The sequence below is a fragment of the Lygodium microphyllum genome, chromosome 16, assembly GCF_053477565.2.
Source record: "Lygodium microphyllum isolate KBCC chromosome 16, Lygodium_microphyllum_v1.1.10, whole genome shotgun sequence".
In the NCBI taxonomy this organism is placed as follows: domain Eukaryota; kingdom Viridiplantae; phylum Streptophyta; class Polypodiopsida; order Schizaeales; family Lygodiaceae; genus Lygodium; species Lygodium microphyllum.
The window spans coordinates 124033710-124105798 of NC_141150.1; the positions used below are offsets into that span (position 1 = coordinate 124033710).

Sequence of the window (72089 nt, forward strand, 5' to 3'; positions counted from 1 at the left end):
ATAGATTTAGTAAATTTCTTAAGCCCGTACCATTCAGGGATGAAAAGACCTTCAACATATTGAATATACCTCCATGGAGGAAACCAAAGCTAGAGGATAAAAAATCCAATGAGGAGGAGGTCAAGTACAAAGATGAGGAAGGGGGACATAAGAGGCAAACCTAAGCAGGATGCAAGGAGGGGGATGGAAAGGCAATGGAGGAGAGTGAAGAGCAGCTAGCCTACCTGAAGCAGGAAATGAAGGTACTTTTCACCAAAGTTGATGCAGCTGGATTCCTTGTAGTTTCCTTCCCTCCAGATGATATTGTGAAGAGAGAGGACTACATTGTCTTGGACCATGAGTGCCTGACACTACTTAGGGACATCAAGAGGGAGATAAATGACACCATTGTGCTAGCATCATTGAGGTAGGAGAAGTATTATGCTAAATATTTTTTATTCTTTTATTTCACAATATCAAAATCCCATCTTATTTGAATGTCTATGTTCTTGAAGGGTAACGATGCATAGTTTCCAGCTGGGAGTGCAACAAAAGGTGGAGGTTATTGATCCCTCCATATCAGTGTATCTCAGGAGGATGGGCACTGAGGTTGCTTCATTTAAGCACTGGGTGGCCAAAATTGATATGGAGACCCTTGAAGTGGTCTTACTGCCCTATAACGAAGGGTAAGTCCTTTTAACCAGAGCTTCTGTAATTAAAGACTGATATAGATTTTCTAGAAGCCATTAGAGCCTAACATTTACAACTAATAATGATTTACGGAAGCCATTGGAGTCTTATTATCATAGACATAGTTGACAAGAAATGTTTTTATCTCATTTCTATGAGAGGATCACATGGTATAGCAAAATTGTAAGCAATTTCATAAAATCTTCACTATGGTTACCTCAAATACTATATTAGGTCAACCACTAATTTCTAATACATTGATTGTTTTGTTTTGTATAGATGTGCAATGAGATTCATGTAGCTTCTGAAGAGTTGTCCACCAATGCCTCCAATCTTATCTACAGTTGAGTATCACCAAATCAAGGTCCCTTGAACTCTTAGTTATGTTATACAATCATGGTTTTCTGCCTTTCTTAAGAGTAGTCTAATTTCTCCTTATTCATGTAGTGTCCAATCCAATCTGACTCCCACTCATGTGGATGGAGGGTTGTTATAAATGCTGAGAGGATGATTAAGTTCATTTATGACAATGAACAAAAGAATATAAAAGTGTTTTGTATAGATGTGCAATGAGATTCATGCAGCTTCTGGAGAGTTGTCCACAAATGCCTCCAATCTTATCTACAGTTGAGCATCACCAAATCAAGGTACCTTGATCTCTTAGTTATGTTATACAATCATGGTTTTCTGCCTTTCTTAAGAGTAGTATAATTTCTCCTTATTCATGCATTGTCCAATCCAATCTGACTCCCACTCATCTGGATGGAGGGAGGGTTGTTATAAATGCTGAGAGGATGATTAAGTTCATTTATGACAATGAACAGAAGAATATAAAAGTGAGTATTTCAATCCACCTCTTTTGTAATGCAAAAAAATTCTACACTTATTTTTACAACCCTCTTACTTTCTAACCCCCTTTTCTTGTTTTGGCCAGTTTTCCTTGGATTGTTACAATGCTACACAAGTCTGGCTTGTAAGAGCCAGAATCATTGTAACAATGGTTGTGAATAATTTTCCTCTACAGGAGCTAGAAGAAGAGAAAAAACCATCTAAGAAGAGAAAGAGCAAAAGAGAACGGACGGCAGGGACCTCCAAGGAGCAGGATGAGAAGGAGAAGGTCCCTACTCCTAGGAAGCCAAGGACTCCAAGGAAATCCAGAAAGGCTAGAGAGGAGAAAGTGGAGGAGCAGAAGGAGGAGAAGGAGGAGGAGCAGAAGGAGAAAGAAGAAGCAGAAAGAGAAAGAAGAGGAGAAGGAGAAGGAGAAAGAAGAGGAGGAGGAGAAAGAAGAGGTGAAAGAGAAAGAAGAGAAGAAGAAGGAGAAAGAAGAGAAGGAGGAGGACAAAGAAGAGAAGGAGGAGAAAGAAGAGAAGAAGGAAGAGAAAGAAGTGGAGAAGAAAGAAGAGAAGGAGGAGGACAAAGAAGAGGAGAGGGAAGAGAAGGAGGAGGACAAAGAAGAGGAGGAGAAGAAGAAACAACAACAGGAGGAGAAGAAAGAGGAGGATAAGAAGGTGAAGCAAAAGAAGAAAGCAAGAAAGGCAGAAGAGAGAACACCACCAAGCACCCCTTCAAAGCCAATACTTGCCTCTACTAGGATGAGTCCAAGACACAAGAAATAGATTGACTCTTCTCATTAAAAAAATACTTTGTACATCTTTCCCTTTTGGGTTACATTCAGGTGGAAGTTTTTTGTATTTCTCCAGCATTTTGTAAATCCTTGATAGTAATCTCCAGCAACCTTCTTAATCCGAGATATGTAATCTCCTACAGAAAAGGAAAACAAAAGTTTGCACTTGTAAATATAATTCAAAGTAATTTGATATGTAAGTCTTTGAAGAAATCAATCTGATTATGTTTTCATGTTTCTTTTACCTAATTACTTAAACAGCAGTATTTTGGATGTCTTTGCATCTTATATTCCTTTCACTCCTTTTAGAGACCTGCAAAGAGTGTAAAGTAAGAAGATATGCATGCTAGTATGAAATGTTAAGAACATTAATGTTAGTGTCAAAAAAATTGCCTTTTTGTCATCCACTTTGAAAGAAAATGACTTTGGCGATTCAATTTTTTCATTTAGAAGATTCTGTCTCACTTGTTGCAATGTACACATGGCCCTTATCTTTAAAATAGTGATAACTTCATTGTTGAGCCACAAATCAAGATCAATGACTGGAATCACGCCAAAATCTTCCATGTCTTGGTCTAGAGGGATTATGACACCACCCACATGGTGCCATCTACTATAATAAAACGTCAAAATGAAGTTTTGTGTAGCAACCATATACTTGCAAGAAATTGACTCTTGATGCACCTTACATGTGATTCCACTAACTACTTTTGTGTCCCAGCCTTCATCAAGAAACTGAAGAACATTTTTTGCTTGTAAGCTTCTCACTGAGAATAAAGTTTTACACCTTCTAGCTTGCATATTAGAGAAGAAGTCTACAAACACAAGGATAGGCATGAAGAGGACAATTTTTCTCTGTTTACTGGCAATATTAGGTTTCATACATATCTGAAGTTCATTGAATAGCTTACATCTATAGCACTCACTTGTGCTAGAATTTGGTAAAGGCCACTCCTCACACCCAAAATCAGGAAGTGGAAGCTTGGTCAGAGAACCCCATGATCCTTGTGAGTTAGGAGAGACATAGAAATGGTCATAAAAGAACACACCATTCTCTGCAAGCAACCCTCTTGTTCTTCCTTTATAGAGTTCCTCTCCAACAGAGGCATGAAAAACATCAATAATATCAACAATACACTCCACTGGCTGCCATTCCTCTAAGTTGGAGGGATATAAATCTACAAAATAAAAAGCTAAATGCTATAAATCTAACTTCAGTTTTAACATGCAAAGAGAACTTATAGTTAGGCCTGTGTAAAGGAAGATCCCAAGTATTTGGTTGAAGATGGTATGCATAAAAACATGTTGTACCAGCACCTCTTTTATTGTCTTCATGTTTGAGCCATGTCTAAAATCCTTCACTCTTCCTTTCCAACACGAAATGAATGGATTGGTGGTTACCTGTTTCTTTTTCCTGTTTTGTTGCATAGTTATCCAACTACCCTTAGCTATGGTAATAGGAATCCATCTACCCTCCTGCAAATCAAATGTATTATATGTGGATATATATTCAATGGAGGTACTAGGACGTTTAGATCTGGCATAGTTTTCTATAGCCAAAAAATGAAGAAGAAGAATGAGCAAGAGAAGGAGAAGGGGGAACAACAAAATTCAAAATGGCGAGAAAGGGGGGGGTGCTTTTGTCAAGATTGTGGGAGAGAAGGAAGGAGTCTCGCTTGAAGCTTTCTTGCTTGCACAATGGGGGAAGACACACAAGGGTGGAGGCTGAAAACAGTTTTCCTCTTCTTAGTTGTGTAAGCCAAAAGAACTCAAGTACAAAGAAATAGAAGAACCCTCTATATGGGTCTCAAACCAAACTCAACTAACTAAGGTGGCATACTAACTGAGCCACGAACTAGAGTAGATAAGGATAGCTATCATGTAGCTATTATTCATGGGCGGTGTACCAACCGCGTCTGCAACTGACAAGTCGGTGACATAAATATACAACGGTCACCCTGGCGTATCACGAGTGGAGCTCGATATCTCAACACTCCCCCTCGAGCTCAATCCCAATTCCTGCACACCAAGCAGGTCTCTGAACTTGCGCAGCTTCTCTGCGCCCAATGCCTTCGTGAATATGTCAGCTACCTGATCCTCTGTGCTGACATAAACTAGATCAATAAGACCTAGTAAAACCCTCTCTCGCACATAGTGATAATGCACCTCAATGTGCTTTGTTCTAGCATGATAGACTGGGTTATTTGCCAAGTGTATACTACTCATGTTGTCACAATAAATGACAACTGGCCCATCTGTAGACTGATGCATATCATAAAGTAGCTTATGCAACCAAGCTACCTCACATGCAGCCATTGCTGCACCCCTGTACTCAGCCTCTGTGCTCGACAAGGCAACTGTAGGCTGTTTCTTGCTGCTCCAAGTGACTGCAGCACTCCCAAAAGAGAATACATATCCACTGGTAGATCGTCTATCAGAAATACTACCAGCCCAATCAGCATCAGTGTATCCATGCAACTGTATCTGAACCCCAGTCTCATAAAATAGTCCATACTGCAATGTGGACTTCACATACCTGAGTATGCGTCTAGCCGCATCCAAATGTGGTTTCCTTGGAGCCTGCATAAACTGACTTACCAATCCAACAGCATAGCTCAAATCTGGCCTGGTAATAGTCATATAAATCAAGCTTCCTACTATGCGTCTGTACATAGTAGGGTCTTCTAGAAGCTCACCTGCATCTGTGCTCAGCTTCACATTTTGCTCCAAAGGAACTGAAATAGGCTTACAGCCTGTCATCCCATATTTGGACAGCATGTCCAATCCATACTGCCTCTGCAAGAGCTGTATCCCACTTGGTGATCTAATCACCTCAATGCCCAAGAAATAACGCAGCTCTCCCAAATCCTTCATCTCAAACTTCTGCTTCAATAGCATTTTCACATGAAGGATATCTTCATCACTGTCACCTGTCATAATCAAATCATCAACATAAATGACAAGTAGCATAATACCTTTCTCTGTTTTTCTCACATAAAGTGAGAAATCTGCCTTGGAAATCTGAAAGCCAATAGTGACAAGATACTGTCCTATCTTGTCAGACCATGCTCTAGGTGCTTGCTTCAAGCCATACAAGGCTTTCTTCAACCTGCAAACAAACTCAGGATGAACAGCATGCACATAACCTGGTGGCTGCTCCATATAGACCTCTTCTTGCAAATCACCATGCAAGAAGGCATTCTTTACATCCATCTGATGTAAAGACCATCCCTTTGATGCAGCCATAGCAATGACTGCTCTTACGGTTGCCATCCTTGCAACCGGACTAAATGTTTCTTCATAGTCAATGCCATATGTTTGTGCATACCCCTTGACTACTAATCTTGCCTTGTATCTGTTCACAGAACCATCTGCATTGTGCTTCACCTTATAAACCCACTTACAGCCAATTGCATTTTTACCTTTAGGCAAAGGTACCAATTCCCATGTAGCATTTGCTTCCAAGGCATCCATTTCTTCATCCATGGCTTTCTCCCATTTTTCTTTTCCCATGGCTTGCTCAAAAGAAGTGGGTTCTGGTTCCTGTATCACTTTGACCATATATGCATAGTGAATGGCTGTAAATCCATCATATTTCAGCCTATCCACAAGATACCTAGCTCTCGTAGACCTGCGCAAAGTAGGTTCACTCCCAGGTGCTCTCAAAACATCCCTGGTCTTCCTTACTCCAGGTGTAACAATAGAAGGAATACCCAACTCATCATCAATGCTCTGTTCTGAGCCACTGGATTCACCATCCACATAAGAGTGACCTGCATTCACATCAAACATGGGCTGATCAACCTTCTCTTTTCCTTTTCGTGATACCTGCATACCACTATCTGCATTGCTTTGAGAAGATTCTCCTGATCTCAATCTGCCTGTCCATGGCGAAGAATGTGAACCACTGCTAGAGGACGCTCCAGGTCCACTAATATTTTGTGACTGCTGCTGTGAATTCTGTGTAGCATTACCATTTTGTGCATCTTCATCATCAATCACATTTACTGGTTTATACCAGCTACTCATCTCATCAAAAACAACATCTCTGCTCACTGTAAACTTACGAGTAGAAGGGTTATAGCATCTATACCCTTTTTGCTGCAGAGAGTAACCAATAAAGATGCACTTCTCAGCTTTTGGATCCAACTTGGATCTCAGCTCATCTGGCACATGTACATAGGCAATGCAACCAAAAATTTTCAAATGAGAAATATCTGGTTTCCTACCAGTATACCTCTCCTCTGGAGTCATTCCATGTATTGCTGCAGTGGGAGTCCTGTTCATTATGTAGACTGCTGTAGCAACTGCTTCAGCCCAATAAAAATCTGGCAAGTCTTTTTCATTGAGCATGGCACGAGATACCTCTCCAATATGCCTGTTTTTCCTTTCTGCAATTCCATTTTGTTGTGGGGTATAACTGCATGAATATTGCTGCTTTATGCCATGCTCCTGCAAGAACTTTGCAAACTCATTTGAGAGGTACTCTCCCCCTCCATCTGACCTTAGGCATTTTATCTGCAAGCCTGTTTCTTTTTCAACCATAGCTTTAAGAGTTTTGAAATGCCCAAAAACTTCACTTTTCTTTTTCATAAAATACACCCAAACTTTTCTGCTATAGTCATCAATAAAACTGACAAAATAATGACAGCCTCCAAGAGATGCAGCTTTAGTTGTCCACACATCAGAGTGAATTAATTCCAATGGCTTCTCACTCTCTTGAACATGTCTAGGAAATGGTTTCCTTGCCTGTTTTCCAAACTGACAGGCTTCACATACCTTATGCATTTCTGCAACCTTGAATTTCGGCAAACCTGCAACAATATTTTGGGCCTGCATTGATTTAAGTCGCTGTACATTAACATGGCCAATGCGTTTATGCCAGATATCAATATCTGCAACTACACCGGTCCCATGTGCAAACATTGCTGCACTCAATTCAGACATGTCTGCATCCAACGTAAACATTCTGCCCTTCTTCTTTCCTTTTGCTATCAAGCGACCTTTATTTTTCATATCCTCAACAAAGCATCCATGAGGATTAAATCTGACCTGCAAGCCCTGTTCAACCATTTGACCAACTGAAACCAGATTCTTGGTGATATTCGGGACATGAAATACATCGGACAGGTATTTCTTTTTCCCACCCTGCATAGACAAGGGAATTTTTCCAATCTGCACAATAGGATGTGCAGTATCATCACCAGTCTCCACAAATCCTGGTTTTTCCATTTTCTTTGCATCCTCCATCCATTCTGCATGACCTGTCATGTGGTTTGATGCACCTGAGTCAACATACCATACATCATTGCTTTCTTCTGCACTTGTCATAGAATTGTTCATGTGCTGCACCATGAACAAATGCTCATTTCTGTCATCACCCTGTCTACTAGAAGATGCATAATTCCCTTGTTGCAGTTTTCCATTCATGATGTCATTCTGCTTTTTATAGCAGTCTTTAGCCATATGACCCATTTTACCACAGTAGTAGCATTCAACATTACTGTTTGCATTTTGACCTCTTTGCCATCCACCACGACCTCTTTGGCTCCCCCTGCCTCTAGAGTTACCACGTCCTCCTCCATAGGACTGGTTTTCTTGAGTTTGCTGCATATTCTGATTTCTACCACGACCTCCAAATCGGCCTCCTCTACCTCTGCCTCTACCTCTTCCAGCATTTGAGTAGAAGACAGCTTCTTTTGAAGTTCCTCCTGAAGAAGATGCACCACCATTTCTCTGCTCCTCAGAAATTAGAAGAGCAATCAACTCCTCAAAATCAGGAAATCTTTCACGAACTGAAATGGATGTCCGAAACTGTGCATAATCCTTTCCCAGACCATTCAAGGTCACGGAAACTAAATCATCATCTTCCACTGGCGACCCAATGGAAGCAAGTGCATCTGCAATCTTCTTCACCTTCATGTGGTAGTCGTTGATGCTCATATTTTCTCTTTGCACATTGTGCAACTCTTGCTTGAGCTGCATTTTCCTGGCTTGCGTATTTGTGCTATACATTTTTGACAAAGTATCCCATGCCTCCTTTGGCGTACTTGCATCCTGAATATGCACAATCATAGAGTCTGAAATGCTGATAGACAGCCAGTACATAACTTTCCTGGCTCTCTCATGCCATGTTTTAAATGCCTGCATTTGCTGTTGATTGGGAACATCAGGAAGAACTGGTTCTTCTTCATTTCCTGCAACAAATTCCCAATATCCTTTTCCCATAAGGAAATTCGTCATTCTAAACTTCCATGCCTGGAAGTTGTTCTTATCAAGCTTTTCAGTGACAATCTGTGAAAGAGAATCAGACGCCATTACAGAATACTGCAAGAAATTCTGTCACTGCAAAAAACACAGCTTCACCCTCACAAGGGCAAATCTGCAAAACTGGCGAAAGTGGTATTTGACCACACAGTCACTTCCTAGTGACGATTTTGCATAAATAGGAACCAAGGATGATTCTGAAACTCCCAATGTCTCTGCGCACAAGCATACGATGCAATTTCTACAGTAACTTCTCACCGACCTGTAGAACAGTGGTCGCACAGCATAAAACTGAGCCTTTTCTTGAGTGCGTGCAGAAAACTTCCGTCTGCAAAACAGGCCCCGAAATGGCCTCAAATCAAAAAAACAAGGTCGCCGAGGAGCATATACTGCCCTCTTGCTTCACCGCGAAGGGCGTCTCAACCTGAGACAATGCACTCCTGCAATTTCCGGCTGTGCTACCTGCAGAGATCTGCTCCCAAAACAGGAAATGAAAGCAACACTGCTCCTCTTACCAGACCACCGCGAGCTTGGCTTGCTTTCTTGAGCTCCTTACCACGAACAAGGCTCTGATACCATGTCAAGATTGTGGGAGAGAAGGAAGGAGTCTCGCTTGAAGCTTTCTTGCTTGCACAATGGGGGAAGACACACAAGGGTGGAGGCTGAAAACAGTTTTCCTCTTCTTAGTTGTGTAAGCCAAAAGAACTCAAGTACAAAGAAATAGAAGAACCCTCTATATGGGTCTCAAACCAAACTCAACTAACTAAGGTGGCATACTAACTGAGCCACGAACTAGAGTAGATAAGGATAGCTATCATGTAGCTATTATTCATGGGCGGTGTACCAACCGCGTCTGCAACTGACAAGTCGGTGACATAAATATACAACGGTCACCCTGGCGTATCACGAGTGGAGCTCGATATCTCAACAGCTTTGGCTCTAAAGAAAGTAGGTGGCCTCGTGAAGAGAGAAGGCTGAGCTCGACATTTGTCATGATGGTTTGGGGGTGAAAAAGGAAGAGCTAGAGGAGAAAAAAGGTGACTTCTGACATGAAAAAGACCCTTTCACGAATTTTCCCCTAAATAAAATTAGCAAAAGAAATGCACTTCTTATTTTTAAAAAGAAAGATTCCATAGCGTAAGCTCTCCTCTCATTGGCTAAGAGCACTCTCTCTCTACATGCTAAAAGGCAAAAAAATGACCTCAAAGTTCCCCTAATGATTTGGAGGGATATTATCATCACTTCCTCATCTTGTTGCAATATGCATCTCCAAGAATGACTTAAGAAGTCAAGGTGGCTAGATTCATTATAGCTTTGAACCCTCCATTGAATTCTCATTTGCAATCTCTTTGATTGGCTACTTTCATAGACGTATTGGATGGTGGGAAGCCAATGGAGTAAGAAGTGAATTTAACCAAGAAGTGCAAGGAGGAACCTCTACCAAATTGGGATGTTAAGTGGAATCATTCCAGCTTCAAACCTAATCCTCAATGGGAGATAAGTTAGCTACCTATTTTCCTTAAAGAGAAGGCCTTCAAAGAGAATTTGTGCCTTAATTGTCTTGATCCAAGACATTGTGCTAGAGATTGTCCTCCAAACCCTAATCTACATCAACCCTCAAACCTAAATCCTTCAAATGTTCACAACTCTTGGGACCCTAACAAGAACTTTAACCAAGAACCTAACCCCAATAAAGGCTTCTCAGATCAAACTAATCCTCTAGCTTCTAGAATTTTATGAATCTTTCCCAAAGGAACTTCTAGCAATAGCACATTAAAAAATAGGTGGATTTAGAGGACCGCAAGGAGCATTCAAGGGTAATGAAAGTTAGTCTAATGTTGGATCTCAAATAGTGAGATATAATCCTAAAGCAAATCAAGGTGACAAATCTAAGGCTCAAGTGAATCAATTCATTACAAGAGAAGAAGGACATAGAGATCAAGCTAGCTTATGTCTATTTCAATATTGAGCACCAAGGAGCAAATCAATATTATAGGTGCTAAGAGGCCTCAATTCCAAATTTCATAATTTTCCAACTCTTCTAAATAATTTCCCTAATAAATTTATTCCTAAAAACTCATTAAATTAGAAAATTCTCTATACTCTTAATTCACAAATTAAGGGGAAAATTATCCTAGGTTATACTAAGTGAGAGGAAGTGATTAACAAATCCTCTTAGCTTAATTAAGTGTTTAGTTAATTTCCCCATAAATTCTATGTTATTTTTTCACTAATTTTAGAGTTTTAAACTCCATAATTACACATCTATTTATCTTCTCCTAGTCCCCTACTCAATTTTCTAAAGTAACTCTTTAATTAGATTTCCCAAAATTTCATCATTATAATGACACTACCTTCTCAATTAAAAATAAAATTGAGCCTTTTTTCAAAAAATAAATAAATAAATATATAATCCATGTAAAGAGGAGTGAGTATTTATGTTTCTAGAGTAAAGAATCTCTAGTTTGAATAAATAAAAGAGAAAAATTACATATTCTACTAGCGAAAAATGATAAATTACGTTTTCCTACTAGCAAAAATGATTAAATAGAGGTTGTCAAACAAGATTTCTCTTCCGTATGGGTTAGGCAATGATGTAGGTAGGGGGCCTTTATATAGCCTCTAGGGGGCCAGGTGACTGTGTAGGGCTTAGTTTAGCCTTTAGAGGGCCAGGTGACTATGTAGGGCTCATTTTAGCAACAAGAGGTGCCTCTCTTCTTGTAGTTCTTTGTTTGATTGGCTGAGAATGTGCTAAAAATGTGTTTTACCCCTCTTTTGAGGACTTGCTAAAGTTCTTACATTCTCTCTTCTCCATTGGGTGCTCCTGGAGTGGAAAGTTTTCACATTTTTTCCTTTCGTGCTAATTCCACTTACATTCTTTCTCCTTATCCACAATAGTTTGGAAGAGAAACTTTCATTTCTTACTCAAATTCGGGTATGTCAACCTTCCGAGAGCGAAAAACTCCAAGGAGGTAATTTTTGAGTAAGAAAATTCATACTATTAAATTTACATAGTTCTCTAGGAAACTCTAAGTTCACTAACTTTGAAAGGGACAAGATCCCTCAAGTACGCACAAACTTACACAAGATTGCATAAAGATCAAGCATAACAATTGAAATCTCCATGCATAGAGTGTAACATAGGGTAAAGATCAAATAAAAGCATCAACACAAGAATGGGTTCAATCTCCCCCTCCAAATGGCGGCACCCTTTCCATCTTGAGTATTTATATATTAAAGGGTGCCCTTTGTGCCAAAACTAGGGTGCACGACAAATGACTTCTTTATTTACAAGAAGGAGCTTTTATCCCAAAAGCAAGCTCCTATTTTTATTGTATGTCTTATCTGTTTATCTCAAGGCTATTTACAAGTGCACCCTCTTAGGGTATTTATTTACAAGTGACTATTAACCATAGTCATAATAAAAATCTGGGTAATCTCGGCTACTAGTAAGCCGTCCAAAATGTGTTCCCGCCATCCGTTGATCCTGCCCTTTACTTCATTATCACTCTCTCCAACCTACAGTTGTCCATCACACACAATTAGTATTTAATACACCAACAACAGACAATAAATCGATCAATTCAATCCAGCTATCCATAAGAGTATAGTGCCCATTAACCATGGATGTTACACACTAGGAGGGTACGGACACCTCGTAACATCCCTCCTACCTAGGATAGCAACTGTCCTCAGTTGCTTCACTCATAACTATCTAGTGTGTGATTATAAGAGTCCAGAAGTTCGGGATAAGTACGGAAAAACGTTTAGGGAAACCATTTAGCATCTTCTCTAGGATGGTTCTTAAAAGTCACAAGATAATGGTTTTACACAGAACCAACACGTGTGGTGGTAGTCTCATGGTCCACTATAGCATCAGGGAGTAGTTGTTCCTCTTGATCCACCAATTGAGGAGCTTCATCATATATAGGATGAGATGGAATAGTACCCTTGAAAGGTTTCAAGAGACTAATATGAAAAAAATTATGTATCTTCCAATGATTAGGCAATTCAAGACGATATGCAACATCATTAATTTTGTGAATGACTTTGAAAGGTCCATAAAATCGTGGTGCTAGCTTCACAAAGGGGTTAGTGTAAACACTTTTGATATGACGCTTTTGAATGTGAAGAATCACATAATCTCCTGTCTTAAAAAGATAAGGCTTCCTGTGCTTATTAGCTTGACGAGTAAACAATTCTTGCGAGTGGGAAATGGCAGCACAAACATCAGCATAAATTTTATCAAAATCAACAATTAAATTGTCAGCAGCAGCAGGAATAGTATTTGATAATCGTGTAATAGGTGTAGGGAGTGTGTGACCATATACTATTTCAAAAGGTGCTTTTCTAGTAGCAGAATGAGTGGTGTTATTGTATGCAAATTGCAAAATGTGTATGTAGTCATCCCACTGTTTTGGTTGTGTATGAACATAAGCTTTGAGCAAATCAATGATTGTGCGATTAGTGATATCACTCTGACCATTGGATTGTGGATGGAATGTAGTAGAATAGTCTAAGGTAGTACCTAGATTAGAGAATAAAGCTTGCCAAAATGCACTACAAAACGTGGAATCTCTATCAGATACTATTACCTTAGGTAACCCATGGTGAGTGAACACATGCTTCAAAAATAAGTTAGCGGCTTGAGGTGCAGACAATTTCTTATTACAAGGAATGAAATAAGCATGTTTGCTAAAATGATCTATGATGGTCCAAATCATGTCATGCTTATGCATCGTTAGAGGAAACAACGTAACAAAAATATGTTCCCAAGGTCTCTCGAGAATAGAGAGTGGATGGAGTAACCCCAACTTCTTGCTTATGGTAGACTGAACCTTTTGACAAATCAAACATTCAGCAACAAAGGATTTGACATCTTGTTTCATAAGAGGCCAAAAGAAGTCACGAGATAGATTTTGAAATGTGGCTGCTACACCTCTATGTCCCGCATAAGGTGGATTATGCAATTTCTCTATGAGAGGGTTTCGAAATGGTTTAGAGATGCACAATTTCTTTTGAAAATAGAGAAATTTGTCTTGAATAGAGTAATCAACAATTGATTGTGCATTGGGTTGATTCATTTGAGTCCAAATATGCTTAAAATCATCATAAAGTGCATAAGTGTCACGCATAGATTCAAATGAAATACTATGAATGACCGATAGTAGGTGATTAAGAGTTGTCTTTCTACTCAAAGCATCTGACCAAGATGGTATTGAAGAATTGGTTGAAAAATTTGAATAAATACAGCCCACTTAATATGCCTATCTGAAATCAATGGCTGTGAGAATAAATGTTTTAAACTTTGATGAACAGTTTTTATAACAAAGTCAATACCCATCAAATAATGCTTCCAAATTTTAAGTGCATGCACTACATCAGACAATTCCTTATCATATGTGCTATACTTAACCTGTGCTGGTCTAAATTTCGTGCTTTCATAAGCAAGTGGATGGTTATCCTGCATTAAAACAACACCCAAACCTTTTCCACTAGCATCAGTAACAACCACAAAGGAGGGACGATTAAAATCAGGTAATTGGAGTACTGGTGCATGTGTTAAAGCGTATTTAAGTGCTTGAAAAGACTGATCCTGCACTTTACTCTATGTGTAAGGTGTATTCTTCTTTAGCAACAATGTGAGATAGTGAGCTTTATATGAAAAATTGCGCACAAATTTCGTGTAAAAACTACATAAACCAAGAAAAGAACTAAGTTCATGCAAGTTTTTGGGTCTTGGCCATGAATTGATAGCTTGTATCTTCTTTGGGTCAACCTTTATCCCTTCCTTAGATACTATGTGGCCTAGGTATTCAATTTCTTGTTGGAAAAACATACTTTTCTCTGGGTTTAGATAAAGTTGATTTTCCTTGAGTAATTGGAAAACTTTGGCAAGATGTTTCTTGTGTTCCTCTTCAGATTTACTAAAGACTAGTATATCATCAAAGAACACTATAACAAAGTATTGGTGATCTATGAAGATCCTATTCATCATCCTTGTGAAGGTGGCCGGTGCATTTGTCAAGCCAAATGGCATGACAAGGAATTCATAATGACCGGTTTGTGTATGAAACGCAGTCTTATAAATATCCTCACTAGTCATCCTCACTTGGTGATATCCTGATTTTAGATCCATCTTGCTAAAAGTGGTGGCCCCCTTAAGCTTGTCCAATAGATCATCTATACGTGGAATAGGAAACCTATTCTTGATAGTGATCTTATTCAATGCGCGGTAGTCTATACACATGCAGTATGTACGATTCTTCTTTTTGACAAGGAGAACAGGTGCCCCGTATGGTGAACTACTTGGTCTTATGAGCCCTCAGTTGAGTAGCTCTTGAACTTGAGACTTAATCTCTTGTTGTTCAAGAGGGTTTACGCGATAGGGAGCTCGACAAAGGGGTGCGCTACCATGAATGGTCTCTATGCTATGGTCCTCAGGTCGAGACATAAAAAAGTGTTAAATCATGCATAAAACACTCTTGAAATTGAGCAAGAAACTCTTTTTGTGCATCATTACAATGTGATTCTTGTGCAGCAGATATTTCATTAATGTACACAAGAAATGCTTTATCTCGTTTGCGAATGGCCCTTTTAGCTTGAGTGTGAGATAGTAATGGTTGATCTTCACTTTCATATGCAGTATGTAAACAAATTTGATGACCTTCATACATGAAAGTAAGAGAACGATTGCTATAATCAATCTTAGGATTTAATTCATGACGAAATGGCATTCCTAAGATGATATCTATCCCATGCAATGGAGCAACAAGAGAAGTACGCTCTTGAGAGTTCTCAATTGAAATCTTTAAGTTTTCCACTTGTTGAGTGCAATTGTACCTTTGGTTATTGAAAGCAATCTTAACTTTGTATCCATATGATGTAAGAGGTAGATTAAGAGATTTAGCAATGTGATTCGAAGTAAAATCATGGCTACTTCCATCATCAAACAAAATACTCACTTCTTTTCCTTGCACAATACCTTTGATTTTTAAAAGAGTGTAAGGTGAAATGGATGAGGGTTTAGGGTTACCTTCATTCGGTTGATCATCATTACCCTCATAGTTTGGATCGTAATCATCATCGTAGTCGTCGTTGTCTTCCAAATCCGCTTCTTCTTCTACGATAGGCTCATCTTCGACCATGTTGACTTAAGCAAGAGGGTGAGCTTTTTCTTCTTTCTTCATTGGGCATTTGTCTGCATAATGTCCTAGGCGATGATAATTGAAGCACTTTACCCTCTTCAAGCAGTCCTCGGCCCTTTGGTTGGAAGTGCCGTTGGTCTTCTTGAAGTTAGGATGAGCGCCTTGACCGTTAAAACCGTTGTGGTTGCCTTGACTGTTGTTGAGGACCTTTGCTTTCTTGTCCTCCCAAGAGTGTGGTTGTGCTTCCTCTCTTTTAAAGAAGGGATGCTTGAATTTATTATACCTGTCACTTATAAAAGACAAAGCAGGCCTCTTGCCTTGATTAAAATTTTGATGCTCTTGCTTCATGCGATTACCCCTAAGTTTCTTTTCACTATTTAGTGCTAAAGAGATTGCTTTAGCCAAGGAGTGTGGGTGAAACATCTCAATATCCCCTGAGACCTGCTGGCTAAGAGGTAGCTTTAGGCATCACTATGCCGAATTGACCAACGGGGCCCTCTTAGACCCGGCTGTCTTAATCCACGATAAAGGGATTGTTGCCATATTGGCTCACCCTGGGGTTGTTGCCGCTCTTGGGCTCACCCGTCACCTGAGGGACCGTTGCTCCTTCTTGAGCTCACCCAAACCTGTGGGGATTGTTGGCTCTCTTGGCCTCACCCAGAACCTTGAGGGAATGTTGCTCATCTTGAGTTCACCCTGAAACCTGAAGGGACTGTTGCCACTTTTTGGCTCACCCAGACGTCAAGGGACTATTGGCTCTCTTGGCCTCACCCGTTCCTTCCTTCGGTGTTGCATGATGCCCACTCATCTTCATCTTTGATGGTGGGTAGAGGAGTTTTATGTGTTTCCAATCACACGTTATTGTCCCACTCACTTTTGGCATAGTAGTGGGTAGAGGAGTTTAACATACATCCAATCCCACGACCTTGCCCTGTTTAAGGCAGATCCCACTGCTTGGGTTCAGGTCCATGGTTCTTTCTTCTTGAGGTCCTCCTTTCTGAGGAATGAAGGGGGTAGTCTCCGGCTCTCATCCTTTGTTTGAAGCATGTTGGTCCATCCCTTCTCTAGCTGTTGGCGGCTGGCTTCCTGTCTCTTTCATGACTCCACCCCCACAACAAGTCCCATTCCAAGTTGCGAGCTTTCTTATGATAAGCCACCCGTCCCATAACAGGCGCTTCCTCCACAGGTGGCTCCGTTTTGCTTTGTCATAGATACATGCATTCTTGTACACTTTTCTGATCTTTGCCTTTGATAAGAGCGTTCCTCACACCTGACTTCCCGCGAGGCACCGAGGGGAGTATTGACCACACGCCCTCCCTCGAAGGCGCTATAGTTCCGCTTTCGGCTCTTGCATGTTGGTCACCAGTCATCTCCTAGCCTTGCTCGGGGAGTGCTTTTCCTAAGCCTCATGCCGGCAATTTGACCACCACCGCTGGCTGGTTGATTCCAAGCTCCTTGATCGTTCCACCTTTGCTTCGCCTCTGTAGAGTCTCAGCAAACTCCCTTGTACCTTCATTGGATTCCACGAATCCTTGAGCTCATAATGCTTGCAAGAATAGAAGAGGTGAGCTGCCCCTCATCCCCTTAGCTTGTGCCACACAAGCTTGAAGCACTTTGCGTTCCCTTGGAAAATTTTTCCTCGGGATGTATCTGCCATGCCTTTCAAACCAAGCCAGTTTTTTCTCATGAGGCGAGGTCTCCCTCATTGATCATTGAGACGAGCCCCGCAAAATCCTTGCAACCCAGCTCCTCCTTAGGTGGCGCGGGTGCATCTCATCGCTAAGTGGCTCCTCCTTAGGTGGCTCACTTGCTTGAGTTTCCTTCGGCAAGTCGGCTCCTTCTTAGGTGGCTCGATGACCTACAATGCATCATTCTGCACGTCGCATGTGCAAGGGCCTGGTTCATCCGGGAGACTAGCCACTTGTTCGGTGCTATCTCATGTAGAAGATGAGGTCCCTCGTTTTCACTTGAGAGCCTTGGTTGATGGCTTTCCTTCATGCCGCCCCTCGCTTGCACTTGAGAGGTCGACGGGTCTTCATACCCTCCGGGATGCCCATTTTCCATGTTGGGTCGCCCTCTTCGCTTCACATTGCCGATGTCGCTCGACTCCCAAAACAGTCCCCCGAAGAGCCACACTTTTCATGTGAGAGCCCCCGGCTCGGTTAGGATCACATTCGGGCCAGGACCGGCTCGCCTCAAGCCATCGTTGGGCTCACTGGCGGCTACTTTACCAAAATCTGCCCCACCGGCTCATCGGCAAGGTTTTGCGCTCAAAACTGTCCCGTTTTTAGCCCATAAGATGTTAAGTTGCCCCCTAGCTTGGCGGGTCAACTTTATAGAAATTCCACTTGTTGCATGTCCGCAGCCATGGTGGGCACACCCCCGCCATGCTCTTCACCGCGTTTCGAGCCCCGGCGCATCACGCTTGAGGGCTGAAAATTTCCAGCCATGTAAAATTTCAGCCCACCCCCCGTCTTAGTGAGGCAGACCGGCTCGGACCACGGCCCCGTTTCTGGCCACATATCGCTTTTCTTCATTTTTCCCCCCTTCGGGAGGGACTTTTCACCATGAGGGACACTACCTTTTTCACCTCAAACGCATCACATGCCGGCTGGACTCGGCTCCCCAGCCTCGGCTAGGCTCACCGGCCTGCTTGACTCACACCGTCTTGTGCGGCTTGAGGGAGCACCTACTCCCTTATAGTTGCGAAAATTTGGTGCGGGCTGGAAAACTACCCAAGCACCACCGGTCACCGGATAGAAATTCCACCGGCTGGAACGCGGCTCAAACTCCACTGACTGGACCGCCGGGGCTGGACCGCGGTTCTCGACTCCACCGGCTGGACCCCAGGGAACCGCACTGCTATCCCGGCTGAAAACTGTTTTACACATCGGCACCACTCCGTCTTCGCGGTTCCACCATGGCTCCCCATCTCGGCTGCCGTTTCCTTTCCAAGAGCTCAACACAGCTCTGATACCAAGTGTCACGGGCGTAGATTTGAGGTTTCTGCCCACATGTACTCGGGACCCTCTAACACCATGTGGTGAGGCCGAGTTGGGATCAAACTCGCCTCGCCTCTTTGCGTTCCATCCAAGTAGAGTGGCCTCCTTTGGGACGGCTCACTCGGGTTGGCCCGACTCGCGGCCCGCGGCTCGACTTGCAGCGGAAGATCTTGAATCACATAGCTCTTTACACATCCAAGGGACTCCCCATGTCCCTTTGAGCGGCCTCACTTGGGACGGCCCGCTCTACCCTCACCACATGGAGGGGAGGCACTCCCATTTCCGGGCGACTCAACCACTAGTCATACCACAGGGCATAGCGTCTGCACCACACAACCCCGCACCGGGAGGTAGCAGTGCTCGAGTGCGTGCTATGCTCGCTAGTGTGCCTAGGGTGAGTTTCTTGTGGGTCGAGATTATGCCTCATCGTCCGTCATCCCCGGGGTCCCTGTCTTGAGTGAGGCCTTACAGGCAGAGCGTGCTTGGTTTCTACTGCACTACTCTCGTGAGCTTCACAAAAGTGTAGTGTTGGCATTGGCAGAGGATCTTAGAGGTCGCTCGGAGATAAATCTACCTTGGCCAGAGACTACATATGATTTGTTTCCCAATTCAAATATCATATGGAATGTCCAAAAGATATTCTTGGATGATAATAACCATTGAAATGGTAATTTGAAATTGGTTTTAGCTAAGGAAAATTTAGGTCTTGTGCGTTTTTTTCATGTGACACACCAAAGAAATGCGAGAGTTCCTCTTGATGTAATGCATTGTAGAATGAGTGTCTTGTTTGCGATCATACCAAGTAAAAGACTATGGTATTGTCATTCTTGCAAGTGATATGTGCGAGATTTGTAATTGAATGACATTATGTTTTATTCTTTAAAGTAGTGTGAGAATCTTTTTGAAGTTATACATGAGTATCTATAAAGTTTGAAAGATAATTATAGATCAGAATTTTGTTGGATATGTGTTACATTTATGATTATGGCCACCTAAAGGAAACAACATTCTAAAGAACTCTCTTCTATAGCCATGTGGTCTTTAGGCCATAAGGATGTGATTGTATATCCCTTTGGCCATATAGCTAGAAAAGAGATATCTATAGCTATAATAAGTATTTTTTGTTGAGTCCTATGGCTCTTTGGCCATAGGGCCATGAATGAATATACACTTAAATAGATCTAATGCCCTTTGGTCACCATAAGACTAAAGGACTATGAATGATATCATATGGGACTCTTTTTAACTCAAACAAGTTGTGGATACTCTTGATTGTTTGGATAACATTCCTATACCTATAATTGTGTATTATGGGCCTAGAAAATAGACTTTTATTACAATAAGAAATCTTTCGGGGTGAGCCCTATGACCCTTTGGCTATAGGATTATGATTGAGTGTAATGGCCCTTTGGAGACCCCATCAAAAGGGATAATAGGATATGCTTGAGTTTGATGGCCCTTTGGAGACCCCATCAATGAGAAAATCCAATGTTTGAGTGACCACTAGTAACCCCTGTGGCCCTTAGGCCATAGGTTTAAGATGTAGATATTCTTCACCAACAAGTTGTATATATCTTGAATCATTTGGGGGGGCTATATTTGAGTGTCCTTTTAATGGGGCCCCATCAAGAGGTTACCCCTATGGCCACTCAGTCATAGGCCTTTGTAGGAGAAGAGGAAATTCATATGACCACCTAGACACATGAATGTATAGGAGACCCCATCAATGAGAAAACCCAATGTTTGAGTGACCAGACCTCTAGCAACCCCTGCGGCTCTTAGGCGATAGGGTTAAGATATAGGGATTCTTCACTAACAAGTTGTGTATATCTTAAATCATTTGGGGCTATATTTGAGTGGCCTTTAGATGGAACCCCATCAAGAGGATACCCCTATGCCCACCTTTTCATAGGCCCTTGTAGGAGAAGATGGAATCCATATGACCACACAAACATAGGAATGTATAAGAGATCTCATCAATGAGAAAACCCAATGTTTGAGTGACCACCACTAGCAACCCCTGTGGCCCTTAGGCCATAGGGTTAAGATATAGGGATTCTTCACTAACAAGTTGTATATATCTTGGATCATTTGGGGCTATATTTGGGTGGCCTTTAATCCATACATAGGAATGTATAGGAGACCCCATAGGGATTCTTCACTAACAAGTGGTATATATCTTGAAGTATTTAGGGCTATATTTGAGTGACATTCAAATGCAACCCCATCAAGAGGATACCCCTATGGCCACCCATTAGAAGAAGAGAAAACCCAATGTTTGAGTGACCACTAGCAACCCCTCTTGGGCCATAGGGTCAAGATATAGGGAGTCTTCACTAACAAGTTGCATATATCTTAAATCATTTATAGGAGAAGAGAAATCCATATGACCACAAAGACATAGGAATGTATAGGAGACCCACTAGAAACCCCTAAGGGCCATAGGGTCAAGATATAGGAATTCTTGAATCATTTGTAGGAGGAGGAAACCCATATGATGTTGAGATATCGAGCTCCACTCGTGATATGCCAGGGTGACCGTTGTGCATTTATGTCACCGACGTGTCAGTTTTGCAGATGCGGTTGGTACACCGCTCATGAATAATAACTAGATGACAGCTATCCTTATCTACTCTAGTTCATGGCTCAGTTAGTATGCCACCTTAGTTAGTTGAGTTTGGTTTGAGACCCATATATAGGGTTCTTCTATGTCTTTGTATTAGAGTTTTTTTGGCTTACACAACTAAGAAGAGGAAAACTGTTTTCAGCCTCCACCCTTGTGTGTATTCCCCCATTGTGCAAGCAAGAAAGCTACAAGTGAGACTCCTTCCTTCTCTCCCACAATCTTGACATGGTATCAGAGCCTTGTTCATGGTAAGGAGCTCAAGAAAGCAAGCCAAGCTCGCGGTGTTCTGGTTGAGACACCCTTCACGGTGAAGCAAGAGGGTGACCCTATTTTTTTTATTTGAGGCCATTTCGGGGCCTGTTTTGGAGTCGGAAGTTTTCTGCAAGCACTCAGGAAAAGGCCATGTTTTATGCTGTGCGACCACTGTTCTACAGGTCAATGAAAAGTTACCATAGAAATTGCATCGTATGCTTGTGTGCAGAGACATTGGGAGTTACAGAATCATCCTTGGTTCTTGTTTATGCAAATTCGTCACTAGGAAGTGACTGTGTGGTCAAATACCACTTTCGCCAGTTTTGCAGATTTGCCCTTGTGAGGGTGAAGCTGTGTTTTTTGAAGTGACAGAATTTTTTGCAGTGTTCTGTAATGGCGTCTGATTCTCTTTCACAGATTGTAACTGAAAAGCTTGACAAAAACAACTTCCAAGCGTGGAAGTTTAGAATGAAGAATTTCCTTATGGGAAAAGGATATTGGAAATTTGTTGCATGAAATGAAGAAGAACCAGTTCTTCCTGATGTTCCCAATCAACAGCAAATGCAGGCATTTAAAGCATGGCATGAGAGAGCCAGGAAAGTTATGTATTGGCTGTCTATTAGCATTTCAGACTCTATGATTGTGCATATTCAGGATGCAAGTACGCCAAAGGAGGCATGGGATACTCTGTCAAAAATGTATAGCACAAATACGCAAGCTAAGAAAATGTAGCTCAAGCAAGAGTTGCACAATGTGCAAAGAGAAAGTATGAGTATCAATGACTACCACATGAAGGTGAAGAAGATCGCAGATGCACTTGCTTCCATTGGGTCACCAGTGGAAGATGATGATTTAGTTTCCGTGACCTTGAATGGTCTAGGAAAGGATTATGCATAGTTCCGAACATCCATTTCCGTCCGTGAAAGATTTCTTGATTTTGAGGAGTTGATTGCTCTTCTAATTTCTGAGGAGCATAGAAATGGTGGTGCATCTTCTTCAGGAGGAACTTCAAAAGAAGCTGTCTTCTACTCAAATGCTGGAAGAGGTAGAGGCAGAGGTAGAGGAGGCCGATTTGGAGGCCGTGGTAGAAATCAGAATATGGAGCAAACTCAAGAAAACCAGTCCTATGGAGGAGGACGTGGTAACTGTAGACGTAGGGGGAGCCAAAGAGGTCGTGGTGGATGGCAAAGAGGCCAAAATGCAAACAGTAATGTTGAATGCTACTACTGTGGTAAAATGGGTCATATGGCTAAAGACTGCTATAAAAAGTAGAATGACATCATGAATGGAAAACTGCAACAAGGGAATTATGCATCTTCTAGTAGACAGGGTGATGACAGAAATGAGCATTTGTTTATGGTGCAGCACATGAACAATTCTGTGACAAGTGCAGAAGAAAGCAATGATGTATTGTATGTTGACTCAGGTGCATCAAACCACATGACAGGTCATGCAGAATGGATGGAGGATGCAAGGAAAATGGAAAGACCAGGATTTGTGGAGACTGGTGATGATACTGCACATCATATTGTGCAGATTGGAAAAAATCATTTGTCTATGCAGGATAGGAAAAAGAAATACCTGTCCGATGTATTTCATGTCCCAAATATCACTAAGAATCTGGTTTCTATTGGTCAAATGGTTGAGCAGGGCTTGCAGGTCAGATTTAATCCTCATGGATGCTTTGTTGAGGATATAAAAAATAAAGGTTGCTTAATAGCAAAAGGAAAGAAGAAGGGTAGAATGTTTACGTTGGATGCAGACATGCCTGAATTGAGTCCAGCAATGTTTGCACATGGGACCGGTGTAGTTGCAGATATTGATATCTGGCATAAACACATTGGTCATGTTAATGTACAGCGACTTAAATTAATGCAGGCCCAAACTATTGTTGCAGGATTGCCCAAATTCAAGGTTGCAGAAATGCATAAGGTATGTGAAGCCTGTCAGTTTGGAAAACAGGCAAGGAAACCATTTCCTAGACATGTTCAAGAGAGTAAGAAGCCATTGGAATTAATCCACTCTGATGTGTGGACTACTAAAGCTGCATCTCTTGGAGGCTGTCATTATTTTGTCACTTTTATTGATGACTATAGCAAAAAATTTGGGTGTATTTTATGAAAAAGAAAAGTGAAGTTTTTGGGCACTTCAAATCTCTTAAAGCTATGGTTGAAAAAGAAACAGGCCTGCAGATAAAATGCCTAAGGTCAGATGGAGGGGGAGAGTACCTCTCAAATGAGTTTGCAAGGTTCCTATAGGAGCATGGCATAAAGCAGTAATATTCATGCAATCATACCCCACAACAAAATGGAATTGCAGAAAGAAAAAACAGGAATATTGGAGAGGTATCTCATGCCATGCTCAATGAAAAAGACTTGCCAGATTTTTATTGGGCTGAAGCAGTTGCTACAGCAGTCTATATAATGAATAGGACTCCCACTGCAGCAATACATGGGATGACTCCAGAGGAGAGGTATACTGGTAGGAAACCAGATATTTCTCATTTGACAATTTTTGGTTGCATTGCCTATGTACATGTGCCAGATGAGTTGAGATCCAAGTTGGATCCAAAAGCTGAGAAGTGCATCTTTATTGGTTACTCTCTGCAGCAAAAAGGGTATAGATGCTATAACCCTTCTACTCGTAAGTTTACAGTGAGCAGAGATGTTGTTTTTGATGAGATGAGTAGCTGGTATAAACCAGTAAATGTGATTGATAATGTAGATGCACAAAATGGTAATGCTGCACAGAATTCACAGCAGCAGTCACAAGATATTAGTGGACCTGGAGCGTCCTCTAGCAGTGGTTCACATTCTTCGCCATGGACAGGAAGATTGAGATCAGGAGAATCTTCTCAAAGAAATGCAGATAGTGGTATTCAGGTATCACGAAAAGGAAAAGAGAAGGTAGATCAGTCCATGTTGGATGTGAATGTAGGTCACTCTTATGTGGATGGTGAATCTAGTGGCTCAGAACAGAGCATTGATGATGAGTTGGGTATTCCTTCTATTGTTATACCTAGAGTAAGGAAGACCAGGGATGTTTTGAGAGTACCTGGGAGTGAACATACTTTGCGTAGGTCTGCCAGAGCTAGGTATCTTGTGGATACGCTGAAATATGATGGATTTACAGCCATTCACTATGCATATATGGTCAAAGTGATATAGGAACCAGAACCCACTTCTTTTGAGCAAGCCATGGGAAAAGAAAAATGGGAGAAAGCCATGGATGAAGAAATGGATGCCTTGGAAGTAAATGATACATGGGAATTGGTACCTTTGCCTAAAGGTAAGAATGCAATTGGTTGTAAGTGGGTTTATAAGGTGAAGCACAATGCAGATGGTTCTGTGAACAGATACAAGGCAAGATTAGTAGTCAAGGGGTATGCACAAACATATGGCATTGACTATGAAGAAACATTCAGTCCGGTTGCAAGGATGGCAACCGTAAGAGCAGTCATTGCTATGGCTGCATCAAAGGGATGGTCTTTACATCGGATGGATGTAAAGAATGCCTTCTTGCATGGTGATTTGCAAGAAGAGGTCTATATGGAGCAGCCACCAGGTTATGTGCATGCTATTCATCCTGAGTTTGTTTGTAGGTTGAAGAAAGCATTGTATGGCTTCAAGCAAGCACCAAGAGCATGGTCTAACAAGATAGGACAGTATCTTGTCACTATTGGCTTTCAGATTTCCAAGGCAGATTTCTCACTTTATGTGAGAAAAACAGAGAAAGGTATTATGTTGCTTGTCATTTATGTTGATGATTTGATTATCACAGGTGACAGTGATGAAGATATCCTTCATGTGAAAATGCTATTGAAGCAAAAGTTTGAGATGAAGGATTTGGGAGAGCTGCGTTATTTCTTGGGCATTGAGGTGATTAGATTACCAAGTGGGATACAGCTCTTGCAGAGGCAGTATGGATTGGACATGCTGTCTAAATATGGGATGACAGGCTATAAGCCTATTTCAATTCCTTTGGAGTAGAATGTGAAGCTAAGCGCAGATGCAGGTGAGCTTCTGGAAGACCCTACTATGTACAGACACATAGTAGGAAGCTTGATTTATATGACTATTACCAGGCCAGATTTGAGCTATGCTGTTGGACTGGTAAGTCAGTTTATGCAGGCTCCAAGGAAACCGCATTTGGATGCGGCTATTAGGTATGTGAAGTCCACATTGCAGTATGGACTACTTTATGTAACTGGGGTTCAGATACAGTTGCATGGATACACTGATGCTGATTGGGCTGGTAGTATTTCTGATAGACGATCTACCAGTGGATATGTGTTCTCTTTTGGGAGTGCTGTAGTCACTTGGAGCAGCAAGAAACAGTCTACAGTTGCCTTGTCGAGCACAGAGGCTGAGTACAGGGGTGTAGCAATGGCTGCATGTGAGGTAGCTTGGTTGCATAAGCTACTTTATGATATGCATCAGTCTACAGATGGGGCAGTTGTCATTTATTGTGACAACATGAGTAGTATACACTTGGCAAATAACCCAGTCTATCATGCTAGAACAAAGCACATTGAGGTGTATTATCAGTATGTGCGAGAGAGGGTTTTACTAGGTCTTATTGATCTAGTTTATGTCAGCACAGAGGATCAGGTAGCTGACATATTCACGAAGGCATTGGGCACAGAGAAGCTGCGCAAGTTCAGAGACCTACTTGGTGTGCACGAATTGGGATTGAGCTCGAGGGGGAGTGTTGAGATATCGAGCTCCACTCGTGATATGCCAGGGTGACCGTTGTGCATTTATGTCACTGACGTGTCAGTTGCAGATGCGGTTGGTACACCGCTCATGAATAATAGCTAGATGATAGCTATCCTTATCTACTCTAGTTCGTGGCTTAGTTAGTATGCCACCTTAATTAGTTGAGTTTGGTTTGAGACCCATATATAGGGTTCTTCTATGTCTTTGTATTAGAGTTTTTTTTGCTTACACAACTAAGAAGAGGAAAACTATTTTCAGCCTCCATCCTTGTGTGTATTCCCCCATTGTGCAAGCAAGAAAGCTACAAGTGAGACTCCTTCCTTCTCTCCCACAATCTTGACATATGACCACAGAGACATAGGAATGTATAGGAGACCCACTAGCAACCCCTATGGCCCTTAGGCTATAGGGTCAAGATAAAGGTATTCTTCATGTTAAAACGTGAAGGGAAAACCCAATGTTTGAGTGACCACTAGCAACCCCTATGGCCCTTAGGCTATAGGGTCAAGATATTCATCACTAACAAGTTGCATATATCTTGAATCATTTATAGGAGAAGAGAAAACCCTTAGGCTATAGGGTTAAGCTATAGGGATTTTTCATTAACAAGTTGTATATATCTTGGATTATTTGGGGCTATATTTGAGTGGCCTTTAACCCAGACATAGGAATGTATAGGAGTCCCCATCAATGAGAAAACCCATTGATTGTGTGACTAGGTTAAGATATAGGGATTATTCATTAAGAAGTTGTATATATCTTGGATTATTTGGGGCTATATTTGAGTGGCCTTTAACCTAAACATAGGAATGTATAGGAGTCCCCATCAATGAGAAAACCCAATGATTGTGTGACCACTAGCAACCCCTATGGCCCTTAGGCCATCGGGTTAAGATATAGGGATTCTTCATTAGCAAGTTATATATATCTTGAATCATTTGGGATTATATTTGAGTGGCATTCAAATGGAACCCCATCAAGAGGATACCCATATGGCCACCCAATAATAGCCCTTTGTAGGAGAAGAGGAAACCCATATGACCACCTAGACATAGGAATGTATAGTAGACCCCATCAATGAGAAAACCCAATGTTTGAGTGACCACTAGCAACCCCTGTGGCCCTTAGGCCATAGGGTTTAGATATAGGGATTCTTCACTAACAAGTTGTATATATCTTCGATCATTTGGGTCTATATTTGAGTGATCTCTAATCCAGACATAGGAATGTTTAATAAACCCCATCAATGAGAAAACCCAATGTTTGAGTGACCATGCCACTAGCAACCCCTATGGCCTAAGGGCCATAGGGTTATGATATAGGGATTCTTCACTAACAAGTTGTATATATCTTGAATCATTTGGGTCTATATTTGAGTGGCCTTTAGATGAGACCCCATCAAGATGATATCCCTACGGACACCTTTTCATAGGCCCTTGTAGGAGAAGATGGAATCCATATGACCACCCAGGTATAGAAATGTATAGGCGACCCCATCAATGAGAAAACCCAATGTTTGAGTGACTATTAGCAACCCCTATGGCCCTTAGGGTCAAGATATAGGATTCTTCACTAACAAGTTGTATATATCTTGAATCATTTGGGTCTGTATTTGAGTGTCCTTCAAATGAAACCCGTATGACCACCCAAACATAGGAATGTAGAGGAGACCACATCAATGAGAAAACCCAATGTTTGCCACTGGCAACCCATATGGCCCTTGGGCCATAGGGTTAAGATATACGGATTCTTTGCTAGCAAGCTGTATATATCTTATACATATGGCCAAGTGGTCCCCTTTTAGGACCTATCATGGACCTAGAAAGCCCTATGGCCTAAGGGTCATAGGTCTCATGAAGAAACAATACCTTGGTAGAGATCTCCTTCAACCTCTCTTATTAATTTTGTCTATTTAATTCAAAATATTAGGTGACTACTATTGAGTTTGATTAGTCTTACCTCCTTACTCTACAGTTGTTCAGCAAAGCAATGAGGTGAAGCAAATCGATGATAGTAGTGATATCAACCAGCAAATCAAAGATAGAAGTGATGTCAACCAACAAATTGAAGATAATAATGATATCAACCAACAAAAGGATCTTTACAATCCTTTAGATAGTGTGTGTAATGATCAAGAGAGAGTTACATTTCCACCTAAGTTGCATTATACATTATACGACTATACGTGAATAATTGTATAATCACGTATTTGGTGAACCCTTAGAAATAAATGGTTGCATTATACGATGACACATCACCTTTAGACATTGACTCGTTTTTTTACAGGTTGTATTCGGTCGAATAAATATATTATTCGATCGAAATATATTCTCTATATATACAGGAAACTTTCGGGTTAATTTTTCTCGATTCTATTTGTACTCTTCTAGGTTACACACAGGATGTGGTACACACACTAGAACTAAATTGGGTGCTAGTTGTGGATACCTATCCTTTACATCGAGACATTAAATAGCATGCACACGCCAGTGCTAGTTTGGGTGTTGGAGGTGGACACGCTAATTTGGGTGTTGAATGTGGACACGCTATTTTGGGTATTGGTGGATTGTGGTGCTAAAATAGGGTGGACACGCCAATACTACTTTGGGTGTTGGAGGTGGATACACTAATTTAGATATTAATTGTCCATGGTGATATTTGATTGTAGTGCATACACAGATATATATTGTTAATTAATTTGCATATATCTTTGCATCTCCCCTATTATTATTTTGGTTAATTCTACAAATTCTTGTAATTTGAAATGACTTGTGGTAATGAGTGGGAATATGTTGAAGAATTAAAAGCTGGAAAGAACACTTCTCATGTATGATGCAAGTCATGTCAGCATGAGTTCCATGCTAGCGCAACTAGAACTAAAGAGCATCTACTAGGGATGGGTGTTAACGTGAATCATTGTCGTAATCCACCTTCTAATGTACATGTAAAGCTTTCCAAATATATTCAGAAATTAAAGGCCTCTGGAAAGTGGGGGGGGAGGTTACACTATTGAAATTACGTCTACTACAAGAAATAATGATGCACCAAGCAATTTCGTGAATGTACTACAACATGTGGGTGGCTCCTCATCACAACACTCACAGTTGATGGACGAAGAACATAGATACAATGTGAGTGCAGGCTCTCAGGAACACGGATGCTCTAACAACATGGACAAATCAAAGAAAGGAACTCTGTATAGTGCATTTGATAAGTCATCAATGCTAGAGTTGCACTTGAAATGTACACAAGCTTTCATTGCTTGTAGGATATCTTTGAATGTAATGAGAAATCCCTTATTTCAAGATGTTTTGATGTCTCTTACAAAGCCTGGGTTTGTTTTTCCGGACTACAATAGGATGTGCACAGAGTACTTAGACAAAGTCAAAGGTGGACTTGAGCAAAGCTTGAAGTGTTCTGTCCTTGATTATGTACCTACCTACGGATGCACCATAGCTATTGATGGATGGATAGATTGCAAGAAGAGGCCTCTAATAAATATCATGTGTATATGTCCAAGGGGGTCAGTGTTTTTGGATGCAATAGATACATCTCTTAAAGAGAAAACCTCCATGTATATTTCAAAGATATATGAGAGGGCTATTGCACATGTTGGAGGACCTATTAATGTCACATCTATAAAGACTGATAATGCCTCTAACTATAAAGGAGCAGGGATGATTATACAAGAGAACTACAAAGAGATTACATGGGTTCCTTGCGCTACACACTCAGTCAGTTTACTCCTCAAGGATATACGGAAAATGAGTTTTTCAAAACTTACTTTAGTAGAGGCACATCATGTGGTTAAGTGCATCAGGGAGCATCAATTTACGTATGTACTCTTTCGCACAAGGTCGGAAAAAGTATTATGCATATTTTGTGCTACATGCTTTGCTACTGCTTATTATGTCCTTGAACGTTTATTGGAAGTGGGAGATGCATTGAGGGAAACAATTGCAGATGGACGATAGGTTGGATGGGTCACTAAGCATTAGATGCATGCACTTACAGCAACGAAATGCGCAGCAACAATCAGCTCAGATGCATTTTGGGTCAAGGTGGACAAAATTGTGAGTGTCACTAAGCCATTTGTAGAATTGCTAAGAGTTGTGGACAGTGACAAATTTGTACTTGGTAAAGTATACTGGCTCATGTCTGAAGCAATATGCAAGGTAAAATCATTTGAAAAATTGAAGCTTGTAGAGCGTAAAGAGATAGCCAATTGTGCAGAAAGACGATGGGCAAGGATGCACACTCTCCTACATGGTGCTGCATTCATGCTAGATCCTTCGTTTCAATTGCATGATCAAACAAAGAATGATGAGGTGACTCGAAATTTCCACTTTGTGTGTGCCCAGCTGTTGCCTGGGGAAGATGGAAAACGTGCATTTTATGGTCGCATACGGTTTTTTGGTAGAGAGGGAAAGTTTAGTGACAAGTGGTGTTTAGATGCCATTACATGCTTAAGTTCACTTGTTCAGTGGAATGAGTATGGTTCTAATGAAGTAGAGCTTCAACATGTGGCAAGAAGGGTATTATCAGTGGCAACATCTTCAGGCAGTTGTGAGCGAAATTGGTCTGCATATGATTTCATTCATACTAAGAGGCGTAATCGTTTAAAAGCTTCAAGGGCAAGAGACCTAGTGTACTGCTTTTGTAATATGCGACTGCTTCATAGGTCGTCATCAATTGCAACTCGTATTACACATGCAGAAGGGAAGCCACATCGAAGACGAACGCACAAGGTTGTTTCTAAAGACCAAGGTTCAGAGTCTGAGAACGAATGGGAGGTTGATTCAACTAATTCCAATGTGGATGATATAGTCCCTACTATTGACAGAGTGAAGACAACATAACATGCATTAAAGACTAAAAAAACATAGCAGGGGAAAAGAATAGCATAAACGATACATTAGACAGAATCTCAAAATTATATTCCATGTATCAGGTCTTGAAATTGAATACCAAGATATATACAAAAGTTGTCTATATATCAACAAGTCTTAATCCAAATTTACAAAATCACGAGTTTGTGTGAGCTTATCAATTGCAAAAGTATCGCCAATTATAGGAGGTGGAGGAGCATGTGCATCCTCATATCTCTTGCATACTCCTTTTAGTCATTGATTCTCTAACTCCATTTCAACTATTCTCAACTCTAGCTCATGGACGCGAGTTACCATAGTGTCTACGGTGAGTCCTTGTGTCACTAAAGTCATGCCTTCGGCTGCAAAATTCGTTAAGATGTCATGGTCGTTGGTGGTGAGTACCACAGGCTTTGTCTGCTTCAATTCTATGCCCATCTCTCTTGCCCGCTTTCGATCGACGGGATGACCCATGCCAATGCCAGCGTTCTTGGCTCTTTGCAGCCACATAACTTGCCTTCCTAATATGTCCTGGAAATATACTTGTTGAACAAGGTATATTGCCACTTGTCCATTATTAGGTTCAGCCTGGTGGTTCTCCGCAAATCTTTGATATAGTGTGCATGATAATCCTATGTGTTGAAGCTCTGATAACTTCATTGGATATTTGCGCTTTGGGTCTCTTTGTCTGCTGTGATTTGTCGATCTAAATAAAACATTTCTGAAAAATTCTATTGGGCAAAGAAACTTCAATCCATCGAGGTCAAGAGGAGGGCCAACCAAGTCGTTTCTTGGTTTGGCCCAAGTGACATGAAACAAAAAGTGTGTATATGGTTTCACTATGAAGGGGATTGGAATTGATTGGAGTTTGAATTCTCTTGTATATGCGTGTTCAGTCTCAGTGTCACTCTTATGAGGGAGATGTGTTCTCCATGCATCCTAACTTAGCACTTAGCTTTCTTTTTTCTATGATGATTATATCAAGGATTGTATCAAGCAAGGAAAGCTTCTCTTTGGCCCACACAAAGAACATGAACAAGATACCAAGGATTGAGCCGAAGAAGAAGCGAGTACAAAACACACGCGCAAGCAAAGAAAGATCCTCTATGGCCTTTCTCGGAGAGAATCTCAATCCTTTTCGGTGATGAGGAGACTAAGAGGTGAGATTCCATATTGTTGCTAGGTGCTCAGGTAGTGTTTAAGAGTGGCATGAGAGTGTGAGTTTTTCCTCTCATCCTACTAAGCCCCTGTGATTGAATCTTGGTGCCTAGAGCAATTCTCAAGTTGTGTATTTTTCGCGTCTCTTTATTGTTTTGGGTGTTGGTGGCATGGTGAATGTTCAAGGGCAATCTAGCTCTGGTCCTTGTTTTGTTTTTTCTTTGTTCGAGCTATAGTTGGCGATGACCATGTTTGGTTGTTGTTCATTCCAAGGCTCTCAAAAGGACTATTTATAGAGGTGGTTCTCTTTCCCTCAGGCCTTCTCGCAATATCTCAAGGGCCGGTTCACTATCCATAAACCCTCTATATCACATGTGTTAAAGGTGTATTTTTAAAACCCCTTATCTATGAGTTTTTAATTATTAAAACACACTCTATTTCTATTCAATATGTAAATGCCCCCTTTAAAATGGAAGCCTTTTGTAAGTAAATAATATGCAAAAAAGGATTTTAAAAAGCAGCGACCCCCCCATAGTGCTAGAGAAACTATATCATGAGAACAAACCCGATTTGGTACACCGATGATTGGTGTACTGTGTGTGTGTGTTCACGCATGTGGATGTGTGTGCTTGCAAGTGTTCTAGCTCTCTCTCTCCTCCAATGTTTTCAATTAAGTAGCAACATGGTGAGATTTTTAAGAACATAACCATAAATAGCACATAGATAATGCTTTTGTAAGGATGGTGTGTTGTACTATGTGTGTATGCACACATGTGGGTGTGTGTGCTTGCAAGTGTTCTAGCTCTCTCTCTCCTCCAATGTTTTCAATTAAGTAGCAACATGGTGAGATTTTTAAGAACATACGAACATAATCATAAATAGCACATAGATAATGCTTTGGTAGAGATCGTGTGGCACATGTCTCTGCCAATACTATAAGGTCGTTGTGTGTGTGTGGGAGTCTCGCTCTCTCTCTCTTTCACACACACACCCCCTCTCTCTATAATGGATGCTTTCTTTTACACTACCTTTGGGTTTCCTTGGTGGGCATATTTTGAATAGTGTTCGAGTGATGAGTGCTTGTGTTGTAGCTTGTATTATTGCTATTGGTGGGGACATGGGAGAAGGGTGGTATGGTGTTCCATGCCAAGCTTTGTTCGATACGGCGCATACACCGCATCTTATGTCCACTCTCTCCATGGACCACGAATGCTATAATTATGAGCATAAAGGAAAAAGGGAATAATAAAGATAATGCCGCGAATATAGATAATGCGGACATAATAGGCAATTATCACCTGCACGTTAGCGCCTATAAAGAGGCAAGACGGCGGTGAGATGATCAAGTGCAGAAGAAGAACTAATAGCACCTTCTGAAGATCAGGATCAGAAAAATGGCAGCAGAGCAGGCGAAGAAACATGGCTCCATTTTGTACGCCGACCAAGAGCTGGCGACGGATGAGAGCTTGACCTCGGAAAATGGGCAGTATTCTCTGATCATGCAGGGTGATGGGAATTTTGTGGAGTACAAGTCGCCAGCTGGAACTGCCGTCTGGCACAGCAACACAGCTAAGCGTGGCAAGCGGGCCTGCCTGCAAAGGGACGGCCGCTTACTGGTGCTCGGTGATTGCGGCACGGTGGAGTGGGCTAGCTCCGACAAGCCTCTCAAGGACGACAGCTACAAGCTAGTGCTGCAGAACGACGGCAACGCCGTCATCTATGACGGCGCTGACGTGTCCGTCTGGTCTAACTGCGTCGACAAGAAGTAGCTTACATACAAGTTACACTACTTATAGAAGAGGGGTGGTGTTTCTGCCTGTGTTGTAACTGGATTGGGCCCAGGTGTTATATAGCTAAATAAAACAATGGCCACCTCTCATCGTCTGCAATCTCTCTCTCTCTCTCTCTCTCTCTCTCTCTCTCTCTCATCCCACGTTTGTTTCTCTCTCTCTTTCTCTCATCCCACGTTTGTTTCTAAGAATCTAAACTCACCAGATTTACGTGTCTAGACTTATGTAGTTACGGTATTTCTAGTGTTCGCACGTCTAGGCTTATATAGTTATGGCATTTCTAGTATTCACACATGTGTGCTTGAATATATCCACCATTTCTAGTAGACTCATGCACTTACCATGCATCATTTCTAGTTGAATTTATATGCTTAAGTTCTTCATGGTGGGCTTCTCCCATTCTTCTCGCAAATAAAAATATGGTTGCATGTGCTCTCTCTCTCTCTCTCTCTCTCTCTCTCTCTCTCTCTCTCTCTCTCTCTCTCTCTCTCTCTCTCATCCCACATTTGTTTCTAGGAATCTAAACTCACCAGATTTACGTGTCTACACTTATGTAGTTACGGTATTTCTAGTATTCGCACGTCTAGACTTATGTAGTTATGGCATTTCTAGTATTTGCACGTCTGTGCTTGAATATATCCACCATTTCTACTAGACTCATGCACTTACTATGCATGATTTCTAGTTGAATTTATATGCTTAAATTCTTCATCGTGGGCTTCTCCCATTCTTCTCGCAAATAAAAATATGGTTGCATGTGCTTCTTAATAGATTACTATACACTTAACTAGATAATGGCGAGAAATAAGTACCAAATGCCAAGCATGGATGGGCTTTTTTTTAAAAAAATATTCTAGCAACACTTATGATGTTGATGGATAAAGTTTTAGGTTCATATTTGGGAAAAAATATAGTAGTTCTCCTTAATGATATAATGATTTATAATAAACAAAAAATAGAACACGTAGAGTACTTAATATGTGCTATATTCAATTTCATCAAGAAGATCAAAGTATTTGGGAAGGAATCTAAATTTTGATTTTTCACTCAAAAGATCCATTACTTGAACCATATCATAACCACAAATGCTACGAAGATGAGTCTTCATAAGAGCGATGCCATTATGAGGTGGTGGTGAGAGTCTAAAATCTCAAGGGCCTCTATTGCCATGTAGTCTATTGTGTAGACACTATCCTAATCGTATTTGTTCCTAAGGAAATGACCTTTGCCAACCTAGTTGGTGCATGGAGGCTTCACTCACAATGGAGTATTGGTCTTGTGATTCAAGCTCTTGGAGTGGCCCCCCTTGATGCTTGGTTTGGAGAAGAAGAGCTTGAAGGAAGCTCCTTCTAATCCTATCACTTCCTTCTCACTGCACAGGTATGGTTCAAGCACATGGGCAAGAACACTTGCGGGCTCTCAATGCAATGCATAGCTAGCCCTAATGTAAACCCTACACTAGGCTCAAGCACACACACGTGCATTCAAGCTCAAGCAAACACTCATGCATTCACACAAGCAAGAAGATAGAGAGAGAGAGAGAGAGAGAGAGAGAGAGAGAGAGAGAGAGAGAGAGAGAGAGAGAGAGAGAGAGAGCAATAGACATGCCTTAGCATAAACGTAAGCAATAGAGAGAGAGAGAGAGAGAGCAATAGACATGCTTTAGCATAAACATAAGCAATAGATTAGTCCTCCTTAACCAAGACAAGCTCATGAGAGTAGAGAGCTCTCACAAGTATGCTTCTTCACTCTCCACAAGAGGGAGTTGAGAAAGGAGCAAAAAAGGATGGGTTTTACACGAGCACTCACTTATATAGGAGTTTTGGCCAAAAATTAGGTATTGTCCAAAACTAGCCAAAACTCAAGTTTCTTCTAATTTGAGTGCTATCAAGGCTAGTTCTAGCTAAATTCATGGGCGGGAGTTCAGATGATTGGGAAGTTACAAAGTGAAACTCATACGAGCCCGAACATATTACCATGTGGATATATTCGCAAGGTTTGGCAGGATTTTAGATTAGTCACCCAAAATGTCAAAAAACTGTAAAACATGCCTTGAGCGATCATTTTTTGATGAAGATCCTTGTAAACTTAGGGTGCAGGTTTACATTCCCCCCTACCACACTATATTCCATCCTCGAAATGGTAGTTAGAAGAAGTGGTAGTGCTGGTGGTGATTGTGGCCAGCTCTGGGGAACCTCTTCTAATCTTTGTTATTAGTCACGGTAAATGTCGTAATAATTATCGTATTTGATAGGAGAATAGGTAAAAAAGATGACAAAATTGTGAAAAAGAAGTCCCTTATGTGTCCCATTCAAGTTCTCCCAAACAGATGAGGCGTGGCAAGTTAGTGGCGATTTCACATTTGATGTGAATGGGAACACAAGTAGTGGTGAGGATGTCAGAAAGTAGGGGGATCGTTTTTTGCAAAGTGCACATATTTCTTGATGGATCTTGATAGCTATGGCCCTGTATTGGCCATCTCGAGCTCTAGTCACTCTAGCATCTATTGTGCTGGTGATGTGATTGAACTCATCTTATAAGTTTTCAATGAGAAATTGATCAGCTTGCAACCTATGCGTAAGTTTTCTCTAGCCTTAGAAATTTGTGTGAGAATGTAGTGTTCACTTCATAGCAACTGTACTTTTCATTACTGACATGTTGTTGTAGGAGCACTCCAAGCACACTAATGTGGAACTTGTTGAACCATGCATCCAGCCGAGGGTTTGCCATAATGGTTATAAGGCTGTTTGGAGAAAATTTGACAAGATTTTGGAAGCACCAACTGTTTACACTTTTTGGACCTATTTTGGGTTAGTATTGAGTGTCTAGGTCTCTTCTGGGAGTGTGGTGCATGTACACACATAATATAAAAGAATTGGTTTCATACCTAAGGTGTGTATACTCTTTGAAACACCATATGAGTGTGTGGTCTGTTGCATGCACAGCCAAAACCAAATCTCACACAATCCTGTATATGATGTTTTTATCTCAAACTAGTGATGACTTGATATACCCCCCTAATCTATATGCTGAGAGGAACCTATGGCTGAAGTATGAAGGGAAATGGAGTTTTTTATGAGTGGCTATGACCTCTCATAGTTCTTGCACACACACAAAACACATATGATGCACATGGTCACTCAAAACATGCATAGAGCACATCAACGCATAGTTAACACATAGGAGTACACACATGTAAAAGCAATAAACCTAATTCTTACTCATTTGCAATCAAAAATTGATGGAAAATGACACGACTCTCTTTGATGAGAGCTCCTTTAGTTGTTGCATTTAAAAAATTCTCCTCAACAAAGCGAACTAGGCGGCCTCTATGCCCAGCCCATGACCAAAAATTTACAAGTATAAAAACCCACTTCCTAGGCTTACTAGGTTCAATAATCTACAAATTGGAAACAAAATCAGTTGTCCCAGTATAGTTACAAAGATGGTTTTATACAAAAGATGGTTGGCCCTGCTGATCCCCAAAAATAATTTGGTCGCCCCAAAACTTGGCGGAACACAAGTATATTGTTCCACGACCAGGATGCATTCAATTGTAGGAGTCTGACACAAGGTTGTAGTAATCAACATACATCAACGCAATCAATTGCACACCAAACTTGAAGTACGGCTAAATTCCTTAGGTATCCATCAAGATGGCTATTTGATGTCTTGGCAACTTATCTATCAAGCTCCTTCTCTGGTGGTTGATCAATGGAATAAAAAAAAGCACTAGAATTAGGGTTAACCATGATGGCTACACTAGTACTAGAAGGCATATCTAGGTCCATGATCTCTATAAACTCATGCATAATAATATCTTTGACCTCTGATGTTGTTGTCCCCACCTCCTTCATAGTTTTGATTGGCTCTGCATGCAGAATAATATCTTTGACCTCTGATGTTGTTGTCCCCACCTCCTTCAGAGTTTTGATTGGCTCTGCATCTTTCTCTTCATGTTGACGCTTCCTCTTATCATTTTTCCTTTTTCAAGAGATATTGATTTACTGTCATTAATGCAGTGATGAAAGTGGTGGCACTCACTAGCTCCTCACAGAGGTGTTTTCTAACCATTCCACCTTCATCATCATCATCTCACCCTCGGCCATGTGTGATACAACACTCAAGGCCAAAGGATTCACTAGATAAGATATACCCTCTGTTGTCTTCACACAAAGGCATGAAGACCTATCAATGCCGCATGTGTCTGCTTTCGTATATTGAACAGCTCCACAATTCTTGAAGGGAGAGTCATGGCAATCCTTAAAGATCAAATGAACCTACTCTAGAATGCCTCTAGATGGTGAGCAAAAATCCAAATCCCATTGTTTTTTAGGCTCTATAGTGCCATCCACCAAAGGTGGTTTGGTTCTTTTGTTGTTGTGACATCTCACCTACAAAGGTGTCCACAAAGTAATTTTTTTTACAAAGTGTTTCCAACGATCTTAAGGACCATATATAATAGCCCCACACCCCTATGGCCAAATCCATAAGAGTTATTAGTGGTCACTCAAACAAGTAAGAGGCATCTTCTCTCCTTTGATGAATAGCCCTATAGGGATTTTATTCTCAAGAATATCAACTTGTTTTATTGAAAGAAACCCCATATCCCTATGGTCAAAGAGCCGTGGGACTTAATCATAACCTAATAGCCATACAACCCTTTGGCCATATGGGTTTTTAGCTGCCTTGAAAATACATCTCTATTTTAGTCCTATGGTCAACGGTCCATAAAACTCAACAAGCAAGGTTTCTTAATGTTTAAGGGCCCTTACAAACATAGCCATATGGCTCATTAAGAAATATTTCTTAAATATGGAGAGGTTTCTTTTCTATTCCTGCTTTATGGTATCCACTCAGTCATAGTCCTATGGCCAAAAAGCCATAGGACTCAAAGAGAGAGATTTCTATGAGGTCTCCTTTCTAGGCAATAACCACCCAATCTCATTATTAGGTCTCGAATGGTAATCCACTCGGCATTACGGCTCAAGAATGAAGAGTTATTACTGATGTAGAGGTATCCTTGGAGGCATAAGACCACTCAGTTAGAGATATTTTTATATTCACTCATCCATATCCCTATGGCCAAAGGGCCACAAGACTCAATAATGAAGACCTCTTATTACTATAAGGGTATCCATTATAGGGCTAAGAAAAATCAGTCATAGGTCTTGGTATAGAGCTTGAGTGGTCATAGTAGTTTTTTGGTGGCCACTCAATCATGGCCCTCATTTCTAGCTCCTATTGCAAAAGAGTACTAGAATTTTCTAGCCCTATGACTAGAGGCCTATAGGACTCAATCTTAGTCATTCGATGAGATAGACTTCTCTAGCCTCGTGTCTTAAAGGGTCATAAGACTCAATTTTAGTCATTTAGCAATATAGTCTCTATTCCTATGGTCATAGGGACATAGGACTCAATCATAGCCATTTAGCCAAGAGTGACAACTCCCTTTGTCTAGAGGACTCAATCTCAACCATTTAGCCATCACACTCATTCAAAGCCCTATGTGACTCATACGCACCTGTTTCTCTACATCACTCATTCATAATCCTATGGCGGGTCTCTTTTCTAGGCCTATGTGTGGCTACATAGGTCTCTTTCTATTTGCCAGAGGCCTCTTTACTAGGCCTGTGTGACCGGCTTGCCATAAGAGTAATAGGGTGCTCCCTCTCTTTTGAATCTCTATCTCTTTCTCCTTTTTGTTTCATTTTGCCCCCCTTCTTTCTCTTCTTGAGTCCTTAAATTTTCTAGCCCTATGCCAAAGGGCCATAGAGGTCTCTTTTCTAGCCCTATGCCAAAGGGCCATAGGGGTCTCTTTTCTAGGTCTATGTGACTGGGTTTTACTGCCAAAGAGTCTTTGAGTTTTCACGCCCTATGGCCAAAGGGCCATTGGACTCAATCATAGCCCTTTAGCCACTAGGACTCAGTCATACCAATTTATTAACATCATTCACTCAGAGCCCTATGGCCCATAGCCCTTTAGCCACTAGGACTCAGTCATACCAATTTATTAACATCATTCACTCAGAGCCCTATGGCCCTTTGGCCCCACAGGGGTCTCCTTTCTAGGCCTATGTCGGGCTACATAGGTCTCTTTTCTAGGTCGCAAGGCCTCTTTACTAGGCCTGTGACATTAGGGGAAGGTTGAGGTCCATAGGGGCCCTTTTAGCTGCCATATTAAAATTTTAAGCACTTTGGCTTAACTTGTTAATGTTCTTTAACTTTGGATGCTCTTCTTTTCTTCAAACGGCTAGAATTTCAAATTTTAAAATTTCCCACCAAAACCAATTTAAAATTGGAGGACGAGAAAAACTATATCATGTAACATATCTATGGAAAGATTTCAATGCGTAGATTCCAGATCTGTAATCTTTGCATATGTTGATCCGAAAATCAAAAAATTTCCCTCCCACTTTTCTAGAGAGAAAAAGTACACAAGTAATCTTTGAAAGAATCTTTTAGACTTTCTTAAAAACCCAACATTCTTCTCCACATGGCAAACACCCATTTGCCTTTCTCTTAATCATGTTGATTAGCCCATGGCATCTTAAAGGGCCCCTATGGACCTCATCCTTCCCCTAATGCCAAGAAGCCACAAAAGTCATAGGGTATTCTCTCCCTCTCTCTCTCTGTGTCTATCTTTTTTGAATCTCTCTCTCTTTTCTCTCTCTCTCTCTCTCTCTCTCTCTCTCTCTCTCTCTCTCTCCCTCTCTCTCCCTCTCCCTCTCCCTCTCCCTCTCCCTCTCCCTCTCCCTCTCCCTCTCCCTCTCTCTCCCCCTCTCCCTCTCCCCCTCTATCTTTTTATGTTTCTCTCTCTCTCTTTCTGTCACTCTTTTTGTTTCATTATCGTCCTCTACTCTTCTTGTGTCTTATAATTTTCTAGCCCTATGGCCAAAGAGTCATAGGGTATCCTCTCTCTCTCTCTATATATATATATATCCTTCTATCTAGCTTTTTTGTATCTCTTTCTCTATCTCTCTCTTGTGTTTCATTCTCTCCCCTCTCTCTCGCTCTCTTCTCTCTTTATCTTCTCGAGTCTCTCTCTCTCTCTCTCTCTCTCTCTCTCTCTCTCTCTCTCTCTCTCTCTCTCTCTCTCTCTCTCTCTCTCTCTCTCTCTCTCTCTCTTATTGAGTCTTACAATTTTCTAGCCCTATGGCCAAGGGGTCATATGGTATTCTCTTTCTATCTGTCTCTATGTCTCTCTCTCTCTCTCCCCTTGTCTCTCTTTCTCTAAACCTAGGGTGCGGGTCTACATTCCCCCTACCACACTACATTCCGTCCTCAGAATGGTGGTTGAAAGAAGAGGTAGTGCCGGTGGTGATTGTGGCCAGCTTTGGGGAACCTCTTCTTATCTTTCTTATTAGTCACGATAAATGTCATAATAATTTTCGTAGTTGATAGGTCAAAAAAGATGACAAATTTGTGAAAAAGAAAGCCCTTATGTGTCCCATTCAAGTTCTCCCAAACAGATGAGGCGTGGCAAGTTGGTGGTGATTTCACGTTTTATGTGAATGGGAACACAGGCGATGGTGAGGATCTTAGAAAGTAGGGAGATCCTTTTTCACAAAGTGCGCATATTTACTGATGGATCTTGATAGCTATGGCCCTGTATTGGCCATCTTGAGCTCTAGTCATTCTAGCATTTGCTCTGTTGGTGATGGAGTTGAACTCATCTTGTAAGTTTTCAATGCAAAAATGATTAGCCCGCAACCTATGTGTAATTTTCTCTAGCCTTAGAAATTCGTGTGATAATGTAGTGTTGGCTTCATAGCAGTTGTACTTTTCATTACTGGCATGTTGCTATAGGAGCAGTGCAAGGACACTAATGTGGAACTTGTTGAACCATGCATCCATAGCCAAGGGTTTGCCATAATGGTTGTAAGGGTTTGCACCAACTGTTTACACTTTTTGGACCTATTTTGGGTTAGTATTGAGTGTCTAGGTCTCTTGTGGGAGTGTGATGCATGCACACACATAATAAAACATAGTGGAAAGATTTGGTTTCATACCTAAGGTGTGTATACGCTTTGAAACACAATATGAGTGTGTGGTGTGCTTCGTGCACATCCAAAACCAAATCTAACACAATCGTGTATATGATGCTTTTGTCTCAAAATGGTGATGACTTGATATACCCCCCTAATCTATATGCTAAGAGGATCGTATGGTTGAAGTATGAAGGGAAATGGAGTTTTCTATGAGTGGCTATGACCTCTCATAGTTCTTGCACACACACGACACATATGATGCACATGGTCACTCAAAACATGCATAGAGCACATCAACGCATAGGAGTACACACATGTAAAAGAAATAAACCTAATTCTTACTCATTTGCATGCAGGAATTGATGAAAATCACATGACTCTCTTTGATGAGAGCTCCTTTAGTTCTTGCATTCAAAAAAGCCTCCTCCACAAAGCAAACTAGGCAGCCTATATGCCCACATCCCATGATCAAAAATCTACATATATAAAAACCAACTTCCTAGGCTCACCAGGCTCAATAATCTACAAATTGGAAACCAAATTGGTCCTAATATAGTTACAAAGATGGTTGGCCCTGCTGATCCCCAAAAATAATTTGGTCACCCCAAAACTTATCGAAACACAAGTATATTGTTCCACGACCATGATGCATTCAATTGTAGGAGTCTTGTCGTAATGAACACAATGAATTGCACACCAAACTTGAAGTACTTCTCAATGCCTAGGTATCCATCAAGATGGCTCTTTGATGGCCTAGTAACCTATCTATCAAGCTCCTTCTTTGGTGGTTGATCAATGGAAGCAAGTATTAGAAGCAGGGTCAACGATGATGGCTACAGTAGTGCTAGATGGTATATCTAGGTCCATGATCTCTATAATCCCTCTCTGTCTCTCTCTCTATCTTTTTATGTTTCTCTCTCTCTCTTTCTCTCACTCTTTTTGTTTCATTATCTTCCTCTATCTCTCACTCTTCTTTTGTCTTATAATTTTCTAGCCCTGTGACCAATGGGTCATAGGGTATTCTCTCTCTCTCTCTCTCTATCTATCTATCTAGCTTTTTTTGTATCTCTTTCTCTATCTCTCTCTTCTTTTTTTTCATTCTCTCCCCTCTCTCTCTCTTCTCTCTTTATCTTCTTGAGTCTTACAATTTTCTAGTCCTATTGCCAAAGGGTCATAGGGTTCTCTCTCTCTCTCTCTCTCTCTCTCTCTCTCTCTCTCTCTCTCTCTCTCTCTCTCTCTCTCTCTCTCTCTCTCTCTCTCTCTCTCTCTCGTTTCATTCTCTCTTTGTCTCTCTTCTTGAGTCTTACAATTTTCTAGCCCTATGGCTAAGGGGTCATATGGTATTCTCTTTCTATCTATATCTATGTCTCTGCCTCTCTCTCCCCTTGTCTCTCTTTCTCTAAACCTAGGGTGCGGGTTCACACTACATTTTGTCCTCAAAATGGCGATTGAAAGAAGAGGTAGTGCTCATGGTGATTGTGGCCAACTCTAGGGAACCTCTTCTTATCTTTCTTATTCGTCACGGTAAATTTCCTAATAATTATCGTAGTTGATAGGAGAATAGGTAAAAAAGGATGACAAATTTGTGGAAAAGAAGGCCCCATTAGGAAAATTTTGGACCTCAAAAGGGCCCTTTAGATTAAGGGGTGATTATGAATGGGCCAATAGGAAGAGGATGGTGGTAACAATTGGGGCCCTCCATAGAGTAGGGGGAAGTCAACTTTTCCAGCCTCATTATGTCTTCGTCCCTAGAGAGAAGGAAGGGGGGTAGGGGGTGGGGTTAGGTAGGGGGAGTGGGGGGTTATTAAATGCATGCATTTTTAGCCCCACCAAAAAATCTTGTGCATAAAAAAACCTTAGTTTTTTTTTTTAATGAAACTTTTTCAAAACTTCACTTTTTCCCTCTAAAACTCCCTCCCAACCTATACTACGGTCAAAAAAGCATTTCCTATCTCTAGTATCCCTCTCCCAAGCTCCCTTTGATTGCAAGTAAACTTTTTGTTAGTCCACATCCTCTCCTTCCCATTTTCTCTCTCGAAACCTCTCAAGCTCTCCATTGCTAAGAATCATCATCTCCTTTGCACCCTAAGCCCTCCATTGCTTCTCCACACTCAAGCTCTCCAAGTTTCCAAGTGCACCATCCCTCCCAAGCTCTCTGTTGCTTCTCCACTCTTAAGCTCTCTCAAGCTCTCCTAGCTTACAAGTGCACCATCCCTCCCAAGCTCTCTCCGTTGCTTCTCCACTCTCAAGTTCTCCATTAGTGCACCTAATCTGAGACTCCCATGGTCTCCATTGATGCATACATCTCAACCCCTCCTTTGGTGCACCTCACCAAAGCTCTCCATCAAAACTCTCTCCATCAGCTCTCTCTCAAGCTATCCATTGCTGCCACAACCTACACTTCACCAAACCTCTTAGAAGCTCGCATTAGCTTTCTCAAGCCATACTAGCTCCCCCCTTCCTCCATTCAAATGACCACCCTGTGCACACACCATCAACGACCAAAAGACGAAATTGAAGAACTTGTGTTGCATAACACACGGAACAATGGTGGAGAATGGGTAGCAACAAGGTTCGAGAGAGGCTCTTGGGTTTACATGCAACCCACAGCGATTGGCCCTTATCGTGTGCGGCAACGCGATGTATTAGACCGACATTGGAAAGGGAGGCTTCTTGGTTTCAAGGAGAAGAAATGTGCAGAGTGGTGGCGATTGTCCATTGGATTATCGGACATACATGAACGTAATAACATTTGATAGAGGGCATTCTCTACGAATTGTAGGTTTCTTGTTTCATGTATCACATTGTTGCTCTTCAACTTCAATATAAATCATTGCATGCTTACTTACTTTGGTGCTTTTGTAGTCATCTTCCCCTCAAGTCTCGTTGAAGAGCAAACTCTCCAAAGTCTATCGAGTACATTCACATCGATTCATACGAGCATTGGGGAGGTGATGTTCGTTGGAATGCCTCCATCACAACTCAATCAGATGAGGGTATTCTTTTATTCGCATACGTATATTATTCCTAATAAAGTGGGAGAGTATGGTAAACTCGAACCTCTCTCACCACCTGATCTTCATAGCTTAGAATGGCCCCAACTAGATGCTTGGTCAGCGTTTGCCCTCAAGCATAAGACCAGTATGGATATTTGTTCATCAATGAAGTTTGGAACAACGTCTAGATCTCTATGTTTGAGTTGGTGTAGTGCAATCCATGTCTTTGTGCACATTTTTCATGACCTTCCATTCAGCCAAACTACTACTATGTTTGTATACAAGGAGGTTGAATTTGAGCTTTTTGAGGAATTACTTGGTGAGAAATGTGCAATTGTGGAGGAAGGACTGCACAATGGGTACACTTATAGATGCAACATGGGGCAAAATATTAGCATAAGATACCTAAGATCTCGCACAACATTGTATATTCGCTTTCATTATGAGCATTGGATGCTTAAAAAGGGTAAATGGATTCCTCTACAGCTTAACCAGGGCGAGATATTACCTATTTTTCTCCATGATTTGGATAAAGCATGCAACCTTCGAATGGATGAATGCTTGGGGGATGCTTGCCATCAAGATTGAATTCCCCTTAGACAACACTGCTAACCCCCCGAGTGACATGCTCCTCCCCCTTGGTGATTCTGTACTAGAAACTGTCACCCTCATGAACGAGGAGATCGAGAATGTAGAGCAAGACCTAGTGTCAGAAGAGGAATTCATGGCCATCCAAGCATTGCTCGTTGCAGAGGACGATGCACCCCCCTGCCCGACTCCAAGTAGAAAAAGACACCACACAAAAAAGGTCTTCCATTAACCTTAACACGAACAAAGAGGAAGACGATTTGGATGAGGTAAACAAACGCCTTATGTCGCTCAGTACAGTTTGGTTTTTACTGCTAGTACTAATATGTCTTGTACTTGGAGAACGTAATTGACATGGACGCATGGGTGAGCCACGCGCAAGGCATTCGGCCCACAAGCGGCAATCGTACACTATATCGAGAGGATGCCAAAGGAAGATATTGCCATCCTGCACATAGACTTCACACCCGTCGACCGATTCTATGTATGGGCAGTGAAAGCCCTCTCAAAATTTTTGTGCCTCTCCCCTATAAACCAAGGGGCTAACTATGTAATCCTAGTGAGGAAGGGTCTAGCTATAGGTACCTTTAGCACAGGATTCCGGGGTAAAGTGCTTGCCCACATAGGGATACACCAAAGCTTAGGCAGTGATGATCTTGATGCCATGACCAAAACCCTTTTGCTTGCTAAGGTCCCTAAAGCCAAGCGGCATTGCACAAACTTTGTAAATAAACTTCTTGGAAATGACGGTCGAATGTAAACATGATTTTTAATGAAAACACATGTTTTGTTGCACAACTTCTGTTCATTCCTTTTTGTTCAGTTGAAATTAAAGTTATTGCTTTGATATGGACGATACGAGACTTGTGGACTGACAAACAGGTATGTGCTGGTGATGAATTCTTTTTTTGTCAGCTGCTAGGGGCTCCTGTGTGGCTGTAGGGGCCTTGGCCAGAGAGGCGCGTAGATCAACCATCCAAAATCCTTGGAAGGCTGATTATTGGCCACACAGGGGCGCCTAGCAGACAGCTGACAAAAAAATAAATTCATCACCAGCACGCCGGTCGGTGTGCAAGTCTCGTGTCATCCGCAAGAACTTTTGTAGATGAGAAAAAATATCAAAATAAGAATTTTAAGCTAGAGCGCTCGTGTACAATTAGTTAATTACACAATCGAAAAGGAGCTAGAGCGCTCTGACATAGTCATAGACAAAAGTATTTTTCATTACAGAAGGAAGATTACATTTGAGGTTTCTAATTATGCTTGCCTCTAATGCGCCGTGCAAGGGCGTGTTGCTACTATTGAAGTATGTCTTGTAGCTCCTGCCCTTCATTGCTAGGCTGTTGCTCATCATCTTCATTGTTTTGTTCATCTTCAGGCTCTACGGGCATTTCTGTGGTTCGTAGAGCTCGAGGAGGTAGTACCTTGCCTCGAGGGCCTGATGCGTGGATGGGAGGGATCTCCGTGTCCTCCCATGGTGCCTTGCCGCCTACACTAGGCTCCCCGTCTGAATGGGTTTACGGCTCCTCTGGGTCCGTGTCTGGCTCATCGTCGATGTACCCTCCTATTAAGCACCGCCGGCCTCCCATCATCTTAATCCGGCCCATTGTTGCTGTAGATGTTGAGGCCGTGTTACCTACGGACTATGAGGCCGCACATCGTCCTGGAGTTCGTAGTGTATGGATGCCCCACATTACACTCTGTTCTTTGTGTGGTACTGATGTGGAGGCCCAATCGGTCTCATCAGGTTTCCATGGGCATTGAGTACCTTGGAGCGTGTTACGGTTTTGCACATTGAGTTGGGAAACGTCCCAATGGGGTGGAGGTTACGCCCATAGAACTTATTCACACGGCTGAAGCCATCAATTCCGCCCAGCTGGTGAGAATTCAATTTTACCCATTAGAAATTTCCTTATTTAAAAATTTCTTTTTTCCAAAACAAATTTGGGAAATTCAAACACTTCCATTTGGAAAGATCAAACATTCTTTTGAATTTAAAATACTTTAAAACACGTGCGTGAGTTTCCTAGAACGATTGTCCGCATTTACGGTCAAGGTTTCTCTCAATTAGTCCCTAGGCTAAGAATAAGATCGCGTATGCAATGCCTTTAAATTATGACATTAATTTAATTCAAGAACTTCGTAATTGAAAGCTTTTCCACTCGCCTCGTATACATTCGTAGCAGCGACCACATTGTGTGTAGTGGCTGCTCCCAACGCTTCATGTTCGCGGCTAGTCCCGGCTTCGTTGTGTACGGACTCGCGAGCACGTTTTGGGGCCATTTTTCACTCACACACAATAATAAGCTCACGAGGAAAATAAAAAAAAACTGACACAATTTTCACATATAGATTGAGATTAGCGTAGAGTGCGAATATGAGTTTCCGTTACAATTACCCTATTATTTTTTAAATTAATTCTAATTTACAATTTTTGAAACAAAACTAGAATTTCCTAATTTTCTAGGCATTTTAATGCAGATTTTATTAATTTCTGCATCTTCTTTAATTAAAAAGTCATTTTAACTCAAAAAATTGATTAAATTTTCCTAAAATTAGCAAAAATTATAAGAAAAATATCTAAATTTTAAAAATTCAGAATTCTGTAAAAAAATTTAGAATTTATTTTTTCTATAATTTTCTTAGTTTTATTTAATTAAATTAGCTCGATTTTTAACTCTAATTAAGTGATTTTCTACCCTTAATTAATTCAAAAATAGATTTTCATAATTTTCTCTCGATCCTTACACTAATCTTCACACATGGTACTCACATCACTTTTTAATTTTAAGATTCTCTAATTTCCCCTAATTTCTTTCCATAATTAGGAAATGTAATTACTTTTTAATAATTAGATATTAATAGATTTTTGAGTGTTTTTTTATTGCATCATACTTATATACTATCTAATTTTGCAAGAAAAATATCAATTCTTGCTAATCATGATTAGAGCTTGCTAATTACAATTTGGTAAATTAAGCGTAATTAGACACACACACACGCATAGAATGCTTTTATATATCACATTGAGTGTATAAATGCTCATGCATGCTTTAATTAAAGAAATTGACTAGATACATAAAAGGATTTTGATTAATGTAGATAGAAGGAGAGTAATTGAGGTCTAATTGAGCTTAATTAAGAGAGTAAGAATTTAATCTAGTGCTCAAATTCATTAATTTGCAGCAATTAAGAGGATATGCAACTTGAAAATTACAAGATTACCCTAGCGCTTATGGTCCTTGCTCCTTCGCTGTCAACTTCTCTCTAAATCTAATGAGTGATTAGGAAATTTGGGTTTTCCCTAATGTGAAACCCTAATCTCACAAACCCTAACCCTAATTTCTCTAAAGCTTAACCCTAAATTTGCTCTCAGATTTTTCTCTAAAATTTTCTCTAAAAATGGCTAAGGATGGGGTCTTTATATAGGGGTGTGCAGGGCCTTAGTGAGAGGGTGTTAGGAGCAGTAAATTAAGCCCATTCTCTCTCTAGAAGAGGCGCCTTCTCACATGCTCCTGACACTACGCAGTGGTTGCCTCATGCACCACACATGCCCAAACCATGTGCCTAAAACCATGGGTTTTGCCCTAAGCCTTTTCACCATTCAATTTTGCATTTTTCCCAGCAATTCCTCATTAATTGAATTGAGTCTAATGTGCACATACTTTGTCCGTTTTCCGATCCCTTTCGACCAATGAGTACGCACGCACATATAGCACAAGAATCCTTTGCGAATACGGTAATTACTCCTTCAAAAAATGTACAAAAAGAAAGCCAAATTTGTACACTTTTAAAAACTCAATTCTCTTTAAAGTTCTCGTAAGAAAAAGATTCGGAATAGCACAACCTCAGGTTGGGATATCACATTCTCCCCAACATAAGGACTTGAGATGTCCTCATCTCGCAAAGAACTGAGGGTAATCCTTGAGAAGTGAAACTTCGTCTTCCCATGTCTCATCCTCGGTTGGGTAGTCCTTCCATTGTACCAAATGCTCTCTTAGGACTCGGTTCCTAAGAATCCTTTCCTGAGTCTCCACTATTCTTTCAGGTTGTTACTCAAGAATACTCTGACTTGGCATGACAATCTGCTCATCGTCAAGTACATGATCTGGGTTCGGTATGTAAGGTTTTAACAGACTTACATGAAAAACATTATTTACCTTGAGATATGCCGATAGGTCTAGTTTGTAGGCTTGGGATCCTATCCTTTTGGTAATAGTGTAGGGTCTACAATACCTTGCACTGAGCTTCTTATACTTCCCTAGGGATAGTGAACTTCTTTTGGGTCGTACTCGAAGGAAAACTTTATCGCCCTCTGCAAATTGTCTATCCGATCTCTTCGCATCAGCGTACTGCTTCATCGTAGTCTATTATCTACCTTGAAGGGGAAACACGGTCTCTTAAAGCCTCTAACTGTTAATCGAGATCTGCGACCTCAAGATTACAGTAAATAAACCTTGCACTTGGTTCATAGAGTTAATGCCTTTTTCCCCATCAAGTGTGAGGCACGGCTATTAACCTTTCCCCTAAAACAAGTTTCATTTGGGTTCTCATCCTTACCGTCTTCTACAGACCTAGAATTGTTGGAAAGCTATCCAACTTATCTGATCCATCCGGCCATGAATCGGAGTCGTCGGGACTACCAATTCCCCACTTTCCTTGAAGGGTCCAGTGTTTCCTAATTACTACCACACTGTTTTACATATACAAACAGGTTCCTTTACTTTATTTATGATACTTTGTTCGTTAAAATAGCCTTTCAAACATTTCAAACAAGATAAGAAATTGTTTACCGAAAACAGTCCCTACTTTGATTTAAATTCATTATTCAATTACAATCATTCACTTTTATTTAATGATGCTACCTCCATCGGCGTTTCTGTGTCCCAGCATGGCCTGTCGAGGTGTATGAGTTCATCCACAGCACAACCCTTTCCCGGGCTTCCAGTGCCTTTCCATTGCACAACCCATACGAGCTTCTAGTGCCTTTCCATTGCGCCGCTTTCCGAGCTCCTGCGCTTCCAATCGACTCGGCCTCAAGCACTATGCTAATACATCAGAAGATCTAAAATCCGGCGATACCAATGAGGGTAGCTAACATCTCGTCCTAAGTGACTAAGGGATTTTTAATTGACTCATAGCCCCCGCTAAGTTCCCTTGCCCCTTGGAGATGCTCCTCGCTTGGCGGGCTTATTGGCACCACTCGTCTCTTGCCCAAGAAAAACGAGTAGCTCATCCCATCTCAAGCTACGATGCGCTAGCCTTCTAGAGTGGGGAAATGTCCCAATGGGGTGGAGGATACGCCCATAGGACTTATTCACACAACCAAAGCCGTCCATTCTACCCAGCTGGCGAGAATTCAATTTTACCCATTAGAACTTTCCTTATTTTAAAAAATTGCTTTTTTTGCCAAAAAAATTTGGGAAATTCAAACACTTCCATTTGGGAAGATCAAACATTCTTTTGAATTTAAATTACTTTAAAACACATGCACGAGTTTCGTGGGACGATTGTCCGCATTTACGGTCAAGGTTTCTCTTAATTAGTCCCTATGCTAAGACTAAGGTCGCGTATGCAATGCCTTTAAATTATGACATTAATTTAATTCAAGAACTTCGTAATTGAAAGCTTTTCCGCTCACCTGGTGTACATTTGTAGTAGCGACAACCTTGTGTGTAGTGGCTGCTCCCAACGCTTCGTGTTCGCGGCTAGTCCCGGCTTCGTTGTGTACGGACTCGCGAGCGCATTTTGGGGCCATTTTTCACTCACACACAATAATAAGCTCACGAGGAAAATTGAAAAAAAACTGACAATTTTCGCATATAGATTGAGGTTAGCGTAGAGTGTGAATATGAATTTCCGTTACAATTTCTTTATTATTTTTAAAATTTCATTTAATTTCCAATTTTTGAAATGAAACTAAAATTTCCTAATTTTCTAGGTATTTTAATGCAGATTCTATTAATTTCTCCATCTTCTTTAATTAAAAAGTCATTTTTAACTCAAAAATTTGATTAAAATTTCTTAAAATTAGCAAAAATTATAGGAAAAACTCTCTAAATTTTGAAAATTCAGATTTCTACAAAAAACTCTAGAATTCTACTTTTTTATAAATTTCATACTTTTATTTAATTAAATTAGCTCCATTTTTAACTCTAATTAAGTGATTTTCTACCCTTATTTAATTCAAAAATAGATTTTCATAATTTTTCCTCGATCCTTACACTAATCTTCACACATGATACTCACATCACTTTTTAATTTTAAGATTCTCTAATTTTCCCTAATTTCTTTCCATAATTAGGAAAAGTAATTACTTTTTAATAATTAGATATTAATAGATTTTTGAGGGTTTCTTTATTGCATCATACTTATATGCTATCTAATTTCGCAAGAAAAATATCAATTCTTGCTAATTGTGCATAATTTTGCTAATTGTGATTAGCGCTCGCTAATTACAATTTGGTAAATTAAGCATAATTATACACACCCACACGCATAGAATCCTTTTATATATTACATTGAGTATATAAATGCTCATGCATGCTTTAATTAAAGAAATTGACTAGATACGTAAGAGGATTTTGATTAATGTAGAGAGAAGGAGAGTAATTGAGGTCTAATTGAGCTTAATTAAGAGAGTAAGAATTTAATCTAGTGCTCAAATTCATTAATTTGCAGCAATTAAGAGGATATGCAACTTGAAAATTACAAGATTACCTTAGCGCTTATGGTCCTTGCTCGTTCGCTGTCAACTTCTCTCTAAATCTAATGAGTGATTAGGAAATTTGGGTTTTCCCTAATGTGAAACCCTAATCTCACAAACCCTAACCCTAATTTCTCTAAAGCTTAACCCTAAATTTTCTCTCAAATTTTGCTCTAAAATTTTCTCTAAAAATGGCTAAGGATGGGGTCTTTATATAGGGGAGTGCAAGGCCTTAGTGAGAGGGTGTTAGGAGCAGTTAACTGAGCCCATTCTCTCTCTAGAAGAGGCGCCTTCTCACATGCTCCTGACACTTGGCAGTGGTTGCCTCATGCACCACACATGCCCAAACCATGTGCCCAAAACCATGGTTTTTGCCCTAAGCCTTTTCACCATTCAATTTTGCATTTTTCCCAGCAATTCCTCATTAATTGAATTGAGTCTAATGTGCACATACTTTGTCCATTTTCCGATCCCTTTCGACCAATGAGTACGCACACACATATAGCACAAGACTCCTTTGTGAATACGGTAATTACTCCTTCAAAAAATGTACAAAAAGAAGCTGAATTTGTACACTTTTAAAAACTCAATTATCTTTAAAGTTCTTGTAAGAAAAAGATTCGGAATAGCACAACCTCGGGTTGGGATATTACATTCTCCCAACATAAGGATTTGAGATGTCCTCATCTCGCAAAGAACTGAGGGTAATCCTTGAGAAGTGAAACTTTGTCTTCCCATGTCGCATCCTCGGTTGGGTAGTCCTTCCATTGTACCAAATGCTCTCTTAGGATTCGGTTCCTAAGAATCCTTTCTCGAGTCTCCACTATTCTTTTAGGTTGTAACTCAAGAATACTCTCACTTGGCATGAGAATCCACTCATCGTCAAGTACATGATGTGGGTTCGGTATGTAAGGTTTTAACAGACTTACATGAAAAACATTATGTACCTTGAGATGTGCCAGTAGGTCCAGTTTGTAGGCTTGGGATCCTATCCTTTTGGTAATAGTGTAGGATCCACAATACCTTGCACTAAGCTTCTTGTACTTCCCTAGGGATAGTGAACTTATTTTCGGTCATACTCGAAGGAAAACTTTATTCGCCCTCTGCAAATTTTCTATCCAATCTCTTTGCATCAGCGTAGTGCTTCAACGTAGTCTATTATCTACCTCGCAGGGGAAACACGGTCTCTTAAAGCCTCTAATTGTTAATCAAGATCTGCGACCTCAAGATTACAGTAAATAAACCTTGCACTTGGTTCATAGAGTTAACGCCTTTTTCCCCATCAAGTGTGAGGCGCGGTCGTTAACCTTTTCCCTAAAACAAGTTTTATTTGGGTTCTCATCCTTACCATCTCCTACGGACCTAGAATTGTTGGAAAGCTATCTGACTTATCGGATCCACCCGGCCATGAATCGGAGTCGTCGGGACTTCCAATGCCTTTCCATTGCATGGCTTTCCGAGCTCTTGCGCTTCCAATCGACTCGGCCTCAGGCACTATGCTAATACACCGTAAGATCTAGAATCCGGCGGTACCAACGAGGGTAGCTAGCTTCTCGTCCCAAGCGACTAAGGGATTTTTGATTGACTCATAGCCCCCGCTAAGTCCCCTTGCCCCTCGGAGATGCACCTCGCTTGGCGGGCTTATTGGCACCACTTGTCTCTTGCCCAAGAAAAACGAGCCGCTCATCCCATCTCAAGCTACGATGCGCTAGCCTTCCAGAGTGGGGAAATGTCCTAATGGGGTGGAGGATACGTCCATAGGACTTATTCACATGATCGAAGCCGTCGATTCCACCCAGTTGACGAGAATTCAATTTTACCCATTAGAACTTTCCTTATTTAAAAAAATTGCTTTTTTTGCCAAACAAATTTGGGAAATTCAAACACTTCCATTTGGGAAGATCAAACATTCTTTTGAATTTAAAATACTTTAAAACAGATGCGCGAGTTTCGTTGGACGATTGTCCGCATTTATGGTCAAGGTTTCTCTCAATTAGTCCCTAGGCTAAGACTAAGGTCACGTATACAATGCCTTTACATTATGACATTAATTTAATTCAAGAACTTCGTAATTGAAAGCTTTTCCACTCACCTCGTGTACATTCGTAGTAGCGACGACATTGTGTGTAGTTGTGTTGCTCCCAACGCTTCGTGTTCGCGGCTAGTCCTGACTTCATTGTATAAGGACTCGTGAGCGCGTTTTGGGTCCATTTTTCACTCACACACAATAATAAGCTCACGAGGAAAATAAAAAAAAACTGACACAATTTTCGCATATAGATTGAGGTTAGCATAGAGTACGAATATGAATTTCCATTACAATTACCTTATTATTTTTTAAATTTAATCTAAATTTCAATTTTTGAAATAAAACTAGAATTTTCTAATGTTCTAGGTATTTTAATGAAAATTTTATTAATTTTCTGCATCTTCTTTAATTAAAAAGTCATTTTTAACTTAAAAATTTGATTTAAAATTCCTAAAATTAGTAAAAATTATAGAAAAATATCTCTAAATTTTAAAAATTCAAAATTTTGCAAAAATTTCTAGAATCTTAATTTTTTATAATTTTCTTAATTTTATTTAATTAAATTCATTCAATTTTTAACTCTAATTAAGTGATTTTCTACCCTTAATTAATTCAAAATTAGATTTTCATCATTTTTTCTCAATCCTTATATTAATCTTCACACATAGTACTCATATCACTTTTTAATTTTAAGATTCTCTAATCTCCCCTAATTTCTTTTCATAATTAGGAAAAGTGATTAATTTTTAATAATTAGATATTAATAGATTTTTTAGGGTTTCTTTATTGCATCATACTTATATGCTATCTAATTTCGCAAGAAAAATATCAATTCTTGCTAATTTTGCATAATTTTGCTAATCATGATTATCGCGCGCTAATTATAATTTGGCAGTGAAGAATAGGTATCCTATACCCAGGATTAATGATTTTCTTGATGAGCTTAAGGGGGCTCGATTATATACGAAGATTGATTTGAGATCAGGGTATCATCAGATTCGCATGCGAGAGGGTGATGAAGTCAAGACTACTTTTAGGACTGATTGTGGGCTCTATCATTTCTTGGTGATGCCATTTGGGCTTACAAACGCTCCAGCTACCTTTCAAAGCCTGATGTCAAGCCAAAACTTGATCATGCTTCAAAGTGTGTATACAAAAATGTCAAGCCAAAACTTCAGAGTATACTAGTTTTTGAGGACTTTGAAGATGACATAGATGAAGCTAATGCAATGGCAATTAATGTTGAAAATGAAGATCTTGAGGAGGAAGTTGGACAGGAGTACTTTTATGATCCAGCCGACTCTTTTCCTTTTGATCTAGATGGAGATGTTCCGTTTGACCCTGGTGGATCTTATGATGAGTTGCTTGCTGCCACTAATTGTTCTATCTCTATGGATGCTTGGACGGGATTTGAGAGCCCTAATACACTTCGTATGAAGGGAAGCATATGTGGAAAGTCAGTGTTCATCCTGATAGATAGTGGCAGTACTTATAGTTCTGTCAATAAGTCCATCATGGACAAGTTAAATTGTGTTCCCATAGACTTACAGCAACCCATTAGAGTACAAGTGGCTAATGGTAAAGAAGAAATCAGCACACAGATTTGCCCACAGGTTTCTTTGCAGTTGGCTGAAAATTTTGAAGCCAAAGTAAACTTGATCACTTTGGAAATGGGGCCCATAGATATTGTACTTGGTTGTGATTGGTTGATGACATTAGGCAGGATCACTATGGATTTCTCATAGTTATATATGGAGTTTATCTCCAATGGACAGCTTATCCATTTACAGGGAATTCCTAGTAAATCTGATTTTCAGCTTATCACCATTCAACAACTCAAAAGAGAGTCCAAGAAGCGCTCACAAATATTTGTTTTACATTTGAATAGAGAAACACAGGATCAACCCAATAATTCAGCAAACCATCCAGCCTTGACAGCTCTTCTTGAGAAGTATAGAGATTTGTTTGAAGTACCTACTTCATTGCCTTCTAAGAGAGCGGTGGATCACCCCATTGATTTGGAGCCCAATTCAAAGACAATCAATAAGCCACCTTACAGATTATCAAAGTGTGAACGAGAGGAAGTAGCCAAGCAAATCAAAGAACTTCTTGAAATGGGATTCATTGAACCAAGTTCTTCACCTTATGCATCTCCAGTCCTGTTAGTCAAAAAGAAAGATGGATCTTTCAGAATGTGCATTGACTACAGGGATCTCAATAAGATAACAGTGAAGAATAGGTATCCTATACCCAGGATTAATTATTTGCTTGATGAGCTTAAGGGGGCTCGATTATTCACGAAGATTGATTTGAGATCAGGGTATCATCAGATTCGCATGCGAGAGGGTGATGAAGTCAAGACTGCTTTTAGGACTGATTGTGGGCTCTATCATTTCTTAGTGATGCCATTTGGGCTTACAAACGCTCCAACTACCTTTCAAAGCCTGATGAATAAGATCTTGCAACCTTTCCTCTTTCAGTTTGTCTTGGTGTTCTTTGATGACATTTTGATCTATAGCAAGACTTTACAGGATCACTTGGCACATATGAGGAGGGTTTTTGATGTGTTGAGACATCATAGGCTTTTTGCTAAGGAGAAGAAGTGCTCTTTCATGCAGACTGAAGTGGAATACTTAGGACATATAGTCAGTGAAAAAGGAATACAGACTGATCCAAAGAAGGTGCAATGCATAAGAGATTGGCCAACACCTACTACTACTACCTCTCTTAGAGGATTCCTTGGTCTATCTTCATTCTATCGTCGATTTATAAAGCATTATGCGGCAATTGCAGCTCCTTTGATTGACAGGTTGAAGAAGGAGGCTTTCTTTTGGGACGCTTGCAGATAGCAGCTTTAACCAGTTTAAGGAACTCCTTACTTCTTCTCCTATCTTAGTATGCCCGGATTTCTCCAAAGAGTTTACTATACAGTGTGATGCTAGTGGCCGTGGCATTGGGGCTGTTTTGCTTCAGGAGCATGGAGTAATTGCATTTGAGAGCCGTAAGCTTACAGATAAGGAGATGGCCATGAATGTTTATGACCAGGAGATGTTGGCTATCCTGCATGCAATTAAGAAGTGGCACCATTACTTATATGACAGCCGATTTAGAGTACATAATGATCACCGGGTCCTCAAGTATTTCCTTACTTAGTCAAATCTCACACCAAAGCAACGTCGCTGGGTAGCTACATTACAAAATTATGATTTTGACATCACTCATACAAGGGGTAAAGATAACATAGTGGTTGATTCTCTTTCTCGTATGTGGGCCTGCAAAGTGTCAGCTATGACAGAATTACATAATGATTGGATTGAAGAACTACAGGAGGCCTATCTTTTAGATGAGGAATTCAGCCAAATCTTTCAGAAATTATAGCAAGGTCTTATGGAAGAAAACTTGCATTATCAGCTTAAAAATGGTCTTATTTGGTGGAAAGGCAAGATTGTTATTCCCTCTACTTCTTCTTTTAAGCGGAAAATTATGGAGGAGTTACATTATTCACCTTTAGTTGGACACTTGGGAGTTTTCAAGACTTATGATAGGATCAGCAAAAGCTTTTATTGGAAAGGACTGTGGAAAGATGTCAAGGACTTTATTATGAAGTGTATGCCTTGTCAGCAAAATAAGGATAGCACCCATAAGCCAGGAGGTTTGTTACAACCATTGCCTATTCCTACGGGTAAATGGACTCATATTACTATGGATTTCATTACTGGCTTACCTACTACTAAGAAGGGGTGGAATAGTATTTATGTGGTGGTTGACAGACTCACCAAAGCAGCTCATTTTATCCCAACAAAGATTCACTTTACTGCTTCTCAAGTGGCCAACTAGTTTATGGAGCATATTTTTAGACTACATGGATTACCGCAGGTGATTGTCCATGATAGGGACTCAAAGTTTATGAGTAACTTTTGGCAGGCGGTATTTACATCTATGGGCACTAAATTGGCTCCATCTACGGCTTATCATCCCCAAATTGATGGACAGACAAAGAGAGTTAATAAATGGTTGGAGACTTATCTTCGCCATTTTTGCTACGATGTCCAAACTTCATGGGATTCTTGGTTACACCTGGCTGAGTTTGCTTACAAAAATTCCACTCATGCGAGCATAGGAGTTTCACCCTTTGAGGCTTTATATGGTTTCAAGGTGCCCTTACCCACAGTCATCTTTAATGAAAAGATCAATCCTCATGGGAAGGAGGAGTTGGAAAGAATGCAGACCCTTCTTCAGCAATGCAAGGTAAATCTAAGGAAAGCTCAAGATCAAATGAAGATGTATGCTAATGAGAAGAGGAGGCCTTTAGAGTTTCAAGAAGGAGAGCTGGTTTTGTTGAAGGTGCCCAAATCCAAGTACTCTACGTTAAAAGATGGATCCAGTAATAAGCTTGCCCACAGGTTTTATGGCCCTTACAAGATCCTTAAGCGAATTGGAAATTTGGCATACAAACTAGAGCTTTCCTCTTCCACAAAGATTCATAACATCTTCCATGTTAGTCAACTCAAGCCCTATTATGGTGATCCAGTGGATATAGTTGATGAGCTACCACCCATTGATGAAGATGGTCTTGTTCAGTACATCCCAGAGGCTATTATAGGTCAGCGTAAAAAGAAGCTTCGATCATGTTCTATTGTGGAATATATTGATCAAATGGAGAGGTTTACCATCTGAAGAGGCTTCTTGGAGACCTGATTCTATATTGGATGAGTATCCATACTTGAGGGAGACATTGGTGGCTGAAGCCTATTGCTTATGGAGCTAGTAGTGATGCAGACTAGTTCAGGACAATTAAGCTATCTATATGGGCTTAAAGTACTCTTCAAGAGCTTCATTTTGATATATGGTACATCTCATTTGGACACTTCTATCAAAAGTTATGGCAGATTTGGTCCAGCAGGGACTATTTACTCAGCAAGCTGTCTACTTTGCTCTGGGATTATTTGTTGAAGACTTTATGGCTCCATTTGCTTTGAAGTATTTTAAATCATGTATATAGCTAGGGCTTACTTCCGTTCTTCAAATTCAACTCATGTAGTGGTCATTTTTCATTCATTTCCCATTTTTAAAGCTGTAAAACCAAGTAGTACTCTATTCTATCCATCTTCTTTCTAGTTGTTTCTAGGTTTGTTTTTTAGGACCAAAACTTTTGGGAAGGGATGGATTGTAAGAAGCTGGGAATAAAAAATTAGTGTTAATAATATTGATATTATGCCATGTCACATTGACATTGGTATAAAAGGAGAGAAGATGTAATTTTTCACATCTTTTTGACACATTAATACAATTACAATCTTTCTCTCCCTTCTTGCTCACAGCTTCTATGGCTTCCCCTTCTTTCCTGACTTTCTCTCTCTAAATCTAGTATTTCTCTCTCCTCGTCACTCTTCTTCTCTCTCTTCCTACAGTCTTCTCTCTCCTCTTTCTCTCTTCCTAGTTCTCTCTCTGACAGATACGTAAGAGGATTTTGATTAATGTAGAGAGAATGAGAGTAATTGAGCTCTAATTGAGCTTAATTAAGAGAGTAAGAAATTAATCTAATGCTGAAATTCATTAATTTGTAGCAATTAAGAGGATATGCAACTTGGAAATTACAAGATTACCTTAGCGCTTATGGTCCTTGCTCCTTCGCTGTCAACTTCTCTCTAAATCTAATGAGTGATTAGGAAATTAGGGTTTTTCCTAATGTGAAACCCTAATCTCACAAACCCTAACCCTAATTTCTCTAAAGCTTAACCCTAAATTTACTCTCAATTTTTTCTCTAAAATTCTCTCTAAAAATGGCTAAGGATGGGGTCTTTATATAGGGGAGTGCAGGGCCTTAGTGAGAGGGTGTTAGGAGTAGTTAACTAAGCCCATTATCTCTCTAGAAGAGACGCCTTCTCACATGCTCCTGACACTTGGTAGTGGTTGCCTCATGCACCACACATGCCCAAACCATGTGTCCAAAACCATGGTTTTTGCCGTAAGCCTTTTCACCATTCAATTTTGCATTATTCCCAGCAATTCCTCATTGATTGAATTGAGTCTAATGTGCATATACTTTGTCCGTTTTCCGATCCGTTTCGACCAATGAGTACGCATAAACATATAGCACAAGACTCCTTTGCGAGTACGGTAATTACTCCCTCAAAAAATGTACAAAAAGAAGCTGAATTTGTACACTTTTAAAAACTCAATTCTCTTTAAAGTTTTCGTAAGAAAAAGATTCGGAATAGCACAACCTCGGGTTGGGATATTACATTCTCCCAACATAAGGACTCGAGATGTCCTCATCTCGCAAAGAACTGAGGGTAATCCTTGAGAAGTGAAACTTCGTCTTCCCATGTCGCATCCTCGGTTGGGTAGTCCTTCCGTTGTACCAAATGCTCTCTTAGGATTCGGTTCCTAAGAATCCTTTCCCAAGTCTCCACTATTCTTTCAGGTTGTAACTCAAGAATACTCTGACTTGGCATGACAATCTGCTCATCGTCAAGTACATGATTTGGGTTCGGTATGTAAGGTTTTAACATACTTACATGAAAAACATTATGTACCTTGAGATGTGCCGGTAGGTCCAGTTTGTAGGCTTGGGATCCTATCCTTTTGGTAATAGTGTAGGGTGCACAATACCTTGCACTGAGCTTCTTGTACTTCCCTAGGGATAGTGAACTTCTTTTGGGTCGTACTCGAAGGAAAACTTTATCGCCCTCTGCAAATTGTCTATCCGATCTCTTCGCATTAGCGTACTGCTTCTGCCTGTCCCGGGCTGCTTGGATATCCTTGCGGATAGCTCTTGTTTGCTCTTCAATCATTCTCTTAGAAGCTTCTACTCTCAGGGTTGGATCATAAAAATTTAGCAATGAAAGACATTCCTGGCCGTATAATGCACAAAATGGAGTCATACCTATGCTTCGCTGAAGTGACGAATTATAAGTGAATTCCACTAAAGGAAGGTATTGGATCCATTTGGTAGCTTCTCTATTTACAGTAGGCTCTCAGAATATCTTCAATCACTTGATTGACCTGCTCTGTCTGTCCATCTGTTTGTGGATGGTAAGCTGTACTAAAGCATAGCTGAGTTCCGATAGCGTGAAATAAGGAAGTCCAGAGCTTCGATGTGAACTTAGCATCTTGATCGCTAATAATCCGCTTTGGTAACCCGTGTAATCTGAAAATTTCCTTTATGAAAAGACGGGTGATATCAGAAGCAGTGTGTGTCACCTTAACTGGGATAAGATGAGCTACTTTAGTCAGCATATCAACCACTACCATGATTGAATTAAATCCTCCTTGTACACTGGGTAATCCTGTGACAAAGTCCATGATGCTGATGAATTCCCACTTCATTTCAGGTATGTCTAGAGGCTAAAGCTTTCCGGGGAATAGAACTCGTTCTGCTTTGTTCCTTTGGCATGAGAGACATTGTCGCACGTAGCGTAAAACATCGCCTTTCAATCCTACCCAATGATAACTTTTCCTGACTGCATTTAGCATTTTTGCATAACCTGGGTGTCCTAAAGTTGGAGTATCATGGGCTTCGTATAGGATTGCTTTCTTCAAAGAAGGTTCCTTTGGTACACACAACCTATGTCTAAAGTATAGACATTCATCATCACAAGCATAATTCCTGATCAACCTCTTCTCCTTATCATTGCTCCCTCCTTCCATAACCATCTTTAAGAACTTCTGGTATTCTGGATCTGCTTTGGATGCTTCCTGGACTTTGTTGATGATGGGGTTGTCAAGTACCGATATTGCTCCACTAAACGACTTCCTGCTTAAAGAATCTACTACCACATTCTCCTTTCCTGTTCTATAAACAATATCAAAGTCGAATTCCTGAAGAAGTTCTACCCATCTTCGCTGTCGCATATTCAAAGTGGGTTGCGTAAAAATCCACTTTGAACTCTTATGATTGGTGGCAAGCTGAAACTTTTGCCCAAGAATGTCTCCATAACTTTAGTGCATGAATGACAGCTAAAAGCTCTAAGTCATGGGTCGAATAATTCCTCTCATGAATTTTCAGCTTTCGAGAAGTGAAAGCGATTGGCCTCCCTTCCTGAACAAGAACTCCTCTTATGGCAATTCCACTAGCATCAGTGACCACTTCAAATGGTTTAGAGAAATCTGGCAGCTTTAAGCATGGAGCAGTTGTGATGTATCCTTTTAACTCATCAAAACTATCTTGGTGCTGCGGCTCCCATACAATCCTGTTTCCCTTTTTAAGAAGGTTTGTCAACGGTGCTGCAATAAGAGCATAATCCTTGATGAAGGTTCTATACCATCTGGTGATACCCAAGAATCCTCTCGTTTCACTCACGGTTTTGGGTTGAGGCCATTCAACAATGTCCTTAACCTTAGCTGGATCAACTGAAATTCCTTCCTTAGACACGATGAATCCGAGATAATCAATCTGAGGCGTGAAGAAAGTACACTTGCTTTTCTTAGCGTATAACTTGTGTTGTCGTAGCAGTTGTAATACTTTCCTGACGTGCTCTTCATGATCTTCCTCTATCTTTGAATAGATTAGGATGTCATAAAAAAATACTAGAACAAAATCGTCCAAGTATGGTCTGAAGATATCCTGCATTAGTCAATTAAATGTTGCTGGCATGTTTGTCAATCCAAAAGACATTACAGTAAACTCGTAATGACCGTAATGCGTATTGAAAGCTGTCTTTGGTATATCTTCTTCTTTCACTCGGATTTGATAATACCTTGACCTTAAGTCGATCTTTGAAAAGACCTTTGCTCCGTGAAGCCTGTCAAGTAGTTCGTCGATTCTGGGAATTAGGTACTTGTTCTTGATTGTCACTTGATTTGACCCTCGGTAATCGATGCAAAGACGAAAACTTCCATCCTTTTTCTTCTGAAAAAGAACTGGTGCTCCCCATGGTGAATTACTCTTTGACTAGATGAACTTTGGATTTCCCATTTTTCCCTTGAACTAAGGTTTCCTGCCCTTCATTATCCCGAAATGAAAAACTCCCTAAGGCACAATGGATACTTGCATGAGTGGTAGTAAGCCAATCCATTCCCAAAATTCCATCATACACTCCTATGGGTAGTGTTCGGAAATAAGCTGACGTTGATTTCCCCCCTAATGCAAAGTCTAGGGTTCCCACTGCATGATGAGACACGACTTCCTTTCCGTTTGCTAGGTCTACTGTCATTGGTTTGACTTGGTACTGATTCAAACCCAATCTTCTTAAGCATTTCAGAGAAAGAAAAGAATGGGTACTTCCACAATCGATGAGAAGCTGAAATTCCTCACCTTGGCGGTTCGCAAGAGCTTGGATTACTGCGTATTGTTGCCGCGCTCCTGGATTATCAATGGCCGCAAAAAGACAGTTCCTTCCATTTTCCTCATTCTCCAGTGTCGGTTCCTCTTCAATTTCTTGGATTCGAGCAACGCGACCATGCCCTCTTCCACGGGCTCCAGCTACTCTTCTGCGGCCTCTTCCTCTTCCACCCACTCGTCCTCCTTGTCGAATTGGTAAGGCTCGACCTGGTTTATACACATTTCCAGAGACTGCTGCAATTTGATTTACAAGCCTGGGGCACTTTTTCTGATAATGCCCTTCTTCATTACATTCCCAACATCTTCCTCTCTCTTGAACCTGGATCCTTGACCCAACTACATAAACTCTAGGATTCGGTGGGGGTACCGGTCCCATGTTGATCCTCTAGTTGCTGTTCCTGTGGACTTGAGTCGACGCACTAAAATTTATCTTCTTAAACCCTCCATACTTCTGTTGCTCTTTTGCCAGTGGCTTCGCTCTAATAAGAGCATCTTGCAAAGATACGGGTCGCATTGCTTCTAGTCTGGAATCCAAAGGTGCATTCATGCCCTGACAAAACCTTGCAATCTGTTGTTCACTTGACATCTGCGGTGCGTGACGTCACAGTGTCACAAACTTAGAATAGTACTCCTCTAGAGTCATTATCCCTTGACGGAGACTAAAGAATTCATTCATCTTTATGGCTTGGTGAGTAGGAGGTAAGTATCTCTCTTTTACAACCCTCTTAATCTGCTCCCACGTCTGAGAATTCTCCGTTACTCCTTGGTCCCAACAATGTTGTTTCCACCATAATTTGGCATCATTGGTGAGTCGAAACATGCCAAGCATGGATTGGTTCGCAGCTGAATTTCCTGCAGCTGTGAAGTAATCATCCATTGCTTCTATCCATGCTTCCGCGTCTCGCTCAATGTCCTTGCCTTCACCCTTGAAGGAGGGTGGTTGCATCTGCTTAAGCAGGAGCTTCTTCTCCTGGGTTTCCATATAAAGTGCCAGGGCGGGTTCATCCTGAGTCCAACAGACTAGGGTGAAAATCTATTTATTTAACGTAACACGAAATTCTAAGACTTAAAGGTACACAATTAAGAGACATCTTTAAAACTCCACTCAAGACAGTTTTATTTCATGAATTGTCTTATTACAAAGCTTTACAGGCTCTCGGCTCTGTCTTTATTACAATCTCATAAAGATTTTCTATGGGTTAACACTACACTCATGCCATTTTGAAGCTTCCATTTCCTTAAAAACAGGAGGTTCTGCCATTACATCCAAGATACGATAAACTAAGGGGAATAGGGGTAAACCCAAATCTACCCCTGAGAATGCTCTTCTCCTGCCGTAAACTGCAACACGATCCTTGGGAATGACTGCTATGACTTGATCATAAACCCACCGATTCTTTTGGATTGCTTGGCCATTAATAGTCACCGTGGCTGCAGGGTCTTCAGTAGGGATGAATGAGAACAAGTAGACGATCTTCAGTTCTTCGGCCCATCGCATGCGTCGAAGGTCTGATGAGATATAGTCAATGCGATTCGCCTCGATTTGGTAATAAGTTGCCCCTCTACTCCATCCCATCGCCCTGAACATACGCTAGTGCCTATACAGATCCGCAAATGGGAAAGGACATGATATGCTCTCAACAATCCTCATCATCTGCTCTCGAACGCTGAGGTCAGAAGATGCACAAGCAGCTATGAACATGACATTAAATATGTAAAACCTGCAATACGCTGCATCCGAATCCTGACCAAGAATTTTCGAATCACTCTTAGTAACGAATCTCTAAATACAAAAACTCTCTTAGAACAAAAACCAAGACTTCTAGTCTAACCACCCACGGCTCTAATACCACCTGTGAGGTGCCGACCCCAACTCGGGGAAGACTAACCTTTGATAGCCTAATAGACTTTTAGTATGTATGTGGTTGATGACCTCCCTCGTCCCGACTGGAATACCGAAGGGATTACGAGCAACCAACGTAGTATATTATCTACCTCACAGGGGAAACACGGTCTCTTAAAGCCTCTAATTGTTAATCGAGATCTGCGACCTCAAGATTACAGTAAATAAACCTTGCACTTGGTTCATAGAGTTAACGTCTTTTTCCCCATCAAGTGTGAGGCATGGTTGTTAACCTTTCCCCTAAAACAAGTTTTATTTGGGTTCTCATCCTTACCGTCTCCTACAGACCTAGAATTGTTGGAAAGCTATCCGACTTATTGGATCCACTCGGCCATGCATCGGAGTCGTCGGGACTACCAATTCCCCACTTTCCTTGAAGGGTCCAGTGTTTCCTAATTACTACCACATTGTTTTACATATACAAACAGGTTCCTTTACTTTATTTACGATACTTTGTTCGTTAAAATAGCCTTTCAAACGTTTCAAACAAGATAAGACATTGTTTACTGAAAACAGTCCCTACTTTGATTTAAATTCATTGTTCAATTACAATCATTCACTTTTATTTAACGACGCTGCCTCCATCGGCGTTTCTACGTCCCAGCATGGCCTGTCGAGGCGTCCGAGTTCATCCACAGCACAACCCTTTCCCGGGCTTTCAGTGCCTTTCCATTGCACAACCCATCCGGGCTTCCAATGCCTTTCCATTGCGCGGCTTTCTGAGCTCCTGCGCTTCCAATCAACTTGGTCTCAGGCACTATGCTAATACACCAGAAGATCTAGAATCCGGCGGTACCAACGAGGGTAGTTAACATCTTGTCCTAAGCGATTAAGGGATTTTTAATTGACTCATAGCCCCCGCTAAGTCCCCTTGACCCTCGGAGATGCTCCTCGCTTGGCAGGCTTATTGACACCACTCGTCTCTTGCCCAAGAAAAACGAGCAACTCATCCCATCTCAAGCTACGATGCGCTAGCCTTCCAAAGTGGGGAAATGTTCCAATGGGGTGGAGGATACGCCCATAGGACTTATTCACACGACCGAAGCCCTCAATTCCGCCCAACTGGCAAGAATTCAATTTTACCCATCAGAACTTTCCTTATTTTAAAAAATTTGATTTTTTTGCCAAACAAATTTGGGAAATTCAAACACTTCCATTTGGGAATATCAAACATTCTTTTGAACTTAAAATACTTTAAAACACATGCACGAGTTTCGTGGGACGATTGTCCGCATTTACGATCAAGGTTTCTCTTAATTAGTCCCTAGGCTAAGACTAAGGTTGCGTATGCAATGCCTTTAAATTATGACATTAATTTAATTCAAGAACTTCGTAATTGAAATCTTTTCCACTCACCTCGTGTACATTTGTAGTAGCGACAACATTGTGTGTAGTGGTTGCTCCCAACGCTTCGTGTTCGCAGCTAGTCCCGGCTTCGTTGTGTACGGACTTGCGAGCGCGTTTTGGGGCCATTTTTCACTTACACACAATAATAAGCTCACGAGGAAAATAAAACAAAACTGACACAATTTTTGCATATATATTGAGGTTAGCGTAGAGTACGAATATGAATTTTCGTTACAATTACCCTATTATTTTTAAAATTTAATCTAATTTACAATTTTTGAAATAAAACTAGAATTTTCTAATTTTCTAGGTATTTTAATGCAGATTTTATTACTTTTTGCATATTCTTTAATTAAAAAGTCATTTTAACTCAAAAATTTGATTAAAATTTCCTAAAATTAGAAAAAATTATAGAAAAAATTATCTAAACTCTAAAAATTTAGAATTCTACAAAAATTTCTCGAATTATATTTTTCTATAATTTTCTTAATTTTATTTAATTAAATTATCTTGATTTTTAACTCTAATTAAGTGACTTTCTACCCTGAAATAATTCAAAATTAGATTTTCATAATTTTCCCTCGATCCTTACACTAATCTTCACACATGGTACTCATATCACTTTTTAATTTTAAGATTCTCTAAATTTTCCTAATTTCTTTGCATAATTAGGAAAAGTAATTAATTTTTAATAAGTAGATATTAATAGATTTTTGAGTGTTTCTTTATTGCATCATACTTATATGCTATCTAATTTCGCAAGAAAAATATCAATTCTTGCTAATTGTGCATAATTTCGCTAATCGTGATTACGCTCTCTAATTACAATTTGGCAAATTAAGCATAATTAGACACACACACACGCATAGAATGCTTTTATATATTACATTGAGTGTATAAATGCTCATGCATGCTTTAATTAAAGAAATTGACTAGATACGTAAGAGGATTTTGATTAATGTAGAAAGAAGGAGAGTTATTGAGGTCTAATTGAGCTTAATTAAGAGAGTAAGAAATTAATCTAATGCTGAAATTCATTAATTTGCAGCAATTAAGAGGATATGCAACTTGAAAATTACAAGATTACCTTAGTGCTTATGGTCCTTGCTCCTTCGCTGTCAACTTCTCTCTAAATCTAATGAGTGATTAGGAAATTAGGGTTTTTCCTAATGTGAAACCCTAATCTCACAAATCCTAACCCTAATTTCTCTAAAGCTTAACCCTAAATTTTCTCTAAAAATGGCTAAGGATGGGGTCTTTATATAGGGGAGTGCACGGCCTTAGTAAGAGGGTGTTAGGTGTAGTTAAGTGAGCCCATTCTCTCTCTAGAAGAGGCGCCTTCTCACATGCTCCTGACACTTGGCAGTGGTTGCCTCATGCACCACACATGCCCAAACCATGTGCCCAAAACCATGGTTTTTGCCCTAAGCCTTTTCACCATTCAATTTTGCATTATTCCCAGCAGTTCCTCATTGATTGAATTGAGTGTAATGTGCATATACTTTGTCCGTTTTCCGATCCGTTTCGACCAATGAGTACGCACACACATATAGCACAGGATTCCTTTGCGAATTCGGTAATTATTCCTTCAAAAAATGTACAAAATATAATATCCCAACTTGAGGTTGTGCTATTCCGAATCTTTTTCTTATGAGAACTTTAAAGAGAATTGAGTTTTTAAAAGTGTGTAAATTTGGCTTTCTTTTTGTACATTTTTTGAAGGATTAATTATCGTATTCACAAAGGAATCTTGTGCTATATGTGTGTGCATACTCATTGGTCGAAACGGATCGAAAAACGAACAAAGTATGTGCACATTAGACTCAATTCAATTAATGTGAAATTGCTGGGAAAAATGCAAAATTGAATGGTGAAAAGGCTTAGGGCAAAAACTATGGTTTTGGGCACATGGTTTGGGTATGTGTGGTGCATGAGGCAACCACTGCGAAGTGTCAGGAGCATGTGAGAAGGTGCCTCTTCTAGAGAGAGAATGGGCTCAGTTAACTACTCCTAACACCCTCTCACTAAGGCCCTGCACTCCCCTATATAAAGACCCCATCCTTAGCCATTTTTGGAGAAAATTTTTAGAGCAAATTTAGGGTTAAGCTTTAGAGAAATTAGGGTTAGGGTTTGTGAGATTAGGGTTTCAAATTAGGGAAAACCTAATTTCCTAATCACTCATTAGATTTAGAGAGAAGTTGACAGCGAAGGAGCAAGGATCATAAGCGCTAAGGTAATCTTGCAATTTTCAAGTTGCATATCCTCTTAATTGCTGCAAATTAATGAATTTCAGCATTAGATTAGTTTCTTATTCTCTTAATTAAGCTCAATTAGAGCTCAATTACTCTCCTTCTCTCTATATTAATCAAAATCCTCTTACGTATCTAGTTAATTTCTTTAATTAAAGCATGCATGAGCATTTATACACTCAATGTAATATATAAAAGCATTCTATGCGTGTGTGTGTCTAATTATGCTTAATTTGTCAAATTGTAATTAGAGAGCGCTAATCACGATTAGCAAAATTATGCATAATTAGCAAGAGTTGATATTTTTCTTGCGAAATTAGACAGCATATAAGTATGATGCAATAAAGAAACGCTCAAAAATCTATTAATATCTACTTATTAAAAATTAATTACTTTTCCTAATTATGGAAAGAAATTAGAGAAAATTAGAGAATCTTAAAATTAAAAAGTGATATGAGTACCATGTGTGAAGATTAGTGTAAGGATCGAGGAAAAATTATGTAAATCTAATTTTGAATTAACTAAGGGTAGAAAATCACTTAATTAGAGTTAAAAATCGAGCTAATTTAATTAAGTAAAATTAAGAAAATTATAGAAAATTAAGATTCTTGATTTTTTTGCAAAATTCTAAATTTTTAGAATTTAGAGAATTCTTTTTATAATTTTTGGTAATTTCAAGAAATTTAAATCAAATTTTTGAGTTAAAAATAACTTTTTAATTAAAGAAAAAAATAAAAATTAATAAAATCTGCATTAAAATACCTAGAAAATTAGGAAATTCTAGTTTTATTTCAAAAATTGTAAATTAGATTAAATTTCAAAAATAATAAGTTAATTGTAATGGAAATTTATATTCGCACTCTACGCTAACCTCAATCTATATGCGAAAATTGTCAGTTTTTTTTAAATTTTCCTCGTGAGCTTATTATTGTGTGTGAGCGAAAAATGGCCCCAAAATGCGCTCGCGAGTCCGTACACAACGAAGCCGGGACTAGCCGCGAACACGAAGCGTTGGGAGCAGCCACTACACACAAGGTTGTCGCTACTACAAATGTACACAAGGTGAGTGGAAAAGCTTTCAATTACGAAGTTCTTGAATTAAATTAATGTCATAATTTAAAGGCATTGCATACGCGACCTTAGTCTTAGCATAGGGACTAATTAAGAGAAACCTTGACCGTAAATGCGGACAATCGTCCCACGAAACTCGTGCATGTGTTTTAAAGTAATTTAAGTTCAAAAGAATGTTTGATCTTCCCAAATGGAAGTGTTTGAATTTCCCTAATTTGTTTGGAAAAAAGTAAAATTTTAAATAATAAAAGTTCTAATGGGTAAAATTGAATTCTCGCCAGCTGGGCGGATTGACGGCTTCGGCCATGTGAATAAGTTCTATGGGCGTAACCTCCACCCCATTGGGACGTTTCCCCACTCTGGAAGGCTACCGCATCGTAGTTTGAGATGGGATGAGCTGCTCATTTTTCTTGGGCAAGAGACGAGTGACTAAATGAATATGGTTGTTTGGGCTATTACATAAGAGGTATGTTTTGTATTATGTTATTACATGAGAGGCATGTTTTGTATTATAATGTTTTGAGAGAGATAGAGATAGAGGGAGTACACCCTATGATCCTGATTATATATGCCTATTAAAGATGCCTCTGGGGCATAGAAAATATATCTATGTAGGCCTAGAAAGAGACCCCTATGGCCAAAGGACCATAGGGGCATGAATGAGTGTATATCAAGCTCAAAAAGTCCCCTTTCAAAAAAGTGGGCCATTATGAGCCTATGTGATTCGATGGTCATGAGCCTAGAAAGGACACCTATAGATATATAATATGTGTTTCCTATTGATCCCTATAGCCATCTGGATTACTTGTGTAGACCTATGGATGAGTGGTCATACCATAAAGTTTCCTTTTAATAGAAGTGCTCTTTCAAGGCCTATGACTAGTTGGCCATATGCCCATATGTGGGGAAGAGATCTCTTATTAAGCCATATAGCCATGAGTCCCTAGGACTTTGAATGAGTGAATACCATTAGGTTTAAAGTCTTGATAGAGGTGTCCTTTCTAGGACTATGACTGGGTGGTCATATGCTTAGAAAGAGGTCTGATATTGAGCCCTATGCTCTTCGGCCATAGGACTATAGAGCTCCTGTATCACTTAAGCTCCAATTCCTTAACCCTGTTGCACTTTAGATGTTATTGTTTTTCTTGGTAGAGGAACTACCTATTTGTTTACATGAATTAATCTTTAGGAGTAGTTAAATGCTTATAACTTGTTATTGTCATTAGATGGAGAAATAAACACATTAAAGAAGGGCAATATTGAAGGAAGAGCGTGCTTGGTTTCTGCAACACTACTCTCGTGAGCTTTGCAAAAGTGTAGCTTTGGCATTGGCAAAGGATCTTAAGGATCGCTCTGAGATAGACATACCTTGGCGAGAGACTACATATGATTTGTTTCCCACTTCAAAAATCTTGAAGTTTTAGTTATATATTTTGAAATTTATGAAGAAATGTCTTCTCAAAATAGTCAATCTTCTCTTCAACCCATGGTGAAAAAGGCTTTTATTCTACCACAGGCTCTACTAAGAAATGCCATGCGCTTTCTCTTGTTCCAATTCCGATGTGAAATGCTCCTATGGGTTCACCAATCTCTCTCTCTCTCTCTCTCTCTCTCTCTCTCTCTCTCTCTCTCTCTCTCTCTCTCTCTCTCTAACTAGGGCCATGGTCCCATAGGTTGCATGCAGGTAAGAGCTTTGCCTGATGCTTTTATCTCGACAACCTAGCCACATGAGAGAAAAAAGAGGCAGTAAAGAAAGGAGGGAAGCACACTAGTTGCAGAAGGAAAGGAAGGCTACATGCTG

At 40.3% G+C, this 72089-nt stretch overlaps 3 protein-coding genes across 3 annotated transcripts; 2 read left to right on the top strand and 1 right to left on the bottom strand.

The window, feature by feature from the left end:
- Positions 1-2546: 2546 nt before the first annotated feature.
- LOC148023365 (uncharacterized) lies at positions 2547-15708 on the bottom strand. Its single transcript, XM_087695375.1, has 3 exons — positions 15597-15708; positions 2687-3471; positions 2547-2606 (listed from the first exon to the last, which is right to left on the bottom strand). Exons 1-3 carry the CDS (start codon positions 15706-15708, stop codon positions 2547-2549), a joined length of 957 nt encoding a protein of 318 aa, XP_087551501.1.
- A 14596-nt stretch (positions 15709-30304) lies between these two features.
- Positions 30305-31165, top strand: LOC148023366 (uncharacterized). The gene has a single exon (XM_087695376.1). The coding sequence runs from the start codon at positions 30305-30307 to the stop codon at positions 31163-31165; it is 861 nt and encodes a 286-aa protein (XP_087551502.1).
- A 2561-nt stretch (positions 31166-33726) lies between these two features.
- On the top strand, positions 33727-34101 carry LOC148023367 (mannose-specific lectin-like). Its single transcript, XM_087695377.1, has one exon. The coding sequence runs from the start codon at positions 33727-33729 to the stop codon at positions 34099-34101; it is 375 nt and encodes a 124-aa protein (XP_087551503.1).
- Positions 34102-72089: the final 37988 nt, after the last annotated feature.

Bases quoted from the DNA above. Each gene is read 5' to 3' on its own strand.
- LOC148023365 (XM_087695375.1), bottom strand. From the start codon at position 15,708: ATGGTCGAAGATGAGCCTATCGTAGAAGAAGAAGCGGATTTGGAAGAC. The intron at 3,472-15,596 runs GTAACCCTAAAC...TTTATTTTGTAG, and splicing joins TGATGATCAACCGAATGAAG to ATTTATATCCCTCCAACTTA. The intron at 2,607-2,686 runs GCAATTTTTTTG...CACTCTTTGCAG, and splicing joins TCAAAGTGGATGACAAAAAG to GTCTCTAAAAGGAGTGAAAG.
- LOC148023366 (XM_087695376.1), top strand. From the start codon at position 30,305: ATGCATGCACTTACAGCAACGAAATGCGCAGCAACAATCAGCTCAGAT.
- LOC148023367 (XM_087695377.1), top strand. From the start codon at position 33,727: ATGGCAGCAGAGCAGGCGAAGAAACATGGCTCCATTTTGTACGCCGAC.